Source organism: Pseudochaenichthys georgianus, chromosome 1 (genome assembly GCF_902827115.2).
Source record: "Pseudochaenichthys georgianus chromosome 1, fPseGeo1.2, whole genome shotgun sequence".
NCBI classification, from domain to species: Eukaryota; Metazoa; Chordata; class Actinopteri; order Perciformes; family Channichthyidae; genus Pseudochaenichthys; species Pseudochaenichthys georgianus.
Genome location: NC_047503.1, coordinates 47,574,369 through 47,646,457, shown reverse-complemented (window position 1 = coordinate 47,646,457; position 72,089 = coordinate 47,574,369).

The following is a 72,089-nucleotide window of genomic DNA, read 5'->3' as shown; positions in this document are numbered from 1 at the left end:
GTCAGGGTTGTTGAGAACTGTGTGGTATACTGGCCGTTTCTCAATCTCGAGGATACTGGCTTCCAAGCCAATATATCAAGGATGCTACGTCATCGAGTGCCGCCGAAGGACTGTTCCAATCTCCAGCATACTTGGAATTCCACCGAGGCCGCGTCCTTGGTTTGGGGGAAATTTCGAGGCTGCACATGGGTAGACTTTGCATCCTTAACATCCCCACAATGCTTTGCGCACGGACCAATTTCAAAAAGTAAAGCAAGTTCATAATTAGATAGACATAGTGAGGTATTTCTTTTCGGTACAGTTTATGTTGAAACCGTTAGAGAGAGTGGCACACTTGTTAGCCTGTTCCATTCTTCTTCGTTTTCCGAAGCCGTGGCTTGGAAGCATACTTGCTTTGTTTCTTAAGGAAGTGACTTTGAAGTGCGCGACTACCAAGCCAGTATCCTCGAGATTGAGAAACGGCCACTGTGTGGGTGGTGGAGGGCCGCCATGTTGTCACAGTGGATGGAAAAACACCAACCGGCCTGCTCCTCCATGGCCGCTCGGGCATTCTCACACCAGCAGTGTGCGATTTGAGGAAAATCATATATGAAAACATTTTTGATTAAATGATATTTCAATGATAACGTGCTTTGACTGAAAATATTTTATACAAAAAGATGTTTTCATCATGTTCAGTAATGTGGATATAAGAGCATAAAGGCACTACAACAGCTAGAACACTCCTAAAAGTGTACATACAACTCTAGGAATATGCATTGGATGAGCATTTTCCAGTTGTTATTAAGAAAGAGTCCTTGTAAAAGCAGACATGTATAAATGCCTTGAAATAAAATTGTGAACATATTAGTGCTGTCAAAATTATCGCGTTAACGGCGGTAATTAATTTTTTGAATGAATTGCGTTAAAATATTTAAAGCATTTAACTCATGTGCAGAATGGCCCGCCCCATACGTGCCACCAGTGGCAGCGCCAGGGTATGGCTGGGGTAGGCTACACCCATACCAAGAAATGGCTTAGCCCCACCATGAGACATGATGTTAAAGTAAGCAAAATAAAGTCTGCCAACTCGCGCGGAGTAAATTGCACAGACAGCAGTCAGTGAGATTGATTTCAGTAGCCACGGTTTTGAAAACTTTTGTCACGTAGTGATCGTCTTCTCAATAGAACATCTTTGATAACGGCGTGGTGTTGTTGCAGGAAGTCCCGACGGAGAATACTCTTGCTGTAGTACAGGGCAGAGCCATATACTAGTAATAATATGGCTCTGGTACAGGGGTGCACATAACTGGTACGCAGGTTATGTGCGTAATCTGAAATGCGTACCGTCACTTGTGTCACAAAGCGCATTTGCGTACCGACGTACTTGTGAAGCTTTTCCAGAAGGCGGTTAGATCACCGGACGACAGAGTCGGTCTCCGTGTGCACAGACAGGCTGCTGTTAACGTCGGTCTGTACAACGGAACTGTGCCAAAACTACGCCAACCGGCTGCGGAGGGAGACTCCCCCCCTCACTGGAGAACTGCGCTAAAACAGCTGATCACAACGTTCACACTCTGTGGTCACGAAGTACTCCACTAGCCCCCCCCCCTCTGTCGACTTTCCTGAAGTACTCTCCCGTTGATAGAAATCAACACGTAATGAATTCAGACCCCACGGTTTGATGATTGATAGGTGTGTGGGCTGTCTTTCATGTTGACATGCAGAACAATGTTATAATAAACATACATACTGTATGTTAAATGGATATATCCGCCTTCTTTCATTTATCTTTCCATTCCCACAACAATATACATAAAGAAATGGCATATTTTGGACATAGTTCGAATGGTGATTAATCTGATTAATTAATTTTTAAGCTGTGATTAATCTGATTACACATTTTAATCATTTGACTTTCGAAATCTTCATTATATCTCAACCTCCCAAAACCCCTTTCAATGACTTGCGCCTGGTATTCCCTTTCGCTCTTAACACATCTCAATGTCAACAATAAACGAGTGATTAATAGGTGTAATATATCATGGGAACAGGAGTAATATTTCGTCAGTATGTGTTGTTCTGACCTCTGCACTTCTCACTAATGCGTCCTCATAACGTCGGCAGTGAAATCATTAAAACAGATTGTGTTGTTTCTCTTGGTGTGAGCTGCTTAAGTAGAGGACGCCATTTACTTAATGACTGAAATGTAAATTAAATCTAAGTCAGAGGTTGTTGTTTGGATTGCATTTAGTATAAATCACCATGACGATATGTTCCCTTGATTTCATGAGGCATATCGTTTTAAAATAGATGAGAAACAAGAATGTGAAAAACATTGTTTCATCAGTGGCAGCTACTTACAAGTAGATTTGTCAAATGAATATCAATACATATATTACCAGATGGTTTCTCTTTAACGCCTGAATTGTCTCCTAAAATAATGTTTTTTTATGAAAGTGGGTGAAAATAATCTGACTAACCAAAAATCCTCAATATGATGTGAAACAATTGTAAAAAGTACTTATTTTAAGGCAAATTAAGTAATGTTTTGACTGAAACCTAACCAAAGCATTCATTGATTTCTAACATTGATTTGTAATTTTTTAAGTTCATCAGATAGTTATGTGTAATTCTAGACAACATGAGCTTTGTTAATTCTATATTAATTATTTAATTGATATCGTAAAAACGTGAGCCACTTTTAAATCCTCTCTTGCAGTCATCAGCAGGTTGTGTAGTGTGTGTTCAGAGTTAATTCCACTCCCTGACTTTTCTTGTACTAAGCATTCTTGGTCAGTAACAGTAACACAAATGGCCCTCACAGGATTAATACCTTTTATCGGTTGCACTTTATCCACACAAATTGAGAAATTAGTAACTTCTCCATTCTTGCCCTTTAGAGTAACATAAGCCTAATTATTATTCTCCGCCTCATTGTTCTCTTCCCTCTGGTATTCCTTGTTGAGCCTGTGAGTTGTTGCTTCGCAAAGACTTCCAATTACCACCCGTCCACATATATTAAAAGTCATCTTTCGTGCCAAACAGCCAATTAGTGAGGCTGGAAGCTCTGACCCAATCAAAGAGCACTGACCCTGAGAGCATAGGGTCATGAAGGGAAACATCTCCAGGGCTTTGGAGAGTTCAACACCGCTCGGCTACCATTTTCTCTAGAGGATAACTTTCTGACAACATAGTTTTGACATTTAGACAGTGTGTGAGGGAATGTGTGTGTGAGGGAATGTGTGTGTAGTAGAGGTCAGGGTTGATGTAGGTGAACTCTAGAGTGGTGCAGTAATGAGTCCTCAAACCAGGAAAATATGTGACCGTGCTGTAGTTCCTTTATAGCCCAATATTAGCCGCCTTTAGCTTAGCGGTGGTGACGTGAAGTCATGTGACCATGCTGTAGTTCCCTTATAGCCCAACATTAGCCTCCTTTAGCTTAGCGGTGGTGACGTGAAGTCATGTGACCGTGCTGTAGTTCCTTTAGCCCAACATTAGCCACCTTTAGCTTAGCGGTGGTGACGTGAAGTCACGTGACCATGCTGTAGTTCCTTTATAGCCCAACATTAGCCACCTTTAGCTTAGCGGTGGTGAAGTGAAGTCATGTGACCGTGCTGTAGTTCCTTTATAGCCTAACATCAGCCTCCTTTAGCTTAGCGGTGGTGACGTGAAGTCATGTGACCGTGCTGTAGTTCCTTGATAGCCCAACATTAGCCCCTTTAGCTTAGCGGTGGTGACGTGAAGTCATGTGACCGTGCTGTAGTTCCTTGATAGCCCAACATTAGCCTCTTTAGCTTAGCGATGGTGACGTGAAGTCATGTGACCGTGCTCTAGTTCCTTTATAGCCCAACATTAGCTGCCTTTAGCTTAGCGGTGGTGACGTGAAGTCATGTGACCGTGCTGTAGTTCCTTTATAGCTCAACATTAGCCTCCTTTAGCTTAGCGGTGGTGACGTGAAGTCATGTGACCGTGCTGTAGTTCCTTTATAGCCCAACATTAGCCTCCTTTAGCTTAGCGGTGGTGACGGGAAGTCATGTGACCGTGCTGTAGTTCCTTTATAGCCCAACATTAGCCGCCTATAGCTTAGCGGTGGTGACGTGAAGTCATGTGACTGTGCTGTAGTTCCTTTATAGCCCAACATTAGCCGCCTTTAGCTTAGCGGTGGTGACGCAAAGTCATGTGACCGTGCTGTAGTTCCTTTATAGCCCAACATTAGCCGCCTTTAGCTTAGCGGTGGTGACGTGAAGTCATGTGTCCGTGCTGTAGTTCCTTTATAGCCCAACATTAGCCTCCTTTAGCTTAGCAGTGGTGACGTGAAGTCATGTGACCGTGCTGTAGTTCCTTTATAGCCCAACATTAGCCGCCTTTAGCTTAGCGGTGGTGACGCGAAGTCATGTGACCGTGCTGTAGTTCCTTTATAGCCCAACATTAGCCGCCTTTAGCTTAGCGGTGGTGACGCGAAGTCATGTGACCGTGCTGTAGTTCCTTTATAGCCCAACATTAGCCGCCTTTAGCTTAGCGGTGGTGACGTGAAGTCATGTGACCGTGCTGTAGTTCCTTTATAGCCCAACATTAGCCGCCTTTAGCTTAGCGGTGGTGACGTGAAGTCATGTGACCGTGCTGTAGTTCCTTTATAGCCCAACATTAGCCACCTTTAGCTTAGCGGTGGTGACGTGAAGTCATGTGACCGTGCTGTAGTTCCTTTATAGCCCAACATTAGCCGCCTTTAGCTTAGCGGTGGTGACGTGAAGTCATGTGACCGTGCTGTAGTTCCTTTATAGCCCAACATTAGCCACCTTTAGCTTAGCGGTGGTGACGTGAAGTCATGTGACCGTGCTGTAGTTCCTTTATAGCCCAACATTAGCCGCCTTTAGCTTAGCGGTGGTGACGTGAAGTCATGTGACCGTGCTCTAGTTCCTTTATAGCCCAACATTAGCCGCCTTTAGCTTAGCGGTGGTGACGTGAAGTCATGTGACCGTGCTGTAGTTCCTTTATAGCCCAACATTAGCCGCCTTTAGCTTAGCGGTGGTGACGTGAAGTCATGTGACCGTGCTCTAGTTCCTTTATAGCCCAACATTAGCCGCCTTTAGCTTAGCGGTGGTGACGTGAAGTCATGTGACAGCGATATTCTGTAGTCTGTTCAAAGCATTACGTTGGCTTAATATTTCTCCCAATTACCCAATTTACCCTTCAAAAATCACAATGGTGTTTATATGTGGAGATTATCCTGCTGAACAAAAGATGTTAAGTATAATTTGCCAAATATCTTATTTTCTGCAAAATTCAGCCAATGGGATTTCCCCATTTTTGGGGAGTGAACCAGGGGGATGCTAACTTCCAGGTTGACCTACGAGAACATATGTGAGCACTGCACCAGCCTATATCTGTCTTTGTTTGTCAATAGACATAATGAATTAGATAGATTGGGTAGGGTATTGTGTTGGTGTTTTTCATCCACTACACAGTTATCTAACATGTGTGTGTGTCTCTTTGGTTATCTGCATGTGTGTTAAAGATGCATAGATAATCTGTGGCGTATTAAAAAAACTGGTGAAAATAAACGCCAGTTATTTCTTAAGCTCAGCGATGAAGCAATCAAAGTCTTCAGCCCAAATTGTTATCTTATTTTTTGGAGGTACAGTAGCATGTGTGTTTAGGTTCCTTTGAAAATCTCAAAAAGTCCTTTCTACTTCAAAGAGCTGTTTTATCTTTCAATTAAGATTAAGATCAATTAAGATCTCCATTGATTAGAAATAAGCATGAATTCAAAACCTGAACTGAAGAGAAAACAAACTATTGGCCGAAAAAACTTGTTTGAATAATGAAATGTAGTCTTGTTTTTAAATCTTAACATATCGCTTTTCTGTGTGTTTTGACGGGAATAAACGATCTGTAAATGGTTGATGCACTATACTATATTAAAGTCGACATTACCTGTCACTGCCCACTCTTCTCTTCAGTCTATTTTTCTATCACCATGGTAAGTTCGTCAAAGACACTTTCAAATCCTTTCTTTAACCTTTTTTTTTTTAATTTACGCCCATGCCCATCACAGCTTAAAGGTTTTTTTTCCTTCCTCTTCCTCCATATCCACATCTTCATCAGTTTGTTGAAATGTGTGATTTCTTATAAGAAGTTAGTTTTGTTTCCAGGCAACAGGACCTGCGTGTGGCCACGATGGTCTTCACTGCGAGTGTGTGCACATGTTTATGGAGGTCTCGCCTCATGAATTGTGTTAGTTAGCATGCATCAGTTCATGTGCGTGCGCAGTTGAAGCCCATATGCCTGGACAGAAAGTGTGTGTTGATGTTGTGTTGCCCTGTTTATCAGCGGCTGCCCTGTGAGGTAATGACTTGGCCAGAGCGAGGGAAGAAGCCGTGTTTCAGCGGACTGCCGGCGAACGGTGATTACACTGATTTTCACTTTAACTAATGGAGTCAGTGCATGAGTGTGTGAAGCTCAGGAGGGGAGAGACAACAGATGAAAGACGCTGTGAGAGCCACGTGGAATGATAGATGTAGTTTGGGCTTAATGGCGGCAGGTCAATTACAGTTTACTTTGTTAGTGGCGTTTGTGTTGAGGTGTTGTTCTTCTGTCAATGCGAGGACCAGCGCGTTGAGAGCTTTTACCCCTTCTCTTGCGTTAGGTCACACCCCCCCCCCCTCCCCCCCTCCTTCCCATACTATTTTCGGCCAAAATGGACCCAAAAGCACGAATGCAGACACGGGACTCAAGTATCAAAAGACTCTTTATTTGAAAAGTAGTATCGTAACACCAAAACCACAGGATCGGCAGATCCAGAAAAATACATAAAGATACATCTACACGCTTACCTAACAAAATACCTAGAACAATACTATTACCTGATCTTACCTGACTATATAAGTGAACAATGACCGTAACGATAACGAGAAAAATGTGGATAACGCTGGAGAGTTTGGCAAAAGACACAAGACAATCTGGCAAAAAACAAAGGGAGACAGGACACTATATACAAGAGGTAAGTGGACACAATCAGGGGCGGGGCAGACACTGACGATGGCGGGAAAACAACCAAGACAGGAAGAAAAGGGACCAGAAACGAGAGATAAATATCTAAACTAACAAAACACATTTAACACAGGTGCCGACGCACAACAACTTTTCTTTCTTGATCTGCGTTATCATATCGTATCGTATGTCTTTGACTCATCTGGATTTTGTGAGAACGTGAACTGTAGGACAGATAATGTGGTGATGTTTCCCGAGTCAACATCGATGTGTCAGTTAATCGTTCACAATCACCTGGATTGCTAGATGTGACGACATATCAAACTGGTCTTAAAGCATCTTTTGAAGGGATTCTGCTTCTCCATAAAAACCCTTCTGCTCCTCGACGATAGCTTCTCACACAATCTCACATATTGAGATTTAGAGTTTGGTTACACTGAGGATTTGAACGTAGCAGCTGTATGGTAACGGTCATGGGGTTCGGTGAAGGATTATGTAAACAAGAGTCCTCATAAGTAATGCATATCTTTAGATTACAGTGTGTGTAAGAAGAGGCGGCTCCAGAGGGGAAGATAACGCAGAAACAGAGAGCAGATACACCTCTGCTGGATATGCATAATCAGATTGGCCTTGACACTGAATATACACCTGGTAGATTTCAGCACACACAGATATGTGTGAACGACATCACAGTTCCCACCTTTATCTTTGCAAGTCAAGAGACGGAGAAGAGCTCTCTTCTTGTGTACCAGACTATTCTCCATTTCTATCTGTTTCCCCCTTCTAGTCATTTCTTTAAGGAGCTCTTCTCCAACATGTATCCTTCCATGTTTGTCATTCCTTAATTCCCACATGTTGCCCTTCCTATAATCTTTCCTTATCACAATACTTGGCCGTTTTAACATTCATTTCTCCCCAACTTACCTCCACCCCTCTTTCCTCCTTGTTTTCAACATGGCTGTTATCCCCTCCCTCCTACCACCTTGTTTTCTTTCCTCTCCTCTTGTAGCATATGGCCCAAGGTCTCCGAGCCGGCTCCCTCCGGACAGGGAGTCGTGCCCGTTGTGTTTTGGACGAAAGTTATAGAAGTGGATGAAAAATGAAGTGGAGGAGGGGGGGGTTTGGTCACGACTGGAGAGGAGGAGGGTGGGAGGGATGGAGCTGGAGGCTTATTGATCGAGGTTGTTAGAACAAGACGGGTGGAGGTATAGAAAAGGAGAGACGTTATATACGTATGTAGGAACAAAGATGGATCTGAAGGGTCTCTATGACGGGGGTGTATACGTTAATCTGGTCATGTCCCGGTGTATTTACAAATACAAATTGCTTTGACTTGTCTCACGGGGTATTGATCCGCCCATCAGCCGTGGTTTCACTGGGTCACTCGTTCCCATTACGTTAACAGATCTCATCAGTTTAAACTGCTCCAAGCATCTCGCTCGTATACTCTGCCCTCCCCCTCACCCCCGCTCAATCACCTGCTCAGGTTCAGAGGCAGATTACTCGCAGTCTACGAGTTTATTAACCGAGGCTCCTGCAGCGTGGGACAATCTGTGTCATCCTCTTACACGCCGCCTGGTGCAAACATCCAGCTGGATTTTTGTTTGACACGCTTTGAATCATCCTCAAACCAAATTTGTTATCGACTTACTTATCCTGTTTCCTGATTTTCCTGACACAGTTTGAGTCACAATGAGCGACATGTGTAATGTGGCGTTGTAGCTCCGTCTTTGGTTGTTACCCTGCCAGACAATGAGATAAAGAGGCTCAATATGGACGGGATCCAGACTCAGCCCAAAATACAGCCAATGATAATAATCCAAAATCGTAAGAAAAGACAACAACTTTTGGAACGGCGAGATGTGTCACAATGTTCCTTCCCTTCACAATCTCCACAGATGATTTTCATGCGATGATATTGATCAGGGTTTATGGACGGTCTGTATTAATCCAAATACATCGGCATCACTTAAAGCAATATAACTAGATTATACCCAAAATAGTTTGGTCTTGATTAAAATATGGCATATCCTCTAGGGGTTGCACAAGGAACCTGTCTTGGTCCCCTCTGTTTTCATTAAATATGCTACCACTATAGGTCATTTTCAAGAAACACAATGTTGACTTTCATATCTACGCTGATGACACAAAATTATACATTTATGTCGAGCAAAACGACAACATCACTCAATGAATAAGCAATTTCTTTTTTTAAATTGAATATAGATGAGAAAGTATGCTTCATGTGTTCTTGCTGCATGTCTGCTAATATCCCAAAACACATCTGTGACGGCACCAATTTGTCTTTGTTTGAATCCCAATTCAAAAGGAACCTGTTCAGAACAGCTTTTGATCTGTAATTAAAGTTGTGATGCAACGTATCGTAAGAAACTCCCAAAGAACCCCCACAGAAAAGGAGGGGAAAAGGAAGGAACCTTGGGGAGAGCAAGAGAGGAAGGATCCGGCTCCCAGCACAACAATACATTTATAACGTGTTAGACAATATCATGTGTGTTTAAATACATATGGATCCAAGTGGATGTCACAATCTTCTGGGTGCCACCGAGAAAAGTAGACCCAGCCATGACTCATGATCCAAACATAGCCTTTAATTATGGCAGCAAAGTGAAAAGAGTATTCCACTTTATTCACCGTTTACTCTGTGTTCACGTCGCTCTCGTCAGTTTACAGAAGCTCGTGACTCCACTGGCTCACTGTGAATGGTCACTAAAGCGTTGCTACCATTAATTACAGAGAGCACCATCAGAGTGTTTATGGGGCCAAGCTAGGGATGCATACCGGTATCCAGTATTACCGAAATACCGGTTACTGGTGGCTACGGTATACCGTACCGAAATCAGATCCGATTTAAAAAAAAAGAAAAAAGAAATTCACTTATTTTTCATTTTAGAAGTGAGTCCGTGCCCGTGATGGCGGTGTTATAAATTAGATTGCATCATCGTTTTTCTTCATATTTGATGTATTTTTGTTTGTTCAACACTAGAAAGGTAAAAGTCCCACAAATGAACTGTGGTGGGATATGTTTCGTCTCACCAGTGAAGGCAAATGTTGATTTTAAAGATGAGATTTGTTTGTTTGTGCAATGCCGAGATCTCATGACCTTTATTCTATTATGTATTTGTTCTCTAGTCGAATCTCAGGTTTAACATTAATTATAACGGTGCTATAACGGTCTGTTAGCATTGACAATATGTGCTATCCACGCGGCACACCTGATGTGTTATAAAAGATATTCCATAATCGGTTTTCTTCATATTTGTTATGTATCTTTCATTGTTTGTTCAGCACTAAAAGGTCCAAGAAGTCCCTCAACTGAATTTAATATTCATTTGACTTGTTAACTATATCGTAAAGCGCTTCATGGGAGTAGCTGTGGGATGATACATTTTCAAAGTATCACGATATGTATCGGTTGAGTATTGGTATTGTTCAGTGGTATCGGTATCGTAAAAAAGTCAACGATATGCATCCCTCGGCCAAGCTGTTGGTTGTTTCGCGGATCCAGGCAGTGACAGATGGTGGCAGGTTACAGAGTCCGTTTGCAACTCACAGCAGCCAGCTCGCCTTCTTTTAGACTTTCCCTCTGAAAATGTCTGCCATAATCATGGGTCACCCAAAGCACCAAAGACATCTGATTGTCAGTACTATTGCTATCGGGGCAAAGCCACACAGCTGCAAGGCATTTACTAATCAGTGTAGAAGGGCAGCAGTTGTTCTAAAGATATGGATCATGCATGAACTTATGATGTACGAAGTGCCTTCTAGAAGAATGAAGCTACCTGTTCCAAAAGATAATGCTATTGCTGATGAGCTGTTCTGTTTCGTACGGCCTTTTTTAAATCAATGTGTCTTTTCGTCAACCTGGTGGTAACCATTGACCTTTGACCTGCATGTGAATGGCTTTTCAATAGCTCACATCGATTTGAACTAACACACAGATGGTTACCATAACCTTGATGTTGTCTTCTTCTGCTAGAGCGCCTTGGCCCCAGTTTAAGACCCAGAGGAATCCAAACAATCTTATCTGCCTTTTAATTTAGTTTACTTGGAAACTCTTGCATAAAATCAGTTTGAGTCCCACATGAACATCCTCTGGCTAAAAGCTGTAAAGGTGAAAAGAGAAGGATGGACATACAGTATATAGACATAATATAGACTGTCACATGACTGAAGGTGAGTTCCCAACTAAACCTTAAGATACCTTGAGTTTAGTCATTCTAATACCACACCATAAAGAAATACATTTTGCCCAATGCAGGAAGCTTTATTTAAGGATATACATATATATGTTACAGACATGTGCAATGCCATAGCAGGAAGTACTTTGCCCTCTATGTTACACAGCAGAATGTAAAGTTGTGAAGTTCGGGGTGTTGGATGGTGTGCACATGACATAAGCTGCTCATAACAAAGTGTCCCTTGCAGGATTAATAAAGTTGTTGATTGATTGGATATGTTGCGAATATGACCTCCACACAAACAACTGTTTAACGATTCGGACGGCTTATCTAGGGTGTAGTGAGATGTGCTCTACGGAAGCATGACTGCCCCAGAATAAATCTGATATCAATGATTCCATCAATGGCTTTCAGACTGTTTTGGCAACGTCTTCATCAACAACGTTTCCATTGATGGACTATTCCGGACTATTGTTAACAACAAGGATTGCACCGAGAGCTGCGATTCGCTACAGCGAACGATAACGTTGCTAGCTACCTAGCTAACAGCGATGATCGGTGAGGGCACATCAGCCGTGTGAGATTTAAGACAACCCTACCTGGTCCTAAGTGTTTAGGGTGTACAACATGCAGTGTACTAATGCAGGGGTTCCAAAACGTTGCCATGCCAAGGACCCCCATACATCATTATCCTCTGGCGGGGACCCCCCTGTAGCAATTTTGTAGTCTAACCCTTTTTAAATGTGTGTACAAGTGCCTCCCGATGGAGCCTGCAGTGCGTTGCCACCACATTTGGGGCCTTCTGCCTGATCGAAGCTGTCACTCCGCTTTCTCTGCCTGTCATCGCCCCGCTGCCCCATCTGAGCACACACCCACACAACGAGACCAGTCCGTTCGAGATGATGTACTCATCTTGGAACATGTCTCTTCCTGTGGTCCTACCTTCCAGTGTTTTGCAAAATAATATTTCCTCAACAAAGTTGTCTTCTGAAATAAATCTGATGCATGCAAGCAACTCTGCGACATGTGCTACATCTGCGCTCTCGTCCAGCTGCAGAGCGAAACATCCACTCGCTCTCACTTGCTTCCAAAGCTGAGCAAGATTTTCACTCTCAGTCGCGGCAAGCTCTGATTCTGATTGGCTTGAAGGGCGGTCGTGTGATTCAAAAACCAAAAATATTAAAAAATTGGCATCAAAACACACATTGATAGATATGCAGTTATTAATAACATCTAAAAAACTTTAAAAAAACTTTAAAAAAACTTTAAAAAAATAAATAAATCCTGTCTCCCTCAAACTTTCCCCACTGGCGCCCCCTGGCGGCCACTTTGAAAAACACTGTACTAATGGACATGAATTGAGAAACAGCAAGAGACAGCAAAGAGAGGGAAATGAGGAAGTAGGAAATCACAGATGGCGTGAAGGATGAGACGGGTGAAGGTGAAGTGACAGTTAATGAGAACAAAGAGATGTGAGGATAAACAGGTGGTTACTGAGAGAGACAGAGACACAGAGAGAGAGAGAGAGAGAGAGAGAGAGACAGAGAGAGAGAGAGAGAGAGAGAGGAGAGAGAGAGAGAGAGAGAGATAGAGAGAGAGAGAGGAGAGAGAGAGAGAGAGAGACTAGAGAGAGAGAGGAGAGAGAAGGAGAGAGAGAGAGAGAGAGACATGGTGTGATGGCAGAGGGACAGGTGGAGAGAAAGCTGTTTCTGTCAGATCTGAAGAGTCTTTATGTGACGGGTTTGAAGTGCAGCAAAACACATTCCCCCCCGGGAAGTCAGAAAACTAATGGAGGGAATGAGAAGAATCAGTGAAACACCATTTAAAGAGTGGCCCCTCGCTCGTCTGATTGTCTCCCTCTAATCTCCGTCACCCATCTCAATTGCTTCCTGGTCTCTCCTTCCGTCACCATCTTCTTCCATCTCAGTCACTACAGATTTAAGTTGTATTCCATCTGAAGCCAGCCGAGCTACTGGGGCATGGAAATGAATTCCAACGGCCATCAGGAAAACAAGCTTTTGATGGTAATCAAGATAAACCCGGGCGGCGCTATCAGCGGAGCATCTTGATTGTTCACCGAGCACTTCGGAGCCAGGAGAGTGTTTGAAAATAGAGATGAGGCGCTCCCAAAACTTCTTATCTTGTTTCTGTGAGAGAAGAGGAAGGAAGCATCCACCTGCGTCGACGGTCGGGGATTACAGGCACTGAATCCTAATGGGACACATTACACAGACGGAATACTGATACTGCTGTCACAAATCAACTGTTACGTTTATTTATAGTTTGTTTTCGGTACTTTCCAGAATGATAACATGTGCTTGTGTTGTTTGGTTCCTGGTTCCCAAAAGCAACTAGACGTACTTTGTTTTGATGGGCTGGTGTGCCGTGGAAGTATTATGTCCGCTAACCGTGTGTTTAGCTAGTCCGAGTAAGACTTGGATATACTTGATACTAGGGCCGCCCCCAAATAGTCGATTAATCATTAGTCGACTAAGTAAGTCTTAATCGAGCAATTTTTCATGAGTCGATTAGTTAAAAAAATATATATTCATAATCATAATGTATCATAAACGTGCGACGATTAGTCGACTAATCGCCTTAAAGGTGGGGTAGGTAAGTTTCAGAAACCGGCTCGAGATACACGTTTTGTTATATTCCATGGAATGCTCTTAGCATCCCGATAGCAATGAATATCTGAAGTGCTTTGACAACAAATCCATAAAGAAATGTCATCTGTTGAAGCCGTAATACTGTAAAAAGTACAACCAATCCGTTTAGCCGGCCCGGCTAAAGTAACTGGATGGCCTACCTGCCTGTCAGCCTTCCATCGGGGAACACACTTCTCTCGTGCCCTCATTGGTCATGTGCGCGTTCGTGTGTGTTGGGGGAGGGGCAGACCCGGCGGCAGACATACGTGTCTGGGCGGGCATTTGATGGACCAGGGCGGGCCCACCCCGAAACTTACATTTCCCGGAAAAACTGAATTGTGAAAGAGCTGACATGCTGAAAACCCAAGGCCTGCAGGGGGGGTCTGGGGGGATTCTCCCCCAGGAGATTTTTTGAAATACTAACATAAAATACACATTCTGGTCCTCTCTTGAGAAGAAAAATAAATAAATCTATTACTACACAACATATTTAAAAAAAATGAATGCCATTTCAGTTTTTTGTTACTTTGTTCTGAAAGCTGAACCTGCTGCTCCCCACAGAGAGAAGAGGCTGTGAATTACTTTACATTGTGGATAAGGGTGGATAGCCCCCATTGTTCTGTGTGTCAAAATGAAAGACAGCCCACACACCAATCATCAAACCGTGGGGTCTTGTTTAATTACGTGTGGATTTCTATCAACACGTAATGTTGTTGTATCGATGTATATAGAGATGTACTGTAACTACAGCAAAAGTATTCTCCGTCGGGACTTCCTGCAACAACACCACGTCGTTATCTTGATTCTGATTGGCCAGAAGACATTATCAAGGATGTTCTATTGAGAAGATGATCACTACGTGACAAAAGTTTTCAAACCGTTTCTAGTCTTCGGTATTTCCAGACGAGTGGCTGAAATCAATCTTACTAACTGCTGTCTGTGCAATTTACTCCGCGCGAGTTGGCGGACTTTATTTAGCTTACTTTAAAATCATTTTTCATGGTGGGGCTAAGCCATTTATTGGTATGGCTGTAGCCTACCCAAGTATACCCTGGCTCCGCCACTGAACATAATAATAAAACAATTAAAATGTTGTATTCAGCCCTGATTAAAACAGCGGGCCCAAATCCTGGATGGGCGGGCCCGGCCCCACGGGGCCCGCCCATGACGCCGGGTCTGGGGAGGGGCTCTGTGAGGAAGTGGCAGATTTTCTCCGGTTGTGTATTTTCAAATTCTAGCGATCTCGAGCCGGTTTCTCAAACTTACCTACCCCACCTTTAATTGACGACTATTTTAAAATCTTTAGTCGAGGGCAGCCCTACTTGATACTTGAGTTAATTTTATATTTAGTGTAGTTTGGTTTAAAAGTGCACAAAGTAAAGCGGACCTAATTAAAAACATGTATTTTAAGGTGGAGGGGCGGAGAGGCACTTAACTCTTTGGTATTGGGTGTAATTGCGGTGGTATATGCCAACACGGAAGGTGGGAGCAACCATGTAGCATGATGCAGAATGTGCCGTGGATATGTCTGGAGATTCTGAAAGTGATCTTAGTAAACTGTCAAAAACATCCGGAACAATTTTGGAGCAGATACTCAGGTTTTGGTCCGAACTATCAACAACACGTTGATCTACACTTTCTGAAAATGAGACGGCAGCGTTTTATTTCACTTCCTGCAATCGGGTAACATTCTGTTGAGTCTTGGACGGCTTGTATATAAAGTATGATTAGTGCATTCACAGCTGCCCAGACAAACTGCGACTGGGGCTGGACCGAGAGTTCAATGAGATGATATTTATATTATACACACTTTATCTGAAACCTGCAGGTCCGCTGCAACTCTGACTACTTTCAAATCCAGGCTGAAGACTTTTCTTTTTGTCGCCGCTTTTAATTGAAACTGAGCCGTTGTGTTCGTCAGTAAAGTGGAACTTCTGTGTGAACTATTCACATCTTAACCTGCACTGGTGCTGAAAGGTGCTATATAAATACACTTGCCTTGCCTCGAAGAAAGTCAGTGTTTTTGTGTGAAGCATTAATTGAATTATGAGTATGAAATGAATATCCACTTCTATTAGCTTCAGGGTTACATTTATAATCTTTATCAGCTGTGGCAAAGGCTGCTATTCTTTGTGAGGATAAGTTGCTTTAAAGGCCCCATGTCACGGCCATGTCTCCTGATCATAGTTCCATTGTCGAGGTCTACTAGAGTACTAGACTAGTCACATTGGTTTCTCACAGCATCTCTGGATAGTCTGTGTATTCTCTCCGTCCTACACGGCGTGTCGGAGCTCCGGTGTAGGATTTAGATCGATGAAGTGAAAGCTCTGTGTGCCGGTGTGGTTCTGTTCATTATCACCGGGCCTGTAAACAAAGGTCACATGGACTCACAAGTCTCTCAGTTATTGGACAGAGGTTTGTTAACCTGTCATACTGCCTGAGTTGACATTTCAGCAGTCAAACTCAATCTGATTCCCTTCCTTGTAACTCAGGCTAAGTATTATTGACTTACATGCACAGCTCTGGAGGTTTTACCAGCTAAGAACACGGGAAGAAGCAGATTGAAATCAGCAGCAGTCAAGATGTCAGTTTACTTTGTTCTTTCAGGCTTTGCAAGAAGAAAGAGTGGATTGGTATCTGATGTCAACATGTCTTTTCTATCCAAAACATGAGCATAACCTGAAGTGCTATCTTAACAGAGCAGTAAAGGAACAGCCAATGAGAGTTTGTCTAAACCTAAACCATGTTCAAGCCAGATGTTTAAAGTGGTACAGAAAGTTTTCAATCAGCTTAAAAACTCCCCCCAGCTAAATAAATGAGCTTTCTCCATGTATGCAGGAAATACCAAATGCCACCATGGCTTTCCATCATGTTGCGAATGAGCAGGTCCACTTGAGTTGAGGAAATAGGAAGACAGACTGTCATTCCTTTCCACACACTAAGTCAGGGGTGTCAAACTCAAGGCCCGGGGGCCAAATCCGGCCCGCGACTTCATTTTCTGTGGCCCCGCAAGAGCTTGCAAAGAAAATGCGTTTATTATACGGTTACATGTCGATTTACAGAAGCACGTTGCCCATAAACTACATGTCCCACAATGCATCTCGTGTTGTGCCATGTGCTCATGCATGTTTATTGTTTCAAATGTTCCTATAAGGGTTAACGTTAACTAAGACATAACGTTTTAACTGCAACATTCAGAGGATGTTTTGAGGCCTGAGATGAGAGAACTTGTTTTTATAAAACGTTCCTTTAATGCAGGGGTGTCAAACTCAAGGCCCGGGGGCCAAATCCGGCCCGCGACTTCATTTTCTGTGGCCCCGCAAGAGCGTGCAAAGAAAATACGTTTATTATACGGTTACATGCCGATTTACAGAAGCACGTTGCCCATAAACTACATGTCCCACAATGCATCTCGTTTTGTGCACTGAAGAGACTTTCAATTATTTGCCCTGGACTTCTGCTTTCAGACGTAGTTCATGACTAAGTTGTTACCCTATCCGATAATAATCCAATTCAGAGGCAATGATGTAATATAATACATTATTTTATATAATACATCTATACATTTGAATATTTATATAGTCTTAAAAGTTACAACCGGCCCTTTGAGTGCAACCATAATGCTGATGTGGCCCGCGATGAAATTGAGTTTGACACCCCTGCACTAAGTAAAGCAGTAACGTTTTACAACCTGTGCTGCCTTGTCTTTGTTATTCCACATGAAGCATGAGTGCCTGCGAAACCATTAGAAACTGTGCACCATCTTTCAAAAAGCCCTTTTCGTGGTGATTTCATCCATTTTCAAACCAGGGTATCGACATGCATATTGTTCCTAAAGTGGCAGAATGGATTTTCTACGTAAAAAAGCGTCTGGGTACTTTGTTCCGAGGAGAAAGTTGGCTCATGACTGATGGGAGTTTAAGGACTTCTCGTCTTAAAAACCCATTTCTCCGGCCGGCCTTTTCAGCCGTCTCCTCGGATAACCCCAACGAGCACGGCTGACATTCAATCATCCATCTCCTCCCCTCTGTACGACTGCAGTCCTCCTACCTTTTCAATCTACACAGAAGGCAGAGAACGTACATCATTTTGCAGAATGATGAACATAATGTCGAAAGTCGAACTTTGTTAGCAGTTTTGTGAAGAATGCACAGGGATCTTTTCAGTATTCATGTCCAACTCGAGACCGATGTTTTCAGCGCCGACTGTAATCCATTTCTACTCCCACCTCACAAACTATCCCTTTCTCTTTTGTCTACAGTTGCTTGCGTTGCTCTTGGCCAGCCCAGCCCAATGCTGTCGAACCCTGGTGCGAGTGTGCACAGAGGTAAGCTTTCACACTTTTGTTCATAATAATACATTTTATTTCTAAAGCGTTTTTCTTGAACCCAAAGACGCTTTACATTTGGGAGGGAGGGTCGACAAACAAAACAAAACCAACAAGAAACAAAACAGAAAAGCAGTCAGGAGGAAGTTGGTTGAGAGGGGGGGGGCTTATGGATGCAGAGTTGAAGAGGTGGGTTTTGAGGCGGGACTGGAACAGGGTGAGGGACTCACGGAGGTCTTGGGGGAGGGAGGTCCAGAGCTTCGGGGCTGCCACAGAGAAGGCTCCGGAGTCTGGCCTTGGGGGTGGAAAGCAAACCGGCTGAGGTGGATCTGAGGGACCGGGGGGGTCGGTAGAGGATGAGGAGGTCAGTGAGGTAGGGGGGGCCAGATGGTGGAGGGCTTTGAAAGTGAGGACCAGGAGTTTGTAATGGAAGTTGTGTGAAACGGGGAGCTACTTCATGCATGCAAACTATCTTGGCTTTAGATTCCTTGCTTCTATGGATGCTGTTGAAGCCATTTTCCTTTCATCATTATGGTATTAAACTCTTAACCATTTGTTTTTGTGAGTCACACTACGGTTTACAAGATGTTAATATATTCCTATATCATGACAATGGTACACAGCTGAGTTTGGGATTAGACGGGAAGCGGTATCGTCTTTTGACCGTATTCCTTTTGTCCTATTTTGTTAAATGGAGAAACGGAATAAAATGCCACGACAGATGCACTGGAGCAAAACCAAGCAAAAACTCACTCTGAGCAGCAGAGCACCAAAGGCACCGTGTGGAAGTTACGTTTTAGCCATAACTAGCTTACTAGCTTTTCGTTAGCTCTCATATGCATATTGCTACTGGCTGTTACGCGGCATCGTAATCTGTTAAAGTGTCTTTCTAACTGACAACCATAAGAACTACATCTTGTATTCTACATAGAAAGTAAAGTTGTTCAGTTATGTCTTTAAACGTACCTGTCCGTTAATGAATAAATAAATAGAATGCTATCCCAGCTAGACATGTTTGGCTCTAAAAATGTTATCTCTCACAGGTTCCGCCCTCTACTGGACTCTATCCTATCCTCTATGGGTACTACCTTATCATGCAAGCATTCACCTACTGAGATTTCTATAGACGGGGCGGGCCTACCGGAAAGCGCACACATCTCACTTCTGTATAAAAGGAGGTCTCGCCTCTCGCTCATCATCCGTTACTCTTCAGCGAGCGGAGGTGATAGCGTAGCACTGAGTCCGAGACGTATTTTGAGAGAAAGAAAGAAACTAGTATTTTTTTGAAATCGTGCCCTGGCTTAAATAGCGGGCGCCGATCCCCACCACCTCTGCTTCGAGTGTTTGGGGGACCAGGATAGGGCCGAGGCGGTGCCATTTCACGTTCGCCATTCCTTCCGAGTCCGGCGTCCATGGAAGTCCACCGCCCAGGGCTGTACTCTCCCTGGATGATGATCATGGCGGCGGGTGTGTGGGCTACTCGCTCATTGCTAGAGATGCCCCCGCCTCACCAGGTCAGAGCGATTATTGGGCCGCAAGGCCGAATAAGTAGCTTGGTCCACGAGCCTTGCCCCAGGCCCGGTTCCCCCGGTGCTCGGTGGCTCCACATGATATAGGGTCGACCCTACTTCATCACAGGCCGCCACCGCTGCCCGCCGTGTGATGTCCCTGGGGGATCACGCCGCATGGAATTCTCCAAAGAGGATCGTGTTGATCTCCTGGGAGCCCCCGTGTTTACAGAAGGGCTCTTTGGAGCGATCTCCTTGCTCACGGGATGAGGAGTAGTCGCAGCGTAGCTGCTTCTTGCCCATCCCCACAGGAAGAAAGACCGTCCTACACTCCCCGCCCCCCGCTGTAAACCCCAGTATAGGGAGCCAGCAGGTGGGCGTGTGCACGTGAGTGGAATACACCGAGTGCTGTCAAAGCACTGTGCGGCGTGCTGTTGTCAGAAAACACACCTTGCCTGGTATAATAGCTCCGATTAATGCATTTCACCGTTGAATGGGAAATACAGCGTTAAGACGTGGGCGCGCGGCCCTCGTGAGAGTGGCCGTGCGCGGCCCTCGTGGCCACGGTGCGTTCAGGGACCTCCGCAGGAGAACGGTGGTTTACGTTCAGAAATTCTAGTTCTAGAGCGCTTTGAGCACCAGGAAAAGCGCTTTATAAATGTAATGTATTATTATTATTATTAGAGTGATGTGTGTTTGGGAAAAAATGCATTCAGTAAAAACGATTGCATTTATCCCAGAGTAAGAGTCATCTCTCTCCACAATTCCACTTTTCCCCATAATGTCCGTTTCAAAGAGACGGGATTGTGACGGCGCGCGCGACCCACCTCCCCTGAGGGTGGGCCGTGGAGTGTTCAAAGACCTTAGTAAAGAGAAGAGTTACGGCAGCGCGCGCTCCTCCACAGGCTTTCCTGCAGACGAGGGAGCGCAGTCCAGTAGGGGGATCCGCCTGTGTTAATATAACACATAAACAACTTTGTTTCTATAGGTAAATACACATCTGAGTTGACAAATATGACATGTGGGGTTCCTCAAGGCTCCATCTTGGGGCCTCTTCTCTTTAACATCTACATGCTACCACTGGCTCAGATAATGAAGAATAACAAAGTAAGTTACTAGGATTAAAAGACTAATGTCACAGCAGGATCTGGAGACACGTGTCCATGCCTTTATCTTCAGTAGACTCGACTACTGCAAAGGTGTCTTCACAGGTCTCACTAAAAAATCTATTAGAAAGCTGCAGCTGATTCAGAACGCCGCTGCTCGAGTCCTCACTAACACTAAGAAAGTGGATCACATCACTCCTGCTCTGAAGTCTTCACACTGGCTTCCTGTGTGTCAAAGAATAGATTTCTAAATACTGCTGCTGGTTTATAAAGCACTGAATGGTTTAGGCCCAACATACATTTCTGACCTCCTGCTAAACTATGAACCATCCAGATCTCTCAGGTCTTCAGGGACTGGTCAGCTTTCTGTCCCCAGAGTCAGAACTAAACATGGAGAAGCAGCGTTCAGTTATTATGCTCCAAACATCTGGAACAAACTCCCAGAAACCTGCAGGTCCGCTGCAACTCTGACTACTTTCAAATCCAGGCTGAAGACTTTTCTTTTTGTCGCTGCTTTTAATTGAACTATTCACATCTTAGACTGCACTGTAACTTTTATCCATGTATTTTTCCTTTTAATGTTTATTTTATTAGCTTTTCTTTTTTATGCTTAATGTCTTTCATTTTTTGTAAAGCACTTTGAATTGCCTTGCGTTGAACAGTGCTATATAAATAAACTGGCCTTGCCTATAACAAGTGTTACAATACGTTTTAACACATGTAAAAGGATGACTCGGAATCAGCTGGTGAAAAGGGGAGCTGGGAGTGGAGGTTGGTTATGGCGGCAGTGGGAAACAGTTATTCCAGGGTGGGTAGAGAGGCCTGGCGGTCTTGGGAGTGTGGCAGGCCTTGGACTCCTCCTGGGAGAGACACACAAATCAGTGTGAGGCTAAAGCAGGCAAAGTTGTCAATAGATCTGCTGGCAACAAACCGTTCACAGCAACAATCCGGCAGGGAATGAGTGCAGGCTGCAGGCTTTCATAGAGTGGCCGATGAGCAGGTTGCAGGTGTGGTTGATTGGAGATTGCTCCCAGCCGTGTCGAGCAGCCCAGCAGGCGGGGGGGGGGGGGGGGGGGGACACACACAGTAGAAACAAACACATACAAACACTAACAGGGGTTTCAGGGACGGGCAGTGATGGTCCGTCCGTTCTTCTAAACGTCTGTCTTTGGTTTTCTAAGTGTTATTTGATCCATATGAATAGAGATGTGTGCATAAACAACAAAAACACTTGGGGTATAATATTCGAACAACGTTATCACCAAACATTTTAAGAATGTTTTTAGAGAACGCTATCCTACCTGTGTTTTTTTTTTAAACGAAAATGTGGTGACATCAGATTTTAAACATCCTTTTCAAACAAATGCAACAAGTTTGTTTTTTAAAGCGCACTACAAATAAATCTGACATTGACCGTGTTAATATTTCGCATCACAGGAACATTTCATAAAAAGAATAACCTCCTGAAAACATTATCCAAATGTTGCTTTCAAAATGTTCTTCTTTGGTTATCAGGTAACATTGAGGGAACGTTTTATAAAGACCATCGTTAATGTGTTACCGAACAACGTCCAAAACACATCCTCTGAAGGTTGCAGTTAAAATGTTCCACCTTTGTTACCATATCACATTAGATTAAAGGAACGTTTTATAAAAAAAAGTTCTCTCATCTCAGGCCTCAAAACACAACCTCTGAATGTTGCAGTTAAAACGTTATGTCTTAGTTAACCGTAAACCTTATAGGAACATTTGAAACAATAAACATCCTAAAAAGGTTCTTTGAACATCAGATTAAAACGTTTCTTTAAAACCTTATTAACCTTATTATAGCCTGTACGTTCGCCGCTAGCTGGGATGTGTCTCAGCACAACAACGCTCTGATTTAAATGTTAAAGGTGGGGTAGGTAAGTTTGAGAAACCGGCTCGAGATCGCTATAATTTGCAAATACACAACCGGAGAAAATCTGCCACTTCCTCACAGAGCCCCTCCCCCAAAACACACGAACGCGCACATGACCAATGAGGGCACGAGATAAGTTTGTGCCCCGATGGAAGGCTGACAGGCAGGTAGGCCATCCAATCGATTGGTTGTACTTTTTACAGCACCACGGCTTCTACAGATGACATTTTTTTATGGATTTTTTGTCAAAGCACTTCAGATATTCATTGCTATCGGGATGTTAAGAGCATTCCATGGAATATATCAAAAAGTGTATCTCGAGCCGGTTTCTGAAACTTACCTACCCCACCTTTAAGTATAAACGATATACTCAAAAGTTTAAAATATGTTGCTCACACTGGAACTTTGCATTCAAACCAAAGTTGGCGTATCTCTGAATTGGCATGCTGCCTAGGTCTGCTTTTAAACCACTGATTGGGAACTCTCCTGGATTCAAAGAGCACGCCGTTATTATAGAAGCATGAGGTCAACTTTTGGCAGCCACGATTGCAACATCGGCAAAACGGTCTGTGGTCTTTTTGAGGCAATTGGCCCGTAATTGACAAACAACCCCGTCACCGTTTCTCTCGGAGAGGCTTTCTAATTGGCCTGAGCTGAGTGAATACTATGCAGGATCTAAATATGGATGCCAAGTCCGGATCGCTGTCATGGTTGGAGGCCAAATGTCGGATTCCACAAAATATCATATTTAGAGGCTCTATCGGAAGAAAAACACAATTCAGAAAAGTCTACAGCAATTTCATTTGAAAGTCAAATATTTAACCAGGTGGCAAGGTAATCACTAATTCCTGGAATTAATCAACAAACCAATCAAATCAAACCCACACAGATGGAGTGTGTGCTTTGTTCTGTGGGGGAGTAATAATCTCCCCATTATCCAGGGGTTAAAGCGGGATTTGGGCAGCGAGGTGTGTAATTATCCAAAGCACATTTGACGATACTAAAGAACCTCCTCAGCGTTTAGTTTATTGGATGACGGCCACTTTACAACGCCTCCCAAGTCCTAAATGTATTAAGATCATGATATATATTTACAACATGATACTCATCTGAACAGATAGGTCTGCAGATGCAATGATCATTTTGAACAAGAGAAGTGTGGGCTTAAGAAAAAATGTATTTCTATCATCTTCAAAGCACATAAAGTATTGATAAACTCTACACTCACGTATAAAATATATTATCACAGACAGCCAGGGCCGCCTTAATGCACGGGCTGACCTGGGCTGAAGCCCAGGGGCCTACGGAGATCAGGGGCCTATCATGAGCCAATTAAAAAATGAATTACAAAAAAAGAAGTTTTTTATTTCGGATGTTTTTAAAAAACATTTAAATAAACAAAGTCTTGGCTTTCAGAATATGAAACTTTTATTTCCATAATCACACGATAAATACATGTTTGAAGCTTGTAAAGGGAAGATGACAGCTCTCACTCGCCACTCACTCCTCCGGCTGACATTATGAATGTAAGCGTATAGTAATCATAGATAACACGGCAGGGTCCGTTACAGTTTGTTTTCATCTGGTTTCAAATAAACAAAGTCTTGGCTTTCAGAATATTAAACTTGTTTCGGCAAATTCAGATGATAAATACAACTTTGAAGCTTCGGCATAATGACAAGCGGAGAACGGAGTAACTTGACGTCACAGCAGGCATAACAACAGCCGGTGTTTCTCCTGAGGGTTTTCCCCGGGAAACAAACACAATACACACAAACGCAAAAATACACAAACACACACACGTATACACACACACACTCTCGAGCTTCCCCCAGACCAGTAATCCAAACGAAAATATCTTCCCTCCGTCGTATTTTGATCATTTGCTCCGCTAATCGATCAGATCGATGGATTCCAGAGATGACGCCGAAACAGTCAGTGGGCACCACTCAACAGCCAATCAGAATGAGAATATGTTTCACATGTGACTTATTCCAATTGCGAGTGATTGAGTGACAGAAGAAGGTTGAGAGTGGCGCTCGGGAAAGGAAATTGTTGAGGGAAAAGGAGTTTCAAGACAAGCAGCTATTACAAAACATGCCGAAGCTTCCAGGTTATTTTAAACCTGTCGGCCGGGATGAGGAGGAAGGACAGATGAGTTCTGTACCGAGCGGCAGCGGTGCCGGCCTCGGAGCCAAGTAGGCCGTCTGGTTCTGATAGCGATGGAGTAGCGGGAGAGGAAAAACAGACAGGATGGAGAGGACGACGAGGACTTGCTACGTGGAGGGGAGCCAACGGCAACCGGACAGATACATGAGGGAGGCCCGATACGTCAGTCATCTGGAGGAGAGGACCAGGCGCGCAGAGCAGAGTGGAGAAGTGCGATCACAGAGCCGAGGCTATACATGACTTTCATTTGTTGTTTAAATAGGGGGCCTACAAAACCCATCAGCCCCAGGGCCTGATGGCAGGTTAAGGTGGGCCTGCAGACAGCAGTTCAAGTTTATTCAAAACGCTCTGGATAAATGTGGCTAAATAGGCATCTAAGGTCAGTGGTTCAATTTCAAGTGTCCTTAAACCTCAAATTGTTAATGTAATATAATGTAACGACAGATTTAAACTTAAGAATGACAACAACATGGCTTGGGAGGAAGGAAGAAGTTTTGGTATTGACTAAAAAAAGATACACATATCAACAGTTTTTATGAATGAACCTCGGCTAAGAAAGTTATCGTTTTCTTTGACTAATATATGGCTTGAATTCCAAGACATACTATCAACCACAACTTAATGAAAAAAGACAAACTGGATAGTTGACACTGGACTAAGACTAGATTAAATTGATAAACACAATAATAACTGAAATAAATTACACTAGTTCACATTTATATTTATCCGTTTTATACAACTACTGACAGCCATCGATGCTTTGGTGTAGCCCCTGTTTGGCTCTCTGGTCATTGAGCGTGTAGACTGGTGAACAAAAGGCCACTCTGCAGCAAACTGGATCTGCACCATGTATTGGAAGACATGTGTACGATATACTCGTGTACTCAGGATACTTCCCAACCCAGTCTCACGGCATTTCTTGTTATAGTCACAAAATTAATCTATTGATTAGTGTTTTCACAGAACGATTTTAAAAGCAATGTATTTCTATTGGTAGTATGCTTCGTGCCTGCACCACGTCTTTTTGTCCGGTCGGGTCTTGGAATACCGGAAGCTGTGTGGTTCATAAAAAACATTTACATATTACTCAATATCTTACCCTAAGCCTAACCCTAATGGTACGTCCACACAGCAGCTTTTCAAAAATCTTGAAAATCTTGGAGCTGGGCGTGTCTGACAGCTTGGGGATTTTTTGCGAGCAACACGACCAACAACCAATCACATGAATCTCCCGCCCCCGACATACAAAGCAAAAAGCCCCGGGGATTTTATGCGAGCAATATATATATATATAAACTCCCCAAACAGGGGAAAACCTACCAGTTTCCCCACTGTCTCTGCCTCCTCCCTCCATGCCTGGTTCCTCCGGTTTGTATCCCGGTAATAGTCGTAAAGAACCGGGTGATTTGCTACCGTAACTTCTCGTTTGGAATATGAGGAAATGAACTGCGGTCTGGCTCTCCCTGCTTACACGTGGTTTGATTGGCTAGCGCTTGTACTGTCAGATTTGCATAAACGTGTTTGATTGGCTGGCGCTTCCAACTCAGCTTCAAAAGTTGAACATTGCTCAACTTTTGAATCCTGGAGATCCTGGACATCCTGGAAATCTTCGCTTCGCTCCCCCACAATGCAGTTCGGCGAAAAGCGAGGCAAAGTGACGTCATCCCCATTCAAAGTCAATGGGCAGAGAAGCGTTGGAAGCGGTGGAAGATTCGTCTAAAGCTGCTGTGTGGACGTACCGTAACCCTTTTTATTTTAAATTGTATAATGTCGGAGTTTGTTTGCCGTCCATGAGGAAACGAAATGGGGCTCAGAGCCTCAGCATACTGAAATATGTTATTATTTGGTGCAGGCACGAAACATACTACCAATAGAAAGACATTGCTTCTAAAATCGTTCTGTGTCAGAATACTGAAATCTGTATTTTTTTAAATCTCTTTTTCCTTCTAATTTCTTTTTTACATCGCTTTTAAAATCAATAGATTAGTTTCCTGACTGTAACACGAAATGCCGTGAGACTGGGTTGTACATCCAGGAACAATGACTGATGTTCCTTCTTTGGCTTTAACAGGATCGTTTCTTTCTCTTACTTCTTTGCAGACTTGTGGATTGTCCTCCTTATCTGCAGTATGTACCTCAACCATCCATCCGTTCTCTTTCAGCCAATGTACAGCTTTTCTTATCCCCCCTCACTCGTCTGTTCAATTCTCTCAAACCACCTTTCTCTATCGCTGCAGTGATCTCTATGCTAATTGTTTTTTTGGTCTCCTATGAATTTAAAGGCCCCTTAAGACCATCTCCCACACCTCAGATGTCTCCTGCTGTTTTCTGACTTCTTTCGTCTCCTCTATTTCCTATCCTTTGTAGTTTTGCCGTTCCCTCCCTACCGTCTTTCCTTCTGCCACCATAACTTTTGAAATGTCTCCAACGACTCCTTGGCTAATGAGATGGCGGGACAGCTGCTGAGAAAAAAGACAATGAATATACGGAATAATAGAAAGAGCTATTCCAGTTTGAGCTTCTTAAGAAAGGAGAGTTGGATGTGCATCTTGGACGTTTTAAAGAGAAAATCAATGTTGACACAGTATTGAGCTACATGTTTCAATGCTACTTTTAGTAAGCTATGTGTGTACTGTAAGGGAAACTTCTGCAGGACTCAGAGAGACACGAGGAGAGTTGGAGCTTTGATGCCAAACAATGGTAGTTTATTGCAAGGATACGGCCGGAGAATTCACATCACAAGTCACAGCAGCAAAAGGTTCTGACTGCACGGTGGGTTGCCATGTCAATTCTGCCGCGCCTATCTCTCGATAGACCTTTTAACTCAGGGGTGTCAAACTCAATTTCATCACGGGCCACAACAGCATTATGGTTGCACTCAAAGGGCCGGTTGTAACTTTAAGACACATATAAATATTTAATGTATTATATTACATTGTTGCCTCTGCATTGGATTATTATCTGATAGGGTTATAACTTCATAATTAACTACATCTGAAAGCAGAAGTCTAATCATTGCAAGTCTCTTCAGTAAGAATGTCACAAAATGATTTAAAAAGAAAAGCCAAACTCTGTCAAAACAAAAAAAAAGTGACATTTTGAAAAGAAAATCTAATTCTAAGAAAAAATGCATATTTTGAAGAAAACATTTCAAATTCCGAGAAAAAAGTCAAATTTGAGATGCATTGTGGGACATGTAGTTTATGGGCAACGTGCTTGTGTAAAGTAGCATGTAACCGTATAATACACATATTATATTTTTTGCAAGCTCTTGTGGGGCCACATGAAATGAAGTCGCGGTCCTGATTTGGCCCCCGGGCCTTGAGTTTGACACCCCTGACTAGTTTACAGAGAGTTAATGAGCATATTGGGGGAGGCGTAAACATCTGTGGAGCTACAGGAGATGTCTCTCACATCTGTGGAGCTACAGGAGATGTCTCTCACATCTGTGGAGCTACAGGAGATGTCTCTCACATCTGTGGAGCTTAGAAAGCCAGCATTCTCACAGTCGTAACCCCCCCTATCAGGCCATACAACTGACCCTTAAGTGCTGGAGCACATTCCTTAAAGGAGATAACAGAATATTGGTTGGTTATTAACGTCAACAGGCAATACGGTTAAATATCTAGGAGACATAATTATTCCCTCACAGGTACTTTGTTCATATTGTGTCCTTTTACTGACTGTACTAGACATGTTACCAAACTAAAGTCAGATAAGACGCTAAAATGACACAACGTTGGCCTAAAGTGTTTTTTGCAGCCTTCCTATAAGTTAATTTTGTCATATATGCATTAATAGAAAGGCAAGCACTTTTACTTTGCACACTATTTCACCAGATGAGATCAAAAAACAACTCAAATCTGCATACGTCTTTTTAAAATATCGACTTCCATCTTTAAAAGGTATGATCACAGCACTTTTATTTGATGACTCACTAACAGTGTGTGAAACATGTAGCTCACTATAACATTATAACAGTGTTACAAAGATAAACCTAGTTTTAAGGAATAAATAATTGAAATTTGAGTTTTTAACTTACAGTTCATTAAAGTTTTAGACAATTGTAGGGATGTCCTTTTCCGACAATCCTCTTATAAGAAAATGTCTGGTCCCAGTTTTCTTCATCGAGCCATACAGATAAGACTTACAGGAACTGAAGTGTAGTAATTCATTTAAACTGAGCAATACAGTAGTTCTTGATCCACAACAGAAAGTAACGTCTTGTCTGCTGGCCGGAGGAGAAAGGAAGGACAGCTGTTGACTCTGCAGAGGAGAGGGAAATGTAATCTGCTCAATGTGTGCAGGCGGAGGAACGGAGCGAGAGACTGGCAGGTTCTCTGCATTGCAATGCGTTTGCATCTTGGCGAAGTTCCTCGGGCAGCTGACGTGTCTGTAGGGAAAACATCGAATAGCCTAAACTTTATGAAGTGATAAATGTCCTAACAGATGTTGAAAGCTTGCACTCCTGACCCTCTTATGTAAAGGCATAAACAGTTCACCAAATCACATTGACATTCATTTTGAACGCCTGGTTTTAATGTAATCCGCACATTTAAAAGCCGTTATCAGATGTTGTCACTCCCAGTCTAAAGTACTCGCACGTATTTCAGGTGAAAGTGAAACTCATATTGGTAATGCTTTAAAATGGAAATAAACAACTTGTTGAGGTTGCAAAATAACTTGGTTATAGGGTTGGGAAAAGTTCATTGTTTCGGCCCGAGATTTTCTTTTGGGGGTGCTGTGGGGTAGCTTGACGTTTCATAGAGGTTGCTCAAACATTTAGGGTTTCCCATTAATGTACCGGTGCTCTAGTTGAATTGTCTACTGCAACACTCCCCACACGCACACACACAGCACATCCTCGACTGTTACAATGAAGGCTCGGTAATCAGCTCACGGCATATAGGTGTAAGCAGGGGTAAAGTGCTATTTTGTATAAGTGGGGGAGACCTAACCGCGTCCAGGGGGGTCCTCACCTCCTCTAGGGGGGTCCGGGGCATGCTCCCCCGGGAAGATATTTGTTTTAATATTGAAGTTGAAAGCATCAATCTGGTGCACTTTGAGAGCAACATTGAGAGATCTATTGATACATCTCTCATCACCCAGATGAAACACAACTGGAAGCAGAATTACTTTTGTTATGGATATTTTAAAAATCACTCCCCTTTCAAACTGTATTCTTGTTTTACTGTCAACCTGTTTTTCATGTATTACTCTTTATATATATATATATATATATTACTATCTGACATCACATACATCATAGCATTAAAGTTCACAGTATATTTATAATAAAAAAATATATATATATATTTTTAAATGTTGTATTAATAATAAAAACACGTGTTTATTGGGGCCGGGTCTGAGCATACTCATTGTATTATTTACAAGTCACGTGGTTTTAGTATCTTTGACATTTTGACTGCGAGAGATCTACAGTATGTATACATCTCTCAACACCCAGATGAAACACAACTGTAAACAGATTTACTTTTTTTTTTAATGGATATTTAAAAAATCACTCTCCTTTCAAACTGTATTCTTGTTTTACTGTCATAGTATTTCATACCTGTTTTTCATGTATTACTCTTATATATATATATATATATATATATATATATAATTATTACTATCTGACATCACATACATCATAGCATTAAAGTTCACAGTATATTTATAATAAAAAATATATATATATTTTTAAATGTTGTATTAATAATAAAAACACGTGTTTATTGGGGGAGGGCCACGGCGCCGGGTCTGAGCCTACTCATCGTATTATTTCAAGTCACGTGGTTTTAGTATCTTTGACATTTTGACTGCGGGGGCTGGGATTGAACCCACAACCTCCCAAGTGAAAGGAAGTTGTAGTACCTTTTTTTGGAGTGACTTTGGACTTATTATTTTTTCTTTCATTGTGATTATTCAGCCATATCAAGAACACTGCATTCTAAAGTTGGACATACAGAGAATTGCTCCAGTTATAATTTGTGTGTGTACTTTTGTTGGAGGTGTTACATGTGTTCAGGCTAATTACACTGTCTTTGAGACGCCAGACTGACTCTGTCTAGGTTTTAGTTTGGGGGGGAACTTTATTATTTAGAGGACACACTTAATGTATCAGTCACTCTCTTTGCCTGGTTACATGACCACAGTAGCTCCTGAACTTTTTCAATGGTAACGAGGCTTAAAGGTGGGGTAGGTAAGTTTGAGAAACCGGCTCGAGATCGCTAGAATTTGAAAATACACAACCGGAGAAAATCTGCCTCTTCCTTACAGAGCCCCTCCTCCAACACACACGAACGCGCACATGACCAATGAGGGCACGAGACAAGTTTGTGCCCCGATGGAAGGCTGACAGGCAGGTAGGCCATCCAATCCGTTTAGCCGGCCTAAACGGATTGGTTGTACTTTTTACAGTATCACAGCTTCTACAGATGACATTTTTTTATGTATTTGTTGTCAAAGCACTTCAGATATTCATTGCTATCGGGATTAAGAGCATTCCATGGAATACAACAAAAAGTGTATCTCGAGCCGGTTTCTGAAACTTACCTACCCCACCTTTAAGATATAAGCTGATTGTTACATAACACAGACGTCACAGTTGCTCATGATTGCTACTATTACAAGACACATCATCCTGTTTGAATCGTATTGGCAATCAAGTCATATGAATAGATGATAACGGCTTTAACAACCTTCTAGTAGGTGTAGCATGTTCCTTCTATGATAACCAGTAGGGTTGACAAATCCCGGGAACTTTCAAAGATGGGAATTAACGGGAATAAACTGGGAACACATTGGGAATGTTCTAAATTGAAGATTGGCTCTTCGTAGGGAACTTACATATAGTTGGGGAAAGTATATTTTAGCATAATATTGACTAAAACAAACAGATGCCTTTCAAGTACACTTGAATACCCATGCCATAGCACACTGCTCACTGCATGGCTATTGAGACCACACCCCCTACAGGCACCGTGCATCGATCAGAGTGTGAAGTTGATGAGGCCCAGGAAGAGCCCGTTGACTGAAAGGCTTTACAAAAATGCAGAGGATCGCTTGAGGGAAGATTTGCATGTTGAATGGGACTGTTTGGAGGGAGAGGGCTCTTTTCATTTCACATGTTGAATGGGACTTTGTGGGGATCTTTGGATGGGGGGGGTTGGGGTGATGAGTAATATTTAACTCAACATTCCTGTTTTCGTTCTTCAATGAAACAAATAACTGTTCAATAAAATAATGAAAACTTGTTCTGTTCTACTTAAAAACATTTTTTTTTTTATCTGTTGAAATGTCATGTTTTGTTTAATTTTTCTTCAAATATTTCCAAAATTCTCCAGCTTAACTTCCCATGGAAACTCTCCAGAACTGTTCCCGCCCCTTTGCAACCCTAATAACGGCCATTCAATTAGGGGATTACATCCGAAACTGGTGTCCATTTTTGTGTTATTTGGGAATAGCGGATATAAATAATGTATGTCAAAATGAGATGGACAGCAACCCCCAGAGCACATATCAAAGAAGGGACAATGTAATAGTTCTTTATGCTGTATAATTGACCGCATGTCATGGAGTGTAATAAGGTATCCGTAGACCTTTCTATGAGACAGCCATGGTACATACACGCAAACTTCTAGATGCAGGCTTCAACACATACTACTCAGTATCACACATCAGTAGCATCCTGATAGTATATGTGCGCGGCACTATACACTACAGACAAGATGACAACCACATACCTGTCTGCTGTGGTTAGGGGAGGATCAGTGGAGGGAGGGAGGGACTCTGAGAAGGAAGAGAGGACAGCAAGAGACGACTTGTCAACTGTCTGATGCGTAGCTCCGGGAATCAAAGCAAATCAGGGGAGGAAGTGAGATGTGACGGGCTTTTCTGACTTTCAGGGAAATGGAAAAAGGGGATTGAGAGAGATGGAAGAAATTAGAAGTTAAAAAGCTGACGGTCTCTGGCCCTCATTAAAAGACTGGACAGAGGGTTGACATTAAACTCTGCAAAACATAAAGTATGGCAGTATTATTAAAGCACACAGTTGAAATTCAATGAAACAAAGACAACATTTTAATGAGCCTGATCGATCAGTAATTTATTCGCACCTATGTGAAACTTGAAATGGATTGTGGGGAGAGCTTCATGGCAGTCTCTGCAAACTCATAAAGAAATAATAGTCATTTGCCAAAATTCATCTTTAGAAAGGGAAGAACTGGCGAAGACATCAGCTGTGAAGATGTATTAGAGAAGTACATTTTTAACAACTTGGCTTTTTATTTGACGATGTTTAATTAACAAAATTCAATTAATTAAACATCGTCAAATAAAAAGCCAAGTTGTAGAAAATGACTTAACACAAAATGGTGTTAGCCAGTTGTTACATTAAAGCATTAAGTACTTTGCTTCCAATTACTGCATTTGCTCTCCAAGACTATAAAAGCCAATAAAATAAAATCCTCATCAGCTAAATATGATTTCATTTTCTAACTGTCCATTAGAGAGACTGTCCGGGAAGCAGAAGTCACAAATTCAACTACTGCAAAAGACCATAATATTCTTGATGAGCAGATACCGTAAACAAAGGGAGAAATGTATGTTTTTGTGTACCTCAGCTCCCTCAATATAAATGGGATTTTTCCATCGGATTTTGGGTTACTGCAGAACAATCTAGATATTTGGAAAATGTAAACATTTATGATACTTACACATTTTGTTCAGCAGGATAATCTCCACATATTAAGAAGACTTCAAAAGTAAAAAGCTAATTTTGGGCTATAAAGGAACTACAGCACGGTCACATGACTTCACGTCACCACCGCTAAGCTAAAGGTGGCTAATGTTGGGCTATAAAGGAACTACAGCACGGTCACATGACTTCACGTCACCACCGCTAAGCTAAAGGTGGCTAATGTTGGGCTATAAAGGAACTACAGCACGGTCACATGACTTCACGTCACCACCGCTAAGCTAAAGGTGGCTAATGTTGGGCTATAAAGGAACTACAGCACGGTCACATGACTTCACGTCACCACCGCTAAGCTAAAGGTGGCTAATGTTGGGCTATAAAGGAACTACAGCACGGTCACATGACTTCACGTCACCACCGCTAAGCTAAAGGTGGCTAATTTTGGGCTATAAAGGAACTACAGCACGGTCACATGACTTCACGACACCACCGCTAAGCTAAAGGTGGCTAATGTTGGGCTATAAAGGAACTACAGCACGGTCACATGACTTCACGTCACCACCGCTAAGCTAAAGGTGGCTAATGTTGGGCTATAAAGGAACTACAGCACGGTCACATGACTTCACGTCACCACCGCTAAGCTAAAGGTGGCTAATGTTGGGCTATAAAGGAACTACAGCACGGTCACATGACTTCACATTACCACCGCTAAGCTAAAGGAGGCTAATGTTGGGCTATAAAGGAACTACAGCACGGTCACATGACTTCACGTCACCTCCGCTAAGCTAAAGGCGGCTAATGTTGAGCTACAAAGGAACTACAGCCGGGCACATGACTTCAAGTAAGATATTAGGGTAAGATATTGAGTAAGACAATGTGTTTATTAACCACACAGCTTCCAATAGAAATACATTGCTTTTAAAATCGTTCTGTGTGACACGGAAAAAATGCGAAAATCGTGTTGGTGAACACAAATCAATAGATTAAATTAATTTTGTTGATGTCGTGAGACTGGGTTGCTTAAAGACAAGCAAACAGGAAGTGGTAAAATGCTGACTAATTTTGGACTCATTCCTCTACAAACTCGCACTTAAGTGAGCACACCTGGATCAAATCGGTTTACTACAACCTGCTGATACTCAGCTGGAGAAGGAGGGTGAACAAGCAGTGAGAGATACATATTGAGGGGGAGGACGGTCTGTACTGTTCGCCTTCTCATCGTTGGGGAAGATTTATACAGTCCATAGTGTGTAACGTCGAGGAGAGGAGGAAGGGCAGCCGGAGATCAGAGGGAGAAGATGAAGGAGATGCAACGAAAAGAGAGGAGACACAGTGGAGGAAAAGTCCAGAAGGAGCCGAGCCGTGACAGATTTGTGGCTGTGATGAGGCGTGAAGAAGAGGAGGGAGGAAGAGGCTGAGCATGACTTATAAGAGATGGAGAACAAACGTGAGGGACAGAGAGCGAGGCGGAGGGGATAAAGGGATGAGAGGAGCGAAGGGGATTGAGGAGAGTCAAAAGCTGCTGAAAAGTGTTGCAAAGTTATGCAACGCCACCCTCTCCTATCGGGGGGGTTGCTGGAAACGCAGCAAAGTGTCCAAATGAACAGTGTTAACACCAACCGCTGGGAGGAACCACTTTATTATTTAAGGCTCATGTTGCGCAGAAGTTTCTTCATGCATCACTTCAGGGAGAACAACACTGCTTGCAGGAAATGTAGAAATTAAGAAACTGGTACAACATATTTCATCAGATTAAATGTTCGAGTAAAACTATTTATTCCCAATAAACCACAATATGTCTGAGTCCGTGCAGAAACACCAGCGCAGATAAGATAAGATGAACCTGTATTAATCCCAGAGGGGAAATTCAGTTGTACAAAGCAGCAACAGGGTAAGCGTGAAAAAAAACAGTACTGCAAAGATTCACACAGATCAATAACATCTAAAATAAATAACATAAAATCAAGGAAATAATGATAATAATAATGAAAGACTATGAAAATAGGAGATAAATAAAAATAAGAATAAAATAACTGTCAGCATATATACATATTTGGTCATCATCTAAGTTATAAAGTGCGGAATAAGTGAAAGTGACAAGTTAACATGGGTTGTGGAAACAGTGTATATTTACGACCAGTGATTTAATTTGATTTATTTTTCATATTTAACCCCTTGTTGTGCAGCCTGATGGCTACAGGCACAACGGACATATACAGATATATACTGTTCATGGTCAGTTGAATGAAAGCTTAAAGGGGACCTATCATGCCGAATGCACTTGTTGATGTCTTTTATACATAAGATGTGTCCCCGGTGTGTGGGAACTCATAAAGTGTCAGAAAATAAAACCCTCTCTCTTTTCCTCCGTACCCAAATCTCTAAAAACGGGGGAACAACGGAGCTGATCCAGATGTGCGTCCGATATGACGTAATATCTGAAATTTGGACCCACGGCCCAATCAGAAACGTTGCTATCCGAAACGACGTGTTTTGGACGTAATATGGTCTTTGTTTACATTAGCACGCATCGCTAACACTCAGAGCTAACCTGTGCCGGAGAGAGTATGTGTAACGAAGCAGGAAATAAAAAGGTAAAGCCTCAAGAGAAAAAGACTTTGAGCTCCATACGGTTTCATAAATAATCCTTGATGTGGTTTAGAACAGGATGGCGTTTAATCACGGCAGCATGAGCAGGCATAAGCTCCGCCCTCTCTTTTTGTTTAGCTTTATACCCAGAATCAGCACTTATCAGTAACATGGTTGAAATAGAGGGGTATGAGGCTAGACTGGGCTAGTTTGGTATTTTGATTTCATAGACATGTTTTGTATATATTTGTATACATCTAAAAATAGAAATAGCATGATAGGAGACCTTTAACCTATCAAATCAAGTTATCATGCCCTAACACAGTGAGGCTGCGGGTATATTGAAGCCTAAGAGAGACATGTTCATTATCACAGTGACTGCTGAGTGGAGAAGAAAGCCAGCACCAGGCTTTTAGTCAAATACTCGTTTTGCTTGGGAAGGTTCCTAACGGAGCGAAATGATCAGGAAATATTCAAGTGGCAGACATGATAAGGGTTGTAGATGATGAGAGGTGCTTCAATGCTTCCCTGGTTACCTCTTTTTACTAAGAATATTGCTATCCCACAATTCCTTGCCGCCACAATTGGAGCATTCAAGGAAAATATGATTGTGACCTACAGACGCAGATCTTGCAGGTTACAATAAGCATTTACCATCTTATGACAAAATGCCAAATGTGCTTTTATGTTTTAACTCACAACAATATGTTAAACCCGAAGAGACACGATGAACTTCCTGGTGAAATTATCAAATAAAGTCATGGTTTGGATTTCATGTAAAGTGTATTTGGGCATTAGGAAAAGCACTATATAAATCATATGTATTATTATGTTGTTACTTGTTTCTTAAGCTATTTAATTCATCGGATTCTCTCAGTTGTCTTTTCCTAAATTCATGAATTCCCCATCACATAATATAACCCCATAACATTGTTCAACAAGGGTTAAGGAAAAAGGGTTAGGAAAAGACATAGGATATGTTCTGATTGAATCGATTGCAGCTTGGGTTCCAGGAGACTCTTTCAATAGGCGCGTTCACAAAGTACTTTTGTCTGGAACTTTTATTTCCTGGAACTATCTAGTAAATCGCGTTCACACCGGAATAAGTCCCTGAGGGAGCCTCTGACGTCACTTCTTCTTCTTCTTCTTCTGCTTTGGGTTTACTGGCAGGCCGCAAACAACTTCAGTAGGGACTCCCAGCAGCTTCTACTGAAGCCTTCCGAGTAAATCGCCAGAACGCCGACACCTCCTCATCTCCACCGCTCCCATGTTTTATTTTGTGTTGCCATAAGTTAGTCTCTCTGCGTTGGTGTGCGGGGCTAATGCTAATAATGCTAATGCTACCGAAGCCTTCCGAGTAAATCGCCAGAAGCGCTGACACCTGCAGCTTGGGTTCCAGGAGACTCTTTCAATAGGCGCTTTCACACAAAGTACTTTTCCCAGGAACTATCTAGTTCACACCGGAATACGTCCCTGAGGGAGCCGCTGACATCACTTCTTCTTCTGCTTTGGGTTTACTGGCAGGCCGCAAACAACTTCACGGCGTATACTGCCACCCGAAGTCCCCGGCCGGAAGTCCCCGGAGTTGGGGAGTAAATCGCCAGAAGCGCCGACACCTCCTCATCCCTCCACTCCTGCTCTCTAGCAGGGACTAACAAGGGGTGAAAAGGTTCGCAAAAAAAAGTTCCAGTTCCAGATCTTTTTGGTGTGAACGCAAAATCCCAGGAACTATCGGAACTATTCCCGGGAAAAGTACTCCGGTGTGAAAGCGCCTATTGGGTCACAAAGCAGCTGTTTTTGAGGCTACATCTTAATACATCAGCAGTTGCTTTGAAATGCAGAATTTAAAGAGATACTGTCTGCCACCCTCCTTGTTATATTATTTTGTCTGTAGTAATATATCAAACCCCTCATTATTTGGATCATTATTTTAAGTTCATCAAACACGGTTCATTTGAATTACCCTGTGGTCCGCCCACACAGATGTTTTCACTTCTGGCTAATTACTCGCCTGGACTCTGTAGGCGTGTACATACTGGAATGATTGACACCCGCCTCACTTTCCTTACAATTACTGCTCTGTTGACTAATATAGCTATTTCACAGAAGACATACACCCTTTAGCATGTCAACAAATAAGTTGAAAGCGTTGCATTAGGAAAGCACTCATGTGGAGAGAGCACAGATGTTGATAATAAATGAATGACAGCCACATTCATATTTTAGTAGTCTGGTTTTGTGCTCACTGTCACACCGTCATGGCCACTTGACTAGAATGGTACCATCGTTAATATTGTTGGTACCATCTGTGGTTTTTACTAAGACAAGGCAAACAGCCGATAGTGCGTGATTACTCTCTTATGGCTTTCTGCGGATTGTTAAGTTGGTTAGTTAGACATCTTGTCATGCACTTACGACGGCTGCTTTCTCAAGATATAAGTGGTTTGGAAGCCTGATGACTTTTTGACTTTGGAAACATAAAGAAAAGATCCATAGATGGAGCTTATTATTCAGCAGAGCTGGGTTATAAACCATAACTTTTAACTTTTTATCACAGAACATATTTCTTCTGAACATGGCATTACCCTTTGACTATTAAAAGTAGTTTGGAAGTTCACAACGAGTATCTTTCTGATTGAGTGTGGTAATACTTTATAGTTAAAGGTCCCATGTCATGCTTATCTGGTTATCACCCGTCCCCTTGTTGTTATGAAGGTTTTTCTGTACACGGTCTGCAGAGTCTCAAACCCTCAAAGTGCACCCTGTAGCGAGTACAACTCTAACACAGAGAAGACCTGTCTGTGCTGCCCCAGAACGCCTCGTTGGACATTCGTGACTGATACGTCATTGTCCAATGTTTCCTCCGGGTACGGCTTTACGTCATGCGGTATCCGGAACTGTATAATAATAATACTAATAATTCCTTACATTTATTATAGCGCTTTTCCAGATGCTCAAAGCGCTTTACAAATACACATATCATACTTGCTCACCACTGTGGACAATACCCACAGGACCAAGTTCAGGTGAAGTGTCTTGCCCAAGGACACAACGGCCTGACGCAGTGGCGGCAGGAGCGGGTTTCGAACTGGAGTTCCCCAGCACCCCCCTTGATCTGATGATCAGATGCAAAGACCACTGAGCCACCCGTTCCGTATGAGAAGCTATTGCACAATATAAATCTGTCAGGGTTGAGAGAGGCAAGCAGGACCCAAATGCAGATTAACAGAAAATACCTTTATTTCAAGGTTTAAAGACAGAACTCTTCCCCGTGAACACAGTACAACAACAACAACAACAACAACAACAACAACAACAACAACAAGGAACTAACAAAGACTAACAGAAAACACAGAACCTAAATGCACACATGACTAATCAAACAAACAAGAGACAGGTGAGGAGGGAGGAGAACACACAGGGGCACCAGGGGAACACAATCGGGTAATCAGGGAGGGAACACAGACAGAAAGCAACAGGCAAGACAGGAGGTGAACACTTTTCAAAATAAAACCGGACTCCCTTGAAAAAGAAAAATTGATCTCAATGGGATTTTACCCAATAAATAAAGGTTTTTTTGAATTGGAAACCAAAGACAGAAAAAGACAAGACAGAACACAGACAGATCGTGACAAAATCTATTCTATTCTACCTCAGCAATGGAGTTATGATCAGGGGAAATGGCCATGTCATGGGCCCTTTAGTAGAGCTCTGTTGAACAGGCTGTCAGCCGGCTGGCCTCCACCTGGAAGGGGAACCGAGATCTGTCAGAAGATCAAATCAAGCATTAGTACTCAAGCATGTTGAGGGTATGAAGGCTCTCTCACTGTAATGTAATACTTTTGAACATAATACCCCCAGTCTTAACAATGCAGTCTCGGCCTAAATGATTACACGTTATCATCCATAACGAATCACAGTTTGAAAGCTGAAGATTGGTAACTCTTTTAAAGTGGTATCATGGGCCCAACAATCCTAATCAAATGATGCAATCCCCGACAGCAAGCACCGCTCCACTCCAATTAATCAGGTACCATACCGAATGGCTAATAGGCACGAATACAGCTGAGGCACGGCCAGGAATTAAACATCACGTCCGAGCTGGGAATCCCACTTTAGTCCAAGTGGTGCTCGTGAGGCGCGACGAGCCATCGCACTGTGAAGATAAACACATGGGGAGAGCATTTAATCAGACCTGAGATGCAGTAACGACCCGTTTGCAAAGCGCTGAGGGAGCTGAACACTTCCCATGACAACTGTCGTCATCCGAGTGAGTAACGTGATGTGTCGATCTGTTTCTAGTTACGTTGTACAACACATTATGTTTTTCCAATGGCCTGCTTGTAATCCATCATCATTTATGTAAAGTGTGTGTGTGTGTGTGTGTGGGGGGGGGGGGGGTAGGGATGTGTATGTGATGTGCCAACACGTGGCTGCAGCTGTAAGTGAAACATTGCGAGTAAGCTGCTTCTCTGTGGGGGGTCCTTGAAGTATTGCCTCCACTCCTAAGCTCTATATCTCTCCCGGAGCATGCATATGTTACTCTCCAACATACACCGCGGCGTGCGCACGTCTTCCTGTATATATGTATGTATTCCAATGCATGACACCGCTGCCTAATATGCATCTCATGCGCTGATGTTACTTGAGATGCGGTTGCCACGGTGAGCCTTTGTTATTCTCCTCATCTCTCGTCGATATGAGCCGTTCATCTGGAGAGGACGCGAGGCGGGAAATGCCCGCCCCCTGTTCTCACCTCTCTGTCGCTCAGTTACACCTTCATCTATAATGCAAACAAGACACGACCTTTTCTCACTGCATGCGTCAACCGTCACATGTCAGATTGGTTCTACAAGAACTGTTCCATCTTTTCTGCTGGTTTACGGAGTGTGAGGCCATGAGAGGAGACACCACAAGGACGACCATAAGGATGATGGCAGCCTCGGATCTGCTGGATTAGCGAGACATTCCAGGATTAGAAAGCAAGACAACGTTCTGAATGTGAAGCAGCCGTCAGTGCAGCTTGTCTTCCACCATCAATATCGCATTACAGCAGAAGGATTGGTTTTCTATTACGAGCTTCTATAAAGAAATTATAAGACTTTAGAATTCACAAGCAAGGAATCTCATTATGTCTTGTGTTGGCACTAAAAGAAAACATTGGGATTTGATGATGTTCTTTAAATAAGTTACATGTTGTGTTCCAGACATTACAATCTTTCAATCATCTAGTTCAGGATATTTTATTGAAGTTGGCAAAATATACTTTAAAGTGGCACTTTTATTCTGATGTTCAGGTGTATATCAGTGTGTAGTGTCTCTACTTTAAAGAGTTCTCTCCTGCTGATGTTCAGGTGTATATCAGTGTGTAGTGTCTCTACTTTAAAGAGTCCTCTCCTGCTGATGTTCAGGTGTATATCAGTATGTAGTGTCTCTACTTTAAAGAGTCCTCTCCTGCTGATGTTCAGGTGTATATCAGTATGTAGTGTCTCTACTTTAAAGAGTCCTCTCCTGCTGATGTTCAGTTGTATATCAGTGTGTAGTGTCTCTACTTTAAAGAGTCCTCTCCTGCTGATGTTCAGGTGTATATCAGTATGTAGTGTCTCTACTTTAAAGAGTCCTCTCCTGCTGATGTTCAGGTGTATATCAGTGTGTAGTGTCTCCACTTTAAAGAGTCCTCTCCTGCTGATGTTCAGGTGTATATCAGTGTGTAGTGTCTCTACTTTAAAGAGTCCTCTCCTGCTGATGTTCAGGTGTATATCAGTATGTAGTGTCCTCTACTTTAAAGAGTCCTCTCCTGCTGATGTTAATGGGTAGTATTGTCTCTACTTTAAAGAGTCCTCTCCTGCTGATGTTCAGGTGTATATCAGTATGTAGTGTCTCTACTTTAAAGAGTCCTCTCCTGCTGATGTTCAGGTGTATATCAGTATCTAGTGTCTCTACTTTAAAGAGTCCTCTCCTGCTGATGTTCAGGTGTATATCAGTATGTAGTGTCTCCACTTTAAAGAGTCCTCTCCTGCTGATGTTCAGGTGTATATCAGTGTGTAGTGTCCTCTACTTTAAAGAGTCCTCTCCTGCTGATGTTCAGGTGTATATCAGTATGTAGTGTCTCTACTTTAAAGAGTCCTCTCCTGCTGATGTTCAGGTGTATATCAGTATGTATTGTCTCTACTTTAAAGAGTCCTCTCCTGCTGATGTTCAGGTGTATATCAGTGTGTAGTGTCTCTACTTTAAAGAGTCCTCTCCTGCTGATGTTCAGGTGTATATCAGTATATCATACTACCTGTGCTGCAGCACCTCTTTTCACCCTCTGTCTGAAACCAGAGCCCAGTCTGCTCTGATTGGTTAGCTGGCCGGCTCTGTTGTGATTGGTCAACCGCTTAGAGATGTCCCGCCCCTTAGCCTATCACGTACAATGTGTTGGAGCGCTAGCAATGCAAGTGGATTTTAGCCTTTGCAGACCATTGACATGCACTAAAACCTATATAACAGCAAAGCAATCTCTTTCCACCAGCCATTATTTATCCTCACATTTTCTGTTGTTGAGATTGAAAATGTGCAGAGGTAGATAACAGGTAGATGAAAGCTACACAGTGAAAGAGAGAGAAAGAGGAAGAGGAATGAGTGGAGAGCAAAAGGGAAAGAACAGAAAGAAGGATAACGGGATGAATCTTATTTGGCGACCGAGTGAATTCTAGTGTGGATTAAATATTAAAACAGCAAGGAGGCTGAGAAACTCTCCTGCTGTGTCTCCGTCCTCATCTCCCTTTCTCTCTCTTATTCATCCAAGATGGTGATGCTCAAGAGAAGGAACGACTGGAGCGGAAGAAAGTGTGTGAGAGAGGGAAAGATGAGAAGTCCGAGCAGACAGTTGGCAGCGGCCATGTTTGATGTCGCAGAGCCATTAAAAGTGGGCAGCTCCATGTGGGAGACCATTACACCGGATTACTGTATTCCCTCTCTCTCTCCGGTGCACTCACACGGCTCTCGTCTCCTTGCTGCTCCTTCCCTCTCTCCTGCCAACTTAAAAGCGAATGATCTGTAATTAGCGATGTGATAGTCATGCATAGGGGTGGTGTCGTGGACTGGACATTTAATGTAAGGCATTGTTAAGAAAATAGTCCCTGCCACAAGAGAGAGGGAGAGATGAAAGAGAAAGTAAGAGACTCTTGGGGCTTATCTCTCCTACAGGCGTCGGATGAAAGGAGGCCTCAACAGCTGACACACACACACACACACACACACACACACACACACACACATCATTACTGTACAGCTCTAAAACGCTGCCAAGTGTGTGTCCGTGTGTTGTCCTGTTTTGTCTTGACGAATGTGTGATGTCATGGCGACTACTTCCACTTCATACGCCCCGTGTAATGGTCCGGCCCTAAGACACTGCATCACATGTGTTCTGGGTTAGTTTCCTCCCCCGGAAAACCCTCATTCAGTGCAGTCCCGACTGCAACTGGGTCTCGAACAAAATACCCAAACATCTGTACAGCATGTTGGCATGTGTTGTTGATGCATGGCTGGTTTACACTCTGGTGGATGTTGTTTAAGTGCTCTGAACGTCGCTCGCCCATTAACCTCGTGTTTCCAGCTCTATTAAGACGGAGGGCATCCATTCAGCCCAGTTTGACACACACACACACACACACACACACACACACACACACACACACACACACACACACACACACACACACACACACACACACACAGTGATGCAACACCGTAGAGCCCTAGCTGTGTGCAGCTCCAGAACATCTCCGAGTACTTCTCCAACACATTAGTATTCATAATGCACTCACATATTATTATTATATGAGGTCACTTGTTAGACGCTTTTATCCAAAGCGACGTACATACTTTCGATACTGTGGACAGTCCCCACAGGAGCACTTTGGGCTGAAGCGTCTCAGAGACACAACGACATGCTGACTGCAGCGGGACTCCAACTCGCTACCCTCTGATTCCAGTCCAGCACACTACCCACTGAGCCACAGCCTCCCATGTGTCAACATCTATTATAACCCGTCAGCCTGTACACAACTGCGCCGGGGGGGGACCCACACTCGCTCGTGAACTGTTAGCGCTGTGTTATGCATGCCCACTGCACCTCGCGGGAGCGCAGCGTCAAGCTTGTACTCGCAGACATTTCAATGATCTGTTCGGCAAAGTTAGGTTTGGAAACTGTATCATTATTACTGTACTCTCTCAACCTTCAAATCTGCCTGAACACCCCCCTTTAAAACTATCCTATTCTATATAATAATTCATCTATACCAGGGGTGTCAAACTCAATTTCATCGCGGGCCACATCAGCATTATGGTTGCACTCAAAGGGCCGGTTGTAACTTTAAGACTATATAAAAATACATATATAAATATTGAATATATATGAAATAATGTATTATATTACATCATTGCCTCTGCATTGGATTATCATGGGATAGGGTAATAACTTCATAATTAACTACGTCTGAAAGCAGAAGTCTAGGGAAAGTCTCTTCAGTGCCTATGTCCCAAAATGATTTAAAAAGAAAAGCCAAATTCTGGAGAAAAAATAAATAGAAGTGACATTTTGAGAAAAATGAATTCTATGAAAAAATGCATATTTTGAAGAAAAAAAGGCAAATTGAGAAAAAAGTCATATTTGAGATGCATTGTGGGACATGTAGTTTATGGGCAACGTGCTTCTGTAGCATGTAACCGTATAATAAACATATTATATTCTTTGCAAGCTCTTGTGGGGCCGCATAAAATGAAGTCGCGGGCCGAATGTGGCCCCCGGGCCTTGAGTTTGACACCACTGATCTAAACTGTAGTTAAGACTTTGTTTTTTAAGTCTCGAATTACTGTTTGACCTTCTTTGTTGCTTGTTTTTAATTATCCTCTGTCAGGCGTCCTTGAGAGCTTTGAACATAGTGCAAGATAATGTTGCCATCATATCATAAGCGTGCATAATAACACCGGAGCCCCGCTGCCCGGAAACTTTGGCGCTGTTCTGAGTTTATTCTGATCCGTCAAAACGACGGACGGCTTTCAGATTTCTCCGTCATTGTTAAAAAATAAAAAACGTCATAGACGGAAAATATCCGTTGAGGACGACCATCAACCCCCTGCGCCACCGTTGCCCCTCATCATTACATGGCCAGTCGAGTGCTGCCGTAACGAGTCCTAAAACCCACAACATACTTCACATCTGACCACTTCTGGTTCCCAAAGTATGTGTGAACGTGTTTGTGGCTCGAGTCCTGCACTAAGGTCTGTGGTTAAAACAAGCTGAAGACGTTTTAACATTTTGTTAAACCAGATGAAATGTGTCGGTAAATACCCCGTTCGTGTCGGATGCTTCGGCGTGTCATAACACAGCGGTTAAAGTAGCTTGTTATTTCTGCCGATTGCATTTCTGCTTCACGAATCTTAAAGCGGAGATTATCTTGTGAAGTATTATAAACGGTTTTTTGACATGAAGCTTATTTACTGCAGTTCAGCGAGGGAGCAGTTAACTTCCGGTACTTGACATTACTGCACAGCTCTAAAACGCTGCCAAGTGTGTGTCTGTGTGTTGTCCTGTTGTGTCTTGACGACTGTGTGACGTCATGGCGACTACTTCCACTTCATACGCCCCGTGTAATGGTCCGGCCCTAAGACACTGCATCACATGTGTTCTGGGTTAGTTTCCTCCCCCGGAAAACCCTCATTCAGTGCAGTCCCGACTGCAACTGGGTCTCGAACAAAATACCCAAACATCTGTACAGCGTGTTGGCATGTGTTGTTGATGCATGTTGTTTAAGTGCTCTGAACGTCGCTCGCCCATTAACCTCGTGTTTCCAGCTCTATTAAGACGGAGGGCATCCATTCAGCCCAGTTTGACACACACACACACACACACACACACACACACACACACACACACACACACGCACACACACACACCTAGTGCTGCGTACCTGGACTCACATTCAGGTTCAGGTCCGGACTCAAGTCCAGAGGTTCAGGTTCTGAACCCATGGCTTGTGTGAAGTTGTGTGAGTAACTAAAGTGAACTTATTGTGAGCTAATTATCAATTGAAAATTAACTCATAATCAACTCAAATTCAAACTCGTCAGGTTTATTGCGCTCCCTTCCAACTTGTGTCTACATTTCTCTACAAAGTACAAATGTAAAAAAAAAACTTTTTGCCACTTAGTCTATGAATGACTTATGACAGCAACTGCAGTGAACTACTACAAAGTTCAAACATTTATTTCATTCACCAAACTAAAGTAACCAAACAGTCCCTGAGCTGACTGAGCCTAAATCCCTAGAACGTTGCTGAAAGGTAGAGTGTAGAGTAGACTATACGCATTACACTGTTACACACCTACTACACAGTATACACTGTAGTGACTGTACAGTCAGAGTGTACTGTACTGTCTGTACACCATGTCTTTTCTACAACTCTACATGTATATAGTATACTACATACATAGTGATGTACATACTGTTAGAAATTAAAATCAATGTTGATATGGCGTAATTTTGAATTAAATACACTTTAATTTAAATCAGTTTTATTCTGAAAAAACCGGAAGTTCACACTATTAACTTAATACTTTTATTCTGAAAAGTCTTCACTTCCGGTTAGCATTAGCATGTGGCGAAATGCTACGTTTTCAAACCGTGAATCGAAGGTGAAATGACATGTGATGTTGTACACTGAGCACACTGGGATTAGCACTCATTTATTGACGCTGAATAACGTTCATCAGGGAATGTTTAAATAACCACAGACACCAGAATATACGTAAGTGCTAGTTTTTTTGCGAGTCCAAGTACCGGTTCCCGACGTTCCGGTACGCAGCACTACACACACCCCATACATCACTTCAGGGGACATTACATGCATTTATTGGAGACTTATCCTAACCTTAACCATAACCAACACATGCCTAACCCTAACCAAGTCTTCACCCTAAAATTAATGATCCCCCTCATGGGGACCTCCATTTTGTCCCCATAGGGAGGCGAGTCCCCGCACGTGACTGTGTAAACAGATGTAGGTCCCCACAAGTATAGTAATGCTAGGCCACACACACACACACACACACACACACACACACACACACACACACACACACATTTCTGAGCACTATTAGCCATGCATGAAATGAGAACGAGGACAGACCAGGGGACCGTGCGCGCACACCGATATATTCACATTTAAAAAGGCATCGTTTGTCGCCAGTGGACGAACACACAGTCACTCCATCGACACCACTGGGAGCTCTGTATGCTAACATCTCCATCACGTCATTAATCCTGCGCACACACTGCTGAACCCTCAGAACATGTGTCGCGGGGCCTCTGGGAGCTCTGCATGGAACATCTCTATTACCTCGCAGCGGCATTATGCCGTCGCGCTGTCTAATCCTGTTAGGCGCGTCACAGCTGAGGCTTCTCTCAGAGCGGCCGCACGTTTTAACGGCCGCGTAAAGGCCTCACTGCGGCAGGGATTAGGCTTTAACCGTTTACTGGGTTATGGTTGCTTCTGAACGCAGCCCCCCTGAAGCCGCGGAGGCTCGGTTCCTCGACTGCGTGTAAGCTGTGGCTCGTAGCGAGTCATTATAACTGTGTTGAATAACTACGAGCATTTGGTTTGACAACACATGACACGTGGGAATAGATTGCTGTCAGAAGTAAGACGTCACGCTGCTGGAGACAACGTGCAGCTTTCTCTATCTGTTGTTCTTCTGCATCCGGGATGGTTGGTTACCTGCACGCAGGGTTGGGAGGGTTACTTTGTGAATGTAATCAGTTACTGAATACACGGCTCTGAAAGTAATCCGAATACAGTTACAGTTACGTGTCTTAAAAAAGTAATCAGATTACTTTTAGATTACTTTTGGATGACTTTCTCTTTCCATCACAGATGTATGTTTTGGTGAACAGGAGACACACAAAGCAAAAGGAAACTGAACGTGTTTACTGTTTTAATGGCGTATCAAGAGCACACTGAAACATCACATCTGAAGCGATGCAACAACATAATACACGTGTTGGGGATGCAGCTTGGGATGTGAGGAGAGGGACACGGCTTAGAACGGGCGAGTCGCCTTCTGTCCGGCCAGTGTTGGCAGGACAGGAATTAAAATGTCGAACTCGGACTTCATTTTAAGGACATTTCGGCCAGGGGTGTAGAGCTATAGTTTAAGCACCGGATCGGCAAAACAGGAGTGTGTGCACCAGTCTGCCTTGATCTATGAATTCATGTCTGACTCTCACAGTATCTGCTGCCCGCAGCTGTTTATAGAAGCAACACCTCCTTCACTTCATGAACTCTCTGCAGCCCAGGAGAGATGGGTCTGTCTGCAGACCGCAGCAAGGAGGCGTTTCCTAACTTTTTTTATCCAGCTGCTTTTATAAATCCTCGCAGAAGAAGTCATCGTTCAAGTGATGGGAATTCCGGCTCTTCTTGGTGAGCCGGATCATTTGGCTCACCAAGAAGAGCCGGCTCTTTCGGCTCCCAAAGGGCCCTTCAGTTTACCACATATTATACCTTTTAATTAAATCAAATGTAGCCCTGTTTTGACTAATGATTTATATGTGTACACATATATCACTTAAATTATTCAAGACATCCTTTGTACTAAAGTATTCAAAAGTAAAAATTACATGTTTAATATAAATTATTTGCTGTGGCCAATTGTTTTCATTGCATTTACAGACCCGTGTAACTCTCTGATACCACCCAATGAATGCATTGACTTGCTTGTAGAACCACGCCACACAAAACAGATGGCAACACCTATAACAACTATTTAAAAAAAGGGGCTACTGTATCAACCTATATAAAGTATATAAATATAGTTTTTCTCCCTGCAGGAGAGGGGAGCGTGCTTTGAGCGGGGAGAAGAGGGGGACAAAAAGAGATCTCCGTCCTCCGTGTTTTATTCTTATAGAAGTAAGAAGAGAAGTAATGGGTCAGAAACCCTCCTTTTTACGCAGCGGTCCAGACATAGACATCATAGCTACGGCGACATATATTCAGTTGCCAGTTACTTTTGGCATTAGGGCAGGGATATCTTTCAAGGTTTGACATAATGAATCGTGCTACTTTTAAAGCAAGCAACGATGTTTTCAAATCTGTAATCAAAAAGCTCCTCAAAAACACTATAGAAGCAGTTCCTGCCGTTGTTACGTTAGTTCAAACAGTAACAACGGACTACTTTTCTTCGCGGATGCATGTCAATTTAAATCAATACAAAAACCTATTTTTTAAATCAATAAAATCTTTTTCTAAATCCATAAAAGCATTTCAATTATTATTGGGAGTCATGTCGTTACTTTGTTGAGAATGTGGCCATGTGTAATAAGCGGCTAATGTCCACATTGCACATTGCATAATGTGCCTTCATGCCGATCTAGATCCCTCCGCAAAAACAAAACAAAAACGTCTCGTTCGCGGGCGAGAGGGCTCCCGTCGTTCACTATAGGAAACGCCCCTATAGGAAACGCCCCTATAGGAAACGCCTCCTTGCTGCGGTCTGCAGACAGACTCTATTGGCCCAGGAGGCAGCGGGAGGGTTAGCTCCGCCTCTGAGAAGACGAGCCTTTCCCGCCTCACTGCGTGTACCTTCAGAATCATTAGGAAGGCTGAAGAGCGGTGTGGCTGATGTGTTTAACCACACACACACACACACACACACACACACACACACACACACACACACACACACACACACACACACACACACGCGATTTAAAGGCAGACTTGTGTTCCTCCATGTCTCGTTGTTATCGTTCCACTGAGCGAGCGGACCCACCCCCTTGTTGGTCCATCTGCGCGGTGACAGGTTTTGTGCGCTGTGATGAATCGGCTGTACCTACTAGTAATGAATATTACATGTTGAGAGGAAATCTTTCCACCAATAATTCCAATAAGTATTCCAACATGTATTCACTTCAGGTTTACGAAAGTAACTGTAATCAGATTACTCGTTTTTCAAATGTAACGCGAGCTGAATGCAGTTACTTGATTTTTGTATTCTGATTACATAACACCGTCACATGTATTCCGTTACAACCCAACCCTGCCTGTTAACATCTAGCCTATGACATGTGGGTATAGTGGTGATGCCTCACCCCATTGACTGCACCCAATCTCCAACACATAAAAAACGTTGCATTTCTAGATACTAACAAATGGGATTTGTGCTTTTCCCTAATGCTCAAAGAGTGGGAATGGATTGGTCCGTACTTCATAGTTGCCTGATAAGAAAGACAAATCAGACTCTTATTTTCTTAAAAATACCTTTTATTTTTGTCCTGTTGGCATCACTCGTTGTGTAGCAGACACGCTGTGGCGGTTCGCCTGTAGGTGCTGGGGTGCCAGTCGGGTCAGGCCTGAATATGTATAGTTAGGATCAAGTCAAACCCTACAACGGGTACATGTCACTGGCGGGAACCACACACAGCACATGCCTCTTAACCAGTACAATATGCCTGTATGTTCAATAGTAATTAATACCTTTGAACAAAAACACATCTCTTTAAATTCAAATGAAGCTTAGCGCAAGTTCAATGAGGAAGACCAATCCTCTGGTGTTACGTCTTTTCAATCCTCTCCCAATAAGTGATCGGGGCGTTACTCCCCAGCTAGCCAATCCTCGCACCCGCTAACCCCTTTAAATCTGCTCTTCCCTCTCTGTCAGTCATTTCAGGCGTCGAACGCACAACCCTCCTGTCTCCTAATACAGGGCCAAGCTAAAACCTTCTCAGACAGACCGAAGTACCCCGGGGGTTCATCGGAGCGGTGTCCCCCTCCTGATGATCGTCCTGCAAACCGGGGCCTAATCGCCAAACACCATTTCATTCACTCGTAGTACTCCGTCAATCACGATTCCCTCATATCAGGCGTCCCGGTAGTAAACATGTGTTCCATACATCCCATCCCTCCTGATTGAAATACTATATTCAATAGTTCAAGAACAGTGTGTGAAATGAAAACGTGTAATCCATATAGTTCATGAAACATAGTCCACATCGCGTATTAGTTTCAGTTCAGCAACCACAGAAAGCACATCTTCGTTTAACTTCCCCTCTATTGTTGGAGGGATTGTGTGTGTTGGCATGACAACACTATCATGTCAATTCCAATAAGTGTTCCTTTAGTACAGATGCCAGACACATGGACTCCCTTAAACATGTTCGGACATCTACGTGTGAGACTTCTTTAATTGAGATTAAACACGACATCGTTGGTTCATGTCCCGACGTTAGTAGTCTGAACACGAGTCTCAGTTTAGTTGGAAGTATTCGTTCACGTTTCTCTTTAAAAATATATATTTAATCGGCACTCGACTGATTTGTAAAAGTGAAACTAGTTTGAGAACCCTCCACATGTTAGTCAGACATGTCGGTGCATCTTTCTGGAGGCAAACCCAGAGCCAAGACACATTTAGACTTCATTGAGATTAAAATGCACTTTCCTCGTCCATTTGGCAGGACGGCGCTCAGTGGAGTGCGACGAGTCTGATTGGATGGGTCCAGGGAAGGAGAGTGCACATGATGAAGCTGCAGGCATGTTGTTTGTGACAATAGGGTCTTTAACGAAAATGAGTAATCACCACAGACGTATGAGTGATAGATGTGCGTAGAAGGTTGTGAATTAAAATGGCAGCTGGGCTTGGAAAGGCCATCATTTATCTTGTGAGCTACACCTCTAATGGGAAACCCAGTCATCGCTTGAGTCTTTGTTTTGAGTCAATTCAGTATACATCGTACACATTTCTTAATCCAATCCAATCCACTTTATTTATATAGCACAGTTTAAAAACAGAGGGTTTGCCAAAGTGCTTCACAATGAACATAACATTATAATAAAATATAATATTACACGAATAGATAAAAAAAGCACACATAAGAATAAATACAAGGCACATAAAGGCTATGGACAGACAGTGAAAGCATACACATAGGTATGACATAGCTCAGCTCAGACTGACTGGTAAGCGAGGGAAAATAGGTGGGTTTTTAGGCGGGACTTAAAAGCTTCAAGAGTGGGCGACAATTTAACATGAGGGGGCAGGTCGTTCCAGAGCCTGGGGGCTACCGATGAGAACGCTCGGTCTCCCCTGGTCTTTCTCTTTGTTTTTGGGACTACAAGCAGCAGCTGATCAGCCGACCTCAAAGCCCTTGAGGGGGTGTACGCCTGTAAGAGGTCGGAGATGTACTCTGGGGCCAGCCCATTAAGAGATTTACAAACAAACAATAAAATCTTAAAATGGACTCTGAAATGGACAGGAAGCCAGTGGAGGGAAGCCAGTGGAGGGAAGACAGTGGAGGGAAGCCAGTGGAGGGAAGCCAGTGGAGGGAAGCCAGTGGAGGGAAGCCAGTGGAGCGAAGACAGTGGAGGGAAGACAGTGGAGGGAAGACAGTGGAGGGAAGACAGTGGAGGGAAGCCAGTGGAGGGAAGACAGTGGAGGGAAGCCAGTGGAGGGAAGACAGTGGAGCGAAGACAGTGGAGGGAAGCCAGTGGAGCGAAGACAGTGGAGGGAAGCCAGTGGAGCGAAGACAGTGGAGGGAAGACAGTGGAGGGAAGACAGTGGAGGGAAGACAGTGGAGGGAAGCCAGTGGAGGGAAGACAGTGGAGGGAAGCCAGTGGAGGGAAGCCAGTGGAGGGAAGCCAGTGGAGGGAAGACAGTGGAGGGAAGACAGTGGAGGGAAGCCAGTGGAGGGAAGACAGTGGAGGGAAGACAGTGGAGGGAAGCCAGTGGAGGGAAGACAGTGGAGGGAAGACAGTGGAGGGAAGCCAGTGGAGGGAAGCCAGTGGAGCGAAGCCAGAACTGGTGTGATGTGGTCAAACGTGCGGGTTCCTGTGAGCAGCCGCGCCGCAGCGTTTTGTACGAGCTGCAGGCGGGCCAGCGAAGTCTTATTGAGGCCGGCATAAAGTGCATTACAATAATCTACACGAGTTGAAACAAAGGCATGAATTACACGCTCAAAGTTTAAAAAGGATAACACCGGTTTGATTTTGAAATGGTTAAATATACTTAATGAAATCCATGAATCAAGACGTGGCACCGTGTGTACATTAGTTATCTATCTTAGATGTTCGCCCAGTGCTGAAATAGAAATTGTGAGATAACCTTGTAACGACCAAAGGTGGACGCTACGACTTCCATTGTTGTAGTTCATTGAACCGTTAAGTCAAATTAAATTGCTGTTGTAAACAAAAGGCAACCCGTTAATGGTTGTTGGGATATTGTTTTTGACAGGACTGAATCATTGTTGTTAAACTAAAGAATACAATATATGTCCGTCATGGAATTGACTAATCGACAGTGTTCTGTGAGCGGTCGATAACTACTCAAATCTCGCAGCAGTGACTGATGGAGTCAGCCACACATCACCGAGCGTGTTTTACTATAGTCAGACGACCCTCTCGTACCCCGTCCTCGCTACATCCGTCAATGCTTCATCAGAGAAGTGTCTCTGTCTGACAGCAGTCCTCCAGCAAAGGGACGCTGCCCCCCCCCCCCCCCTGTCAGACTGTTGTCCAATAGTAAAAGGTGTCATTAGTACATTAGCAGTGTGGTTGATTGATGTTCTGATAGGCTAATCAATACTACTGCACCCCCCTCTGGTTACTGGTGCATTCACTTCAGCCCCTGCCAAGTGTCCTTCTCTCTCTGTGCCCCCCCTCTTTCCCTCTCACTCCTTTCTCATTTTGCTGACTGCATTCATCTCGTACCTCTCCCACAATGCCCCTGCTTTGCTGGCGTCACCCTGTACGCTCTAAATCACTTCAGTTTAGCCTATAGTAGAATTATTTGTTGTAAACTGATAAAAACAAACAAACAATATAGACTATTTTTGGCTAACTGAATAATTTCACCTTGAACAAAAGATGAGCATACCAAACACAAGGACCGACACAACACGTACTAAGAAGGAGGGATAAAGAGATAACGGTGGATAAATACTGTACTGACAAACTTCTGATTCTGTTTTTAAAAAATCTGTCTTCAATAAAGCAACTTGTTGCCTAAAACATCTTTAAAAACAAAGCAAAACATAAAATAATGAGTACAAAAAATACATATTTGGATTGACCTCGGATCAGCTTTGTTGCCAACTAAGTCTGAGGTCTTCACATCCTGTATGAAGGATTAGGGACTTTGGCTAGAGCGCCAAGACATTGATAAGGGGCGGGACATCTCTTAGCTGTTGACCAATCACAACAGAACCGGCCAGCTAACCAATCAGAGCAGACTGGGCTCTGGTCACAGTAGAGACAATACATACTGATATACACCTGAACATCAGCAGGAGAGGACTCTTTAAAGTAGAGGCACTACATACTGATATACACCTGAACATCAGCAGGAGAGGACTCTTTAAAGTAGAGACACTACATACTGATATACACCTGAACATCAGCAGGAGAGGACTCTTTAAAGTAGAGACACTACATACTGATATACACCTGAACATCAGCAGGAGAGGACTCTTTAAAGTAGAGACACTACATACTGATATACACCTGAACATCAGCAGGAGAGGACTCTTTAAAGTAGAGACACTACATACTGATATACACCTGAACATCAGCAGGAGAGGACTCTTTAAAGTAGAGACACTACATACTGATATACACCTGAACATCAGCAGGAGAGGACTCTTTAAAGTAGAGACACTACATACTGATATACACCTGAACATCAGCAGGAGAGGACTCTTTAAAGTAGAGACACTACATACTGATATACACCTGAACATCAGCAGGAGAGGACTCTTTAAAGTAGAGACACTACATACTGATATACACCTGAACATCAGCAGGAGAGGACTCTTTAAAGTAGAGACACTACATACTGATATACACCTGAACATCAGCAGGAGAGGACTCTTTAAAGTAGAGACACTACATACTGATATACACCTGGACATCATCATGAAATGCCCTCTAGCATCATAGTTTCTACTATTACATCTTAATTGTGTTCACATAAAGACAGTTGATGGCAACATGTAATTTGCTCAACTCTTGGACCACACAGGCATGTTCTTTCGTCGTTATTAACATCGGCCACGGTCTCACCGTTTGTAACTTTTTGCTACTGGGAGACCTCCCCAATGTTCGGTAATGTTTCTACTTCCTGCATCACCTGCTTTTAACTTTCTATTCCCCCCCTTCTGTTTAATGAACGACTTGATGTGTGTGCGGAGGAGAATCTCTCTATGGAGGGAACGCAGGGATACGAAATACAAAATATGTTTTCAAGGTTGTTGAAACATTGATTTAAGTTGCAATTTCCATTCAGAGCAGCAACAGAAAATGGTTCAAAGTGAAATTAGGAAAAAAAGATCGATAACCAAAATGAAGCCGTAACACAATCAATTTGACAAAGAGGTAATTAAAGGTCAGCAAACGGCAGATTAACAGAGAACAAATGAGGCGATAAATGGACTGCATAATCTTTCATGTATCCCCCAAATATCATTGGCCGAGTACCAACTTTGTTGAGTCTTTATTAACTCCATTTGGGGCGGTGGTGGCGAAGTCGATAGGGACTTGGCTTGGCAACTGGAAGGTCACCAGTTCAATTCCCGGCAAGTCCCTGAGCAAGGCACCGTTCCCCACACTGCTCCCCGGGCGCTGTTCAAAATGGCCGCCCACTGCTCCTAACACTAGGATGGGTCAAATGCAGAGAAACAATTTCCCCACGAGGGATTAATAAAAGTCCATCTTATTTATGTCTACAAAATAGTAGTAAGTAAACATGCTTAGTTTCAGCATGCATTGTGGGTACCCATACATCATCTTCATGAAACACACACACACTGATTTTACACCCACACACGTCCCTCTGTATGAAAAGGAAAGTATTTTGATATATTTATTAGGGATGGGAACGATTAATCGAATATTCAAAATTATTCAGGCATTCGAATATGAGAATATGAATTTAGTTTTTGGGTGGGATGCCTAAGTTGATTACATGGTCAAATGGAATAATTCAATGTATACGACTGTGCCATAGTGTGTCAGGTCTAAAGGTGTGTGTTGCTGCGCTCACCGGTCCCTCACAGCGGGCCGAGCTGCAGGTGCTGGTCTCTCTCTCTCGCGTCCGGCTAGACTCCACCCATCAGAAAACCAAGTTATGTTTTAAGCATGGAGCTCCAGGTCTATAGCTGCCAACTGTTCACACTGTGATCACCAGTTCAATACATTTGACAAATTCGACTTGGTTTCTAAACTTATTTGAACATGTATTTATTTATTGTTCAAAATACAATTTTTTTTATAGGATATGTACATTTCGGTTAATCGGTTAACCGTTTTTTGGGGGGTCGAATATACATTTGCTTTCAAATTCCCATCCCTAAGACGCTTTTATCCAAAGCGACTTACATACACTGTGGGCAATCCCCACAGGAGCAATTTGGGGTGAAGTGTCTGAGGGACACAACGACATGCTGACTGCAGTGGGGCTCGAACCTGCTATCCCCCGATTCGAAGTCCAGAACTCTATCCACTGAGCCACAGCCGCCCCCTCGATGATGCAGTATGCTTGAAATAGTGGCTCTGGAGCAGCTTTACTCGACATTGGGAAACGGCCCATGTTTTCGTAATATGTCGCTAAATCCCTGATTTCAGATATTAAATTGCTGGGAATAGACAAAGTGAACACATCTATACCAGAACAAGAACTTTCCTGTAAGATGTAAGTGATCGATCAGCACTTTCTCAAACTCTGTTCTGGACTTCTTTTGTTCTTTCTTATCCTTATTTTGCTGAGTGTGTATTTTCTCTCTCAGAACTCCTCTGTTTTAAATTCACACCTGGGACCACTGGTGCTGATGGTCGCAGAGAGGCTCGGTTCAGTTCCCCTCTCTTCGCTCATGCATGTTGATGAAGGAAATTAAGTTTAGCGATCTATTATATGGTCTATATTTATGAAGCGCCCCTGTTCCAAATAAATCACCTTTCGTCCCCATGGGAGTGAAACCATCAGAAGAAGCTCCTTGACGGTTAGGAAGAGCTTAACTTAATGTAGTTTACAAAATACAATACATTATGTTACTTAGCTAATGCTGTCATCCAAAGCCACGTACTTCAATAATGACCCTTTACATGACATATAAAGGATGGAAGACGAGTCAGCACTAATATTTAAAAAAAATTAAAATGCGAAGAACGAAATCTACCTCTTAAAGAAGAACGTCAGCTTTTGAATAATCGACCTGTATCTCTTCTGAGAAACAGAAACAAAGTTGTCCGAATGTAAGCCTGGACCCCCTTTAAGACAGTTTCGGCAAAACAACTCCTTGTTCAGGTTTTTTGAAAAGATTGTGGGTTTGCGTTAGGTTAGCGTTTAAATACAACAACATTAGTATTACTTGCAGAAGACGAATGAAACCGTTCTGGTTCCACTGGGGGACACCCACCAGTACACGAAGAAGAAGATACTAGTACAAGAAGATGTTTTAGATTTTAAAACAAATTGTATTTGCATTTGTTTTAACTACACACACATTTTGCAAAAGAGTTGAAAAAACCAACACGTTTCAATTAATAAATAACCATATTCCCATGACTACGATTAAATATCATTTGAAACATTGTACCCATTTAAAAACATCCTCCTTTACACACTTTAAAAACACAAACTACACCTATCTTTCAAAACTTCAATAATAGTCGTTCTCCCCCAGCGAGCACAGAACCTGCCCACTCACCCAGAGCCCCCTGCAGCTGGTTGGTCAGTGTGTAGAATGCTCCACCCCCAGACGTACTGCCACCAGCCCCCTAACGCCTCGATTCCACCGGGTCCGTCCGTGTCACGGCTGCGCCCCGGTTTTGGTCCGGCCTACCAGGCGCGTTTCAGAAGCGGAGCGTCTTGCGTGCCGGCTCACAGTTTTTGTTGATATTGGAATTTCTCATCCTACTTGAAAGACTACGGAGGGATAGGGTCTCGGGGGATTGACTGGATGCGCTGACCGTTCCACTTCCTGCCCGGCGCTAAGCAACGCCTCGCGTCGCGTTGAAAATAGACTTGCATCCTATTTTTAGCGGTGCCCAGCGCCGAGACGCTTCTGGGACGCTTCTGAGCCGTAACGCGGCGCGTCTGGTGGAATAGCACCCATTGACGAGAGTGGCCTCGATCAATGTGAACGCCGGGGTGCAGCCGTAACGCGACACAGACGGACCCGGTGGAATCTAGGGGTCAGACGGAGCACTGCATCCGTCCATCCCACTCCAGCAAGTTGGTTTTTTCTACTTTTCCAGATCGCTAGTTTTGCATTAGCAAACAAGAAATGTATCAGTACTAGAGTTTCCTTCTTTTTCAGGGTGTATCTGGGGCAACACCTGGTATGGAGAAAACCTCCCCCAACCCTTCCACCCACTCCTGTAACATGTTATTTAGACCAGCCAACCGGGGACAGGACACCACTACGCGTTCCAATGTTTCTGCTATAAAACAGAACGGACCGCCTGGGTCCAAATGAGCTCTGTATGTATGTGTGGCTATTGCTCCATGAATGATTCTCCATTGGATGTTTGCTGTTGCTAAGGTCTAGCTGCTTCCCATGCAGGAGCTGAACGTTCCAGGTGTTCGAGTCCCCAGTGACAGCAGGGCCCCATCCTCCTCTCTCCACTCCCCCACCGCACACTCCAGGCAGGAAAGACATACTCCTGTCCCTTTCTCCACTGGTCAGCCAGATCTGCATTGAGAGCAAAAGTCCGGTGGGATGGCGACAGCGACTGCCGCACCTCACCTACCAAGTTCTCCAGAACTCGGGTTGATCGAATGCCCGTCCAAAGTTTTACCACTCTGCAACAATACAGGAAGAAGAAGATACTAGTACAAGAAGAAGAAGAAGAAGAAGAAGAAGAAGAAGAAGAAGAAGAAGAAGAAGAAGATACTAGAAATAGCGGTCGTGTCCAGTGCTTTTCGACCATGCCACCCTCTTACTTCAACATTTTGTATGTGGAATAAATACAAGTTATTTTATGGGATTGACCGTCTTAAAACCCAACAAGGCATTTCAGTTTAAGCCACACAACTGCTTCGTCAGGTTTAGGAACATATTAGGGTTAAAGTGACATTACTTCATTACGTAACACATAAGTCATCTTTTGGGCTAAAGTAACGACAGAAGTGGCATTCAATGGTTTCGCAAGACGAATAAATCAACGCAGGTTTCCCATTGGACACAGAAAGCGGCCTCCTGGGTGAAAGTCCAGGGTAGATTGTTTTTGTGCTATTCATTTCATCCAGTGCACGAGCGATGAAGACTGAAGCCTGTGTATTGTCGAAAGGCAAACTCCACACCATAGTTTCCAGCTGGTTATACCCTGAGGACATCACTATGGTATAATCAGGGTCATCGTCTGATTTGATAAAGCTCCATACAGTACACATTATCCAGATGTTTTATATAATAAGTAGAACTCACTGCACTTTGGGACCATACAGGTGGAACACTTGGTCTTAATGTTCCGCAGCAGAGCATGCACATGGTCCCACATTGATTATTACACAGCGTTATTGCGGTACTTTTACTTAGTGTTATGCTGGTTGTCATTTTTTTTTTTTAGAAAACTTTATTTTATATTATTTGGGCAGTACATGATATACACAAGTTACATTAATAATACACATAAAACACAATTCATAAATATATAAAAAACATATTTATATTCCAATGAGACTCGGCTCGGTCACTAACCCATGCCCCGTAGGAGCGACCACACCTCCTGGGCTCACAGCGGTTCACGAGGAGGTGCTGTGAAGTCTCGTCCTCCTCACAGTTCATCGTGGGGCATGTTCTAGTTCTCTCACAGCAGCTCCACGAGGAGGTGCTGTGAAGTCTCGTCCTCCTCACAGTTCATCGTGGGGCATGTTCTAGTTCTCTCACAGCAGCTCCACGAGGAGGTGCTGTGAAGTCTCGTCCTCCTCACGGTTCATCGTGGGGCATGTTCTAGTTCTCTCACAGCAGCTCCACGAGGAGGTGCTGTGAAGTCTCGTCCTCCTCACAGTTCATCGTGGGGCATGTTCTAGTTCTCTCACAGCAGCTCCACGAGGAGGTGCTGTGAAGTCTCGTCCTCCTCACGGTTCATCGTGGGGCATGTTCTAGTTCTCTCACAGCAGCTCCACGAGACCACAGCTCTGACCGCAAGTCTGTCGCCTGATGTCAGCCACCTCACGTCTCTCGTGCTCTCCGATAACCGTTTACTTTTGACTCAGTTCAAGACTTCGCTACCTTCGTCAGGTGTGTTGCTATAACACCTCCATATTTGAAATCGTTTATCATTTTAAAAGTTACTCTATTCGGTAGTCCGATCCAATCGATCTCTAAATGCTGAACTTCAGTTGTGAAGTCACCGTAAAGTAACTCGTGGTCCATTTCTAGCTCCGCCTCTTCCTCCATCCCAGTCCTCCATCCTCAACCCGAGTGCTTTCCTATCGATTGCAGCCGAGATGTTTTTACAAAGGTAATGTTTAGTTTAATGCCCAGGTCTATGGCTCCCAGCCTCCATATTCCCTACTCTTAAAGTACGTTTAGCAACCTCCCTTGTTGCCATTTCCCCTTTCTGTGTGTTCATGAGTGTGTGCTCACTCTGGGGTGAGACCAACAGAGAAGTTGCTGCGAGGTGCACGAGGCGTCCATAAAGCAAACCCCGTCTCATTAGGGCGACAGCCCAGACACCACGTTACTCACACCTCGCTCCACCTGCTCGTCTGCCTTTCTCTCACCGTCTTCATTCTCGTTCTCCGTCCTCTGTTTCCGTCAGCTCTTCTCCGCACACCCGTCCTGCCTCTGTCTTCACTTCTCACCGATTCTCGTCACCGTGTTTGACACTCTTCATTTTCTTTTGATCACTTTCCCCTCCCCACAGGCTACACTTCCTGTCAGAGCTTCCCTCTCTCGTCATCTTTCGGCAGCGAGATGGCTTTACTCAAATCCTTTCTCTGCTGAGGCTCGTTAGAGTTATTTACACCTCTTCTGTCTTTCTGTCGCTCTCGGTTTCCATCTTTGTCTTCGTGTGTCTCCATCTCGTTGCTGCTGCCAGAAGTCTTTGAAGGACGTCATCTTTCTCAGCCTTCCTACGTTCTCTTTAGGTGTTGAGTTGACCGTTTTAGCCAAGGTCATACTTGTTAGTCTGCAAGGAGATCTTCTTTCTGAGAAGTTCAGTCAGTCGGTCTTGATGGTTTATTTAAAGCAAATTACAGCGTCCAAAATCAGCATAGCATCTTGACGGCCCACTACCGCCTGAAGACTAAACTATAATACTGTGTTCATGGTGGGTTTCATTAGTCCTTACTGTCCTTTGTGGTTGTTGATTCCTCTTTTAGTAGTTTTTTAGTCTCTTTCTGGCAGTTTTGAGTCTATTTCTAGTAATTTTGTCAGTCTACTACTTTTTTTCGTACATTTTTGGTGGTAATTTATCCGTCTCTTTGTGGCTTTTTCGTTACTTTGTTTGAGTGTCTGTATTTCTTTTTGTTGACTTTCTAACATCAGTCTTCCAGTCTGTAGCCCAACCCAGTCTCCCGGCATTTCGTGTTATAGTCACGAAATTAATCTATTGATTCGTGTTCACCAACACCATTTCCACGTTTTTTTCGTGTCACACAGAACGATTTTAAAAGCAATGTATTTTTATTGGTAGTATGTTTCGTGCCTGCACCAAATAATAATAAATTAGAAGGAAAAATATATTTTAAAAATACAGATTTCAGTATCCTGAGGCTCTGAGCTCTATTTATTTTCCTCGCGGACGGCAAAAAAAGTCCGACATTATACGATTTAAAATAAAAACATTAATCGTGACTTGATATTGAGTAAGAAAATGCTTTTATGAACCCCACAGCTTCCGGTCTTCCAAGACTCGACCGGACAAAAAGACGTGCTGCAGGCACGAAACATACTACCAGTACAAATACATTGCTTTTAAAATCGTTCTGTGTGACACGAAAAAAAACGGGGAAATCGTGTTGGTGAACACGAAGCAATAGATTACATTAATTTCGTGACTATTACACGAGATGCCGTGAGACTGGGTTGTGTAGCCAGTCCACCCATTAGGTAATCGACCTATAGTACTAACAAGTTGGGCCAATCAGCTTTCAGGGATGTCTTGGCCCCCCCTCTTTTCCCAGTTGTCTCTAATCTCACTTTTTTTGTATCCCATAAAACACTTTAAAACTGCAGACTTGCCAGCGTCCTATTGGCTAAACCTTAACTTCAGCAAAGTCCAAACTCATACAAAACACAACTGTCTTGCCAACATAAACATTTGATCAGACATAATCACTTGCCTAAATGGCTGGTGTCTTCCTCCCTTTATCCTTCCTGTGTCTTTGCCCATCTCATTTCCTGTTCTCACTTCCTCACTTCCTTCCCTCTTTCTGCTATATTCTTTTTCGTAATCTTGCTCATTGTTTGCTTTTCTTTCGGCTCATCTCTTCTCTTCCCTCCTTTCCTTTTACCTTTATTTTATTTTTCATCTTCCACTTCCATTATATGTGTCCTATTGTTGTCTATCCTATTCTTCTTTTCTCTCCATTACTTCCCCTTCATATTCTCTTCCCTCTTCTGACTTAGACCGTCTTGTTGTTTCCCTCCATCACCTTCCCTTCTGTCACCGTACTCCCCTTTCTCTTCGTGCACTTCCTTCCTCCTCCCTTCCCCTCTCATCTGATCGACCCCTGCTCTGACAGCCTCTCTTCACCCCCTACCTCTTGATGCTGTCGGCCTCTTAAAGCCTTGACTGTAACATCCATGGGGACATGCCCTCTCCCCTCGATGTACTCTCTCTTCAATCCTCACCTCTGATCTCCACACCCTCTGACTTGTGTTCAGACCTTGTGATGTTTCTCCTTCCTTGTGTGTCCTTCTTCTCCCTATTCGTCCCCTCCATGCGTCTTCCCTGCCTTCCTCTCTGTTCTGTGAAGTTGTGAATATATTATGTTATATAAAGATTGAACATCCAGAAGGACGGCCGTTCCTTTGTCCGGTATCAAAGTGTGACGTACCTGGACAGATCCTCCTTTCTCTTAACCAGACACTACGGGGATTACACCCAGTTACAGCAAGCTGTCCACTCCCATCCGGGCAGGACGGCAATGAGCCCCTCATTGTTTGGTGAAATCAGCTGTCGTTGCAGTTTGTTGAGGTTTCTGCAGCGCCGTGCTTTTAATGCACTCGGACTGATGCGATGGGTTTGATAGAAAGATGATGTTGAATATAAGTAGGGTTTCAACAACTTTTCAGGTCATCTAGGAACTTTAGACTTTGCTTGCTAATCTGAAAGAGATATACCACAGTAATTCTGGTTTGGTTTGTTAGTATTATTGTTTGCTTATAGTTAGCTTATTTTAGCATAGATCCGTGGCAAAAACATTTAACATACTTACACGTTTTGTTAGAAATCACCATTTCTAAGACACAAAGAACCTTCAGACATTCACCATGGGGGTATCTACTGGTGTATTCTGTTGAACAACACGTTAAAACCTCTTCAGCTTGTGTTAACCACAGACATTTTATCAGGTTAACAACCAGAAACACATTCAGAAAACCTATAGGCGCGTTCACACCGCAGTACTTTTCCCACTTTAGTTCTGAAATGTCGCGTTCACACCAAAAAAAGCCGGAATTAAATTAGTTTATGAACCTTTTCACCCCCTTTTCCCTCCCTGCTAGAGAGCAGGGGCTTTCGTGGGAGAAAAAGGTTCCTGTGTCTGATTGGCTGGCGGATTGCAAACCACGCCCCGTAAAACTCCCAACAAGTTTTGTGAAGCTGCCATTTTATTATCCTCGCATTAGCATTATTAGCATTAGCATTAGCCCAGCGCAGAAACGCAGAGAGACTAACTTATGGCAACACAAAATAAAACATGGAGGCGGTGGAGATGAGGAGGTGTCGGCGTTCTGGCGATTTACTCGGAAGGCTTCAGTAGAAGCTGCTGGGACTCCCAGCAGCTTCTACTGAAGCCTTCCCCAACTCCGGGGACTTCCGGCCGGGGACTTTGGGTGGCAGTATACGCCGTGAAGTGGTTTGCGGCCTGCCAGTAAACCCGAAGAAGAAGAAGAAGAAGAAGAAGAAGAAGAAGAAGAAGAAGAAGAAGAAGAAGTGACGTCAGCGGCTTCATTTGCCTAATCCACCCCCAGGGACTTATTCTCATGTTCTCATGAACCTTTGTGGGAAAAGTACTGCGGTGTGAACGCGCCTCTTGACTTCTCATTAAGTAACCCTGAAGTGCTGAAATACTTATCTATTCCTAGGTTTGGGACTCTGAACCACTCGAGATGGCTGCCGTGTCTTTGGCTTTTTCTTCATTTTAGTTCAGTGTATGTTTACATTACGTTGTGTGCTTTTCATTATTTTATCTGTTGTATGTCTATATATATATATATATATATATATATATATATATATATATATATTCTTGTGTCACTGTTGGCAGAGCCTTCGTTTTTAATTGCCATATCTCCACTGTAGCTACTGTGCATGACAATAAAGCCTTGCATCTTGAAAAGAAAATGGCTACACTTGCTTATAATCAGGCCAGTAGTGTTAACATACACAACATGCATGGGGGCGTGTGGCGCAGTGGGTTGTGTGTTGGTGTTGGGATCAGGGGAGCACAGGTTCAAACCCCACTGCAGTCAGCATGTCGTTGTGTCCCTGAGACGCTTCACCCCACGTTGCTCCAGTGGGGATCGCCCTCAGTATTGAGTATGGAAGTCGCTTTGGATAAAAGTGTCTAGAACAAGCGACATGTCATGTGATGCACTCCATGGCTACACTTATATCCCCCGTGTGGTCTACCGCTGAAGACCATAACTCAGAACACCTTAATGTTCCGGATCAGTGCATCGATATGGCGCCCCTTCATGAAGTGATTGATGCCGCTCTTAAAAATGAAATGGTGTCTCTTTAGTTGTCCCTCGACGCGTATCACCTTTCACTTCTGCAGTGAGTTTCAAAGCAGTCTTTTGAGCTTATTAAACAGTCCCTCAGGTCACAGTCAGTTCACACGGAGCTTCTCTTTTAACTGATGAATACGGAGGTAATTGGCATACTTTTAAAACGCTGAATCAGATGCAGATCAGGTTGAAACTCGTGGGAAAAGGTTTAACAGCTGCTGGTGAATTCAGGTTTGTGATGTGATCATCTAGCAGGATTAACGGGATGAGATGGACTCCACTAAGACCGGTTGGATGTGCTTTGTGGACAGATGAATAAGCAAAATGGAGAAAGAGGAACGTAAGTCGATGAAGCCATAATACAAAGCGACAGATGGTGCAGGTTGTGGAAGTACAGATGTTGGATGCACGTACAGATGGTCGTAGTTAATAGCCCAGTGCGCATTTAAAGTGTACAGCAGTGTAACACCGGTCCAATGTCGTTGAAGGGCATCATTATATTAAACATCTTCATCGCCTGAGGATCCTCCTGAGACTCTCAGGACTGGCCCATGACTGTGAGCTGCATGCTAAGGTCCGCTGGCCCTCTCTCAGAGCCGGGGTTTGTTCATATGGGCGCTCGATCAAAGTTTCTCTTATGATTGAATAATGTTACGGTTTCTTCGTGCATCTGCAACAAGCAATACCATGCAGGTCATTCTCAGGAATAGTTGACTATACTTGATAGGACATATAATAATAATAATAATGCATTTTATTTATATAGCGCTTTTCACAACTCAAAGACGCTTTACAGGATGAGGGAGGGTAGACAAACAAGGACAGGCAAACAAGTAAGTACAGTAAAATAAAAAAATAAAAAGGCAGTCAAGAGGAAGTTGATTGAGAGGGGGCGGGGCTTATGGGTAGACAGAGTTGAACAGATGTGTTTTGAGGCGGGACTGAAAGACTGTGAGGGACTCAGAGTCACGGAGATCTTGGGGGAGGGACTTCCAGAGCCGTGGAGCTGCCACTGAGAAGGCTCTGTCCCCAACGCTGCAGAGTGTGGATGTGGGAGTGGATAGGAGTCCGGCTGCGGTGGATCTGAGGGGCCGTGGGGGGTCTGAGGGGCCGTGGGGGTTGATACGGAGTGGGAAGGTTTGTGAGATAGGGGGGGCCAGATGGTGGAGTGCTTTGTAGGTGAGGACCAGAACTTTGTAGTTGATTCGATGGGAGACAGGAAGCCAGTGGAGGCCATGGTTTGGTCTGCGTGAGGAGACGTGCAGCTGCATTTTGAACCCGTTGGAGTCTGTTGAGGGACGTAGAGCTGATGCCGTAAAGAAGTGAGCTGCAGTAGTCGAGGCGGGAGGAGATGAAGGCATGGATCAGTCGTTCGGCTGCGGGGCGGGTGAGAGAGGGGAGGAATTGTTGCAATATTGCGGAGGTGGAAAAATGAGGTTTTGACTGTTTGGCGGATGTGAGGTTCGAGGGAGAGGGTGGGGTCAAAGAGTACGCCAAGGTTGCGTGCCCGAATGGAGGCGGAGACAATGGTGCCATCGATGGTGAGTGTTATGTTATGCTGAGGGTGGATTTGGAGCCGGTTGGGAGGAGTTCTGTTTTGTTGCTGTTCAGTTTGAAGAGGTTCTGTTGCATCCACGTTTTAATAGCTGTCAGACAGGAGTCGATGTGGGTAAGGGGTGGGTTATGGAGGGATTCGGTGCTGAGATAGATGTTGGTTCTTACGGTCATTGAAAACCTGGACAAGTCATGGAAATTCAAAATGCTAATTCCAGGCCCTGGGAAAGTTTTGGAAGTCATGGAAATGTAACTAAAGTTGCATCAAATATAATGTATATTTTATCTAATCGCCTAAATTGTAATATTATAATGATAATACTGTATCGTATAGTAATGAAACGTAAAATGGCATTTAACTGTCGAGGTGTTTTGCTGGTGAGCGATTGGAGTTGCTTTAGCGTGTAGAAGCTATTTGATTTGTTTTAGATAGGCACAACATGTTTCATATGCAGACTAGGGCTGCAACAAACGACTAATTTGATAATCGATTGATCTATCGATTAATGAAACGATTAATCGACTATTCGGACTACTACTGTATGCCTCGCACAATTTCTCAAACGCTCTTATTTAGCCATCAACTTTTAGATTTAGCTTGAGGTTGTTTTAGGCATGTGGAAACTAACAATGAAGAAAATAAAGATGAATACTTGATTCCAAAATACATATATTATTGAAATAACTTAAATTGTGAACAAAACTAACATTGCTTTTTATTCAAATTAAATAAATAATATTTCACATCAAAAGAAACAACAGTGTTTTAACAAATCGTATTAAATAATCTGATGACAGAACTGTAAACAGATTAGCTGAAACTTTAACAAACTAAATAACTCTGTTACCTCTAATCATTATGTTTGTATAATGGAGTTAGCTCCGTGTGTTGCTGCTAGCATACAGAACACCTGACGGGGAAACGTTCCTCTGGACGGGGCTACAGAGCTGCTGGAGAGACAGTGGAACCCGGTGCATTCCTCCGTCTGGATGTGGAGCGCTTTTGCTAAATGTTTAGACAAACTGCTCGTGTTACCGCCCTCACATGCTAAACTCTTATTCCACTTTTGGTAACGAGCATCGAGACGGGTAAAGTTTAACCACCTCGGAGCGCGTTCTCTCCGCCATCTCCCACGTGTGTGTGTTGCTGCATGTTGCAGCTGCCGTGTGTAAACTGCCCCGCCCCCTCGCAAGCAGGCGGGGGAGAGAAATATCGAAAATACAGCATAGACGCATTTGTTTGTCTTTTTGCATATTAGAAACGAGTTGGCGACACTCAGACTGCGATATAATGTCTTTGTAGCAATAATACATGACATGTATTTTTTAAATGTCTCCAGTACCGATACAAAGACCAATAAAGTTAGAGTTTAACGGGGTGTAAAACACACGTGATGACGTCACCAACGAATCGACGACTGAATTAGTTGGCAACTAATTTCGATTAAGTCGATTAGTTGTTGCACCCCTAATGCAGACCTTATTTTCCTGTTCCATGTTAAAACAAACCATTTTCAGTGGAACGCTGAGAAAGAGTCATTTCTTGGTCATGGAAAGTTAGGTAAAGGTCACGGAGAAGTCATTGAGAATCATTGGTGAAGTGAACCCTGTGAATGTCATCCTTTTTCACTTCCAGTTGTTCTTGATCAAGTTCCACTCAAACGTAGTCGTTTCTGGTTTTGCTACTCACTCCCACGTTAATACAGAATCCCTCCTCACTCTCACGTGTTCCCTTCCTTATAGTCCTGTGTGTATTACCAAACTCTCCAGTGTTCAGTTCATATATTCCCAGTTCAATCAGGAGAGACAGTTTTTTGATGTGACAATATATATTTATTACCGGGAATACACAGATGCATGAAATGGTGTTTGGAGATTAGACCCCGTTGTGCTGGAATATCATTCGTGAGGGGAAGACCGAACCGATGAACCCCCCCCCCCCCCCATGGGGTCTTGCCACTGGTGGTGGAGGCCTGAAGGGATTGATGGAGGTCGGTCTGAAGAGGAGTGGTTTAAGCTTGACCCTGGATCTGGAAGAAAGGAAGGAAGGTGGTGCTGCGTTGAGTCGCCTGACATTACAACTGTGCGGAAGGGGAGAGAGGATTTAAAGGTTTAGCAATGCACTATGATAGGCGTGTGGGAATAGAGGCGAACTGGGAGTGACGCCCCCGATCAGTGATTGAGAGGAGAGAGAGAAGTAAGCTGGGAATATGTGAATGACTGAGGATGGTCTTCCTGGTTGAACTTGCGCGAAGCTTCATTTATCTGATCTACCCATTTCTGACCCTGCCTGCACCTGACTTGAAGTAAACTAATCCTCTTGAACTTTCTGTCCACCTATATCATGCTTTTGGGTTTCAGTAAGTCCCTGTGGACATTACAGAGCTGCTGTTGTTCTGAAGTTATTTATTGTTTCTGACGTGGCTATGTTATACATTGGGTCTATACCTGTTAGTAAGTCTAGAACCCTGAGAGCAGGAGAGACTGAAAAGAGTCAAGGGAAGCTTTTAAAAGTTAAAGTCCCCTGTAGTCTTCTTCTCTCGGTCGACGGGGGTCCAAAGCAATTCCTGACTTTTTCTGTTGCTAAATTACATAATTCTGATGTCTGTGGTTATTTAAACATTCCCTGATAAACGTTAAGTCAGCGTCAATACATGAGTGTTGATCCCAGTGTGTTTAGTGTCCAACATCACCTTCAATTCACGGTTTCAAAACGTTAGCCACATGCTAATGCTAACCGGAAATGAAGAATTTTCAGAATAAAAGTGTTAAGTTAATAGTTAGTGTAAACTTCCATTTTTTCAGAATAAAACTGCTTTAAATTAAAACCCTATATTTAATTTAAATTACGCCATATCAACATTGATTTTAATTTCTTACATACCTCAATGTGTTTCCCAATCAAAAATAAAAGTTGAATGACATGGTTATTGCTTTAGCACGCATGAGCTTCTGGTGACAGGTGTGGCTCTACATTATTATTGTGTAAAACATATTTTAAAAGGAGGGGTCATAGTCCTGAATAGCCTTAGTTGTCTGAGATGGTTGTACACCCATACTTGCCAACCTTGAGACCTCAGAGATCGGGAGCATTTCCAAAGCCACCGCGGGGGGGGGGGGGGGGTGCTAGTGGATCGCCGGAGCTGTATTGGATCAACATTAACATGCATTGTAGCTGTAAGTGCACTGCTTTGCTGCCTGTAGCACCATGTGTGTGGGCTGGACCTGTACCAGGAAAGGAGTGAGCAGAGGGTCGAGTTGTCGAGTCTTGTTCAGTTTTCTGTGACTATCTCCCTCACCCTCTCGGACTTTCAGTTGCGCGCTACTAAAGAGACGCGCTACCATGGAAACCAAACCATGGTGTAGCTGTATTAAAGTCAGAGTGGAAACAGTCCTGAGTAAATCTGATTTTGTCAGAATGACCCCGGGAGGAAACCGGGAGAGGGCCATGAAATCGGGAGTCTTCCGTGAAAATCGGGAGGGTTGGCAAGTATGATTACACCTCCTCCAGCAAGACGCCGGTTGGTAAACTCCCAAAGGCATCTGTAGGCCGCTCACCCTCTTCTCAAACCATGCAGCCTTGTGGGGATTGTGTCTCTCGTGTAAAACACCATTTGATTTTTGCTCGTGGTAAAAATAATTAGCCTGGAATCCTACCAACAGCTTGGGAGAGACTTGGCAATGCAACATGAATTCGGCCTAACCCTGATGTCGCTGCCCACGTACTATAACTTAGATGACAAATATGTACATATGCTGACAGTTATATTACAGTTAATTTACAGTTATGTATCTCCTATTTTATAGTCTTATTATTATCATTTTAATTTTTTCTTGATTTTATTAATCTGTGTGCTGTTTTTTCACACTTACCCTGTTGCTGATTTGTACAACTGAATGTCCCCTCGGGGATTAATAAAGGTTCATCTTATCTTATCTGAATTATCAGCTCACACCATTTGGATCCCGATTGTAGTTCAAGTCTTACAAGGTTCACACAACTCTGATTTGGACTTCCACAGTTTCTCGTAGCATAATCGGCTGCCTTATAAGACTCTCATGTGCCAGCAATACGAGAATATTTGTTTATAGCAGTGCTTCTCAAAGTGGTCCGTGAGCGCCCCCTAGTGGTCCGTGAGTATATTGGTAATTTGAAATTAATGAATTAATTAAGTTTTCCGCACTCTCGCGGGAATATCTCCGCAATGGAGCGAGCTTAAGTTTCACTTTATATTGCATGATGTAGCCCAGATAAACACCTTCATCACACATGTGGCCACTTGTTTGTACCATCTTCAGGCGATTTGAATAAAACGATGTCTTTTTGGATATTTGTGGAGTTAGGTGGTCCGCGAGTGTTTTTTTTTATTGTTTAAGTGGTCCTTGGTATGAAAAAGTTTGAGAAACACTGGTTTATAGGATAGAGAAAATATGACCATACGTTGTACAAATCTTAAGAAACAGATAATTGCTGACATAAAGTCGTACAGGTACATCATATATACAATACACGCTGTTTGCCTAGAGGCTACTCTTAAGGAAAAGTTCTCCCTATGTTTTCCTGCACGACTTCATCTTTTCTTGTTTGTATCTAACAGGGCCTGCTTTGATCTACTCCTCAGTCTGCTTGTTAGTTCAGTCAATTTGTTCCCTTCGCTGGACTTCTCCCGTCACTCTGTTCCCTCGCTCCACCGGTTAGCTTTGATCACGGTGGTAAATAAATTGCACCTCTCTGTGTGCCTAAAACAATGCTTAATCGCCTTGAATTGCTGCTGCTCTTGTAGAAAACATCGCCTTTTGTTGTCAACGCTTGGCTGCGTGTGAGCACTTCAACGGCCGAAGACGAAGCGGAAATCACAGGGGATTGTTTAACAGGCCCAGACAAATAACTCTGCACGACCTAAAGACTTATTTCGCTCTGATGCAGATACACATGCGATCTGAGAAAACGTTTGCACGGATGAAGAGACCTCGGAGCATACTGCGCGCTCTCGCCGGGGGAAGGGCGCACCTGTGGCTCCTCTTCGGCTGCTAATACTGCACCGGTTTGTCAGAGGATTCAAAAGCTATACTTGTAATCCTGAACGAGCCCGTAGAGAAAAAGAGACACAACTGCATTAATTTTCTGCAGCAATGACAGCGTAGTTTAACAAAACATAAAATAGGGCAGCCCTTTCAACACTCTCACTTCAATAAAGGCACGTGTTTACTAAAACATCTTTAGAAAACAAGATAAGGAAACATTGAAGTAAAATAAATCTATATTTGGATTGAAGCAGCTTTTTGCCAACTAAGTCGTAGGTCTTCACATAATGCACAATTAAGGAAATTGGCTCGAGCTCCAACTCATTGTACGTTAAGGGGCGGGACAGTGTTGACCAATCAGAACAGAGCCTGCCAGCTAACCAATCAGAGCAGACTCGAAATGGAAACCTGTCACGGTAGAGACACACAACAAATATCAGCCCTACCATAACACCATA